Below are 52,202 nucleotides of genomic sequence, written 5' to 3' on the forward strand. Positions count from 1 at the left end.
GTTTCTCACCTATCAGATAATGCATACTCCTTTGAAAGCAACTATCCCACAGAATTTTTATGACTTCATAGTTTATTTTTCCTTTATATCTATCCCTACGGTAGACTTTCCTGGAGGATCTTAGTCAGAAATATCAGGCACCAGTAGATGGCAGTGAAAAATTAGCAGAAACATAGAAAGATATTTTATTACTCTTAGAAAATATTATAGTTAGTTTCTACCTCAGAACTGAAACAATTCCTACTGCCTGAATTTACACTTGTTTTTCTTCCACTAATAAAATCCTAACAGTCAGGTACATTTGACTTTGAGATGTTACAAAGAAATAATATCTTTACATCAAAAGCATTTAATCTAATGTAACAAATAAGGCAAAGAAATATGTGAACATGAATAATACGAAAATATATTCAAGAAAGTCATATGCACATAAATTACTGTAGATATATAAACTTACTTAAATATACCAACGTTCAGCAGATTCCCATTCATGAAAAATGGTGCCTAGATAACAGTCTATATGGTTCACATTTAAGGAATTATAAAAACTTATAAAATTGTACTAAACATAGCTTTTTTTTTAATGCAGTATCCCCAAATGGCAAATTTGACAGATGAATCAGTTTACTGAATTAAAAGAGGCAAGAAAGTAACAGGATAAAAATGTAATTGGTTGGCAGTAAGTAGCACCCCTTTGAAAGAAAAGGTGTATAATATATTTTCCTTTCATTACTTCCTCTCAGGTTGGAATGTAAGAGCCTTTTTACTATTTAGAGCCAGTATAATTTGCTCAAGCTCTCAGAATTCTGGAAAACTATAATCCTCTTCCCTCACTGAGGTCATAAAACTGAATTCTCAAGTGGAAAGAATTGACTAGAGATGGTCTAGTCAAACTAGTCTGACTGAGCTGAAGCCCAATAATACAACCATGATTCGCAATCTTCTGTAAATGTGGTCTAACTGAATGGGCTTGAGGGATGAGGTATGCCATCTTCCTCAGGTGAAACTGCTATTCCCAAAAGGCTACTCCCTGGCTAGCAGTTCCTAACCCTTGATTTTGCTTGGTGCCACAGCTTCAGAGAGCCAGCTGTCAGTGGCTGTCCCTCTCAAGGATGCTCTCTCCTGTACTGAATCCCTCTTTCCTGCCCTGGATCTCTCCTCCCTTCCCCACGCACTCCCCATTGTCTCAACAGGTCCATTATTCTGAATACGGTTCCTATACAATTCATGTTTACTAGAAACTAAACATCCCCCCACCTCTGCCAAGAAACTGCTCTTTAAAGGAATTTTGTGTATTTTGCAGTATCTGTGCTGGTTTGAAATGATGTATGTACCCTAGAAAAGCCATGTTTTGATCCTAATTCCATTTTGTAAAGGCAGCTGCTTCTTCTAATCCATATTCAGTATTGTATGTTTGAAACTGTAGTTAGATCATCTCCCTGGAGGTGTGATTTAATCAAGAGTGGTTAAGCTGGATGAGATGGAGGCAGGTCTCCACCCATTTGGGTGGCTCTTGATTAGTTTCTGAAGTTCTATAAAAGAAGGAACATTTTGGAGAATGAAAGAAATTCAGAGAGAGCAGAGTAGAATGACATAGCCACAAGAAGCAGAGTCCACCAGCCAGCAACCTTTGGTGATGAAAAGGAAAATGCCTTCCGGGGAGCTTCATGAAACAGGAAGCCAGGAGAAGAAGCTAGCAGATGACATCGTGTTAGCCATGTGCCTTTCCAGATGAGAGAAGAACCCTGACTGTGTTTCACCATGGATCTTTCCAGATGAGAGAGAAACTCTGTTTGCTATGTGCCCTTCCACTTGAGAAACGCTGAACTTCATCAGCCTTCTTGAATCAAGGTATCTTTTCCTGGATGCCTTAGATTGGACATTTCTATAGACTTGTTTAACTGGGACATTTTCTCAGCCTTAAAACTGTAAACTGGCAACCTATGAAATTCCCCTTTTTAAAAGCCATTCCATTTCTGGTATATTGCATTCCAGCAATTAGCAAACTAGAACACTATCCTAGATGATTCTAGAGAGTTTTAAATATTAAACATTTATGTATTTGTGGCCAGTATATCAGTTAATAGTCAGTGTATGAAATAGATTTGCATGGATTCTAACCCCTTGACCCCCAACTCTTTCCTTCTATGTTCTAAGGCAGAGCATAGAATTTCTGTTACCTTTAGGTATACTTCCATATTCTCTAGAGTTTTCCCCATACCCTGTGTCATGTGGTAGAGCCTATCATTTCCCTTGATGTTATCTGGATTAAGCTAGGGAACCTAGGAGCAACTCTAGAGTTTCTTTACGTGTACAGATTATACACAGAAACATTCTTATTTAATTTAATGTACCCCATGTTGGAGGCACAAACTTAGCTGTCAAGGAAGAAATTCCCTTGGTTTGGGAGAGAGAAAAAAAATCAGAGAAATCCTAACTAAACTTTTGCTTACTGTTTTCATATTTCACGACTATCCATGTGTAATTATTCTTAGGGACTATGAAGAATGTCCTGCTCAAATAAAGGAAATGAAAGCCCCAGTGGAAGGTGTGGGAACGAAGAAGTCAGAATGTGTAGGAGCTTTACAGCAAAGACCAGTTCTTAACAGGTTTGTTTGGAGGAAGCAGTGATAGTGGTGATTGGTCCTGATCACCTGCTGGGGAACTGAATGACAACATGAAGCACATAAATATATGAAGGAAAAAGGAGGAGAAAGACTAATGGAGGAAATTATCACTGAAAATTTCCCAACTCTTATGAAAGACTTAAAATTACAGATCCAAGCAGTGCAGCATACCCCAAACAGAATAGATCCAAATAGATATACTCCATGACACTTACTCATCAGCGGGTCAGATGTCAAAGAGAAAGAATTTTGAAAGCAGCAAGAGAAAAGCAATCCGTCATATACAAGGGAAGCCCAATAAGACTGTGTAGATTTCTCAACAGAAACCATGGAGGCGAGAAGACAGTGGTATGATATATTGAAGATTCTAAAAGGAAAAACTGTAACTAACTATATCCAGCAAAATTGTCATTCAAAAATGAGGGGGGTGGGCCATGGGGCTCAGCAGGCAGACTTCTCGAAGCCTGCCATCCCAGAAACCTGGGTTCAGTTCCTAGTGCCTGCCCATGAAAAAAAAAAAAAAAAAAAAAAGGAGAAATTAAAACATTTTCAAACAAACAATCACTGAGAGAATTTGGACCAAGAAGCCAGCTCTGCAAGAACTACTAAAGGGACACTAGAGGCACATAGGAAAAGTCAGGAGAGAGAGGTGTGGAGAAAAATATGGAAATGAAGACTATCCGTAAAGAGAAAAAGAGAAAAAGTTAGATATGACATATAAGGCAAAATGGTAGAAGAAAGTACTGGCCTCACTAAATGTTAATGGATTAAACTACCCAATCAAAAGACAGAGACTGGCAGAATGGATTGAAAAACAGGACCCATCTATATGCTATCTACCCGAGACACATTTTAGACCTAAGGACACACATGGGTTGAAAGTGAAAGGTTGGGGAAAATTTTCATGCAAACAACCAGAAGAGGGCAGATGTAGCTATACTAATATCTAATGAATTAGACTTCAAATGTAAGACAAAAGAGACATAGAAGGACACTATGTATTAATAAAAGGAAGAATTCAACAAGACATAATCATATTTATGCACCAAGCCAGAGCGCTCCAAAATACATGAGGCAAACACTGAAAAGGGAAATAGACACATCTGCCATAATAGTTGGAGACTTCAATTCCCCATTATTATCATTGGACAGAACATCTTACAGGGGATCAATAAAGAAACACTTTGAATAATACAATAAATGAGCTAGACTTGACAGATATTTTTAGAACATTGCACCCCACAACAGCAGGATATGCCTTTTTCTCAAGCGCTTATGATCATTCTCAAAGATAGACCATATGCTGGGTCACAAGGAAGTCTCAATAAATTTAAAAAGATTGAAATCATACAGAACACTTTCTCAGGCCATAAAGGAATGCAAATAATAACAAGCAGAAGACCAGAAAATTCACAAATATATGGAGGCTCAACAACAACTCTTAAACAACCATTGGGTCAAGGAAGAAATTGCAAAAGAAATATCTCAAGGCAAATGAAAATGAAAACACAGCACATCAAAATTTATGGGATGCAGCAAAGGCAGTGCTAAGAGTCAAATGCTATCCTAAATGCCTATATCAAAAAAAGAAGAGCAAAAATTGAGGAATTAACTGTTCACTTGGAAGAACTAGAAAAAGAACAGCAAACTAACACCAAAGGAAGCAAAAGGAAAGAAATGATGAAGATTACAGCAGAAATAAATGAAGTCAAGAACATGAAAACAATCGAGAAAGTCAACAAAATCAGAAGTTGATTCTATGAGAAAATCAGTAAGATTGATGAAACATTGGCAAGGTTTACAGAAGAAGAGAGAGGATGCAAATTTAAAAATTCAGAAATGAAAGAGGAGATGTAAGCACTGACCCCAACGAAATAAAGGAGGTAATGGGAGGATACTATGATCAATTTTTTGCCAATATTCTAGATTATGTAGATGAAATGAACAACTTCCTAGAAAGACATGAACAATCAACAATGACTTGAAAAGAAATAGATGACCTCAACAAACCAATCACAAGTAAAGAAATTGAATCAACCATTAAGAAGCTCCCCAAATAGAAAAGTCCAGGACCACGTGACTTCTCATGTGAATTCTATCCAGCTTTCAAGAAAGAATACCAATCCTTCTCAAACTCTTCAAAAAAAAAATGAAGAGGAGGGAAGGCTACCTAACTCATTCTATGAAGCCAACATCACCCTCATACCAAAGCCGGACAAAGATACCACAAGAAAAGAAAATTACACACCAATCTCTCTAATGAATATAGACGCAAAAATCCTCAACAGAATTCTTGCAAATCAAATCCAGCAGCACATTAAAAGAAGTATACACCATGACCACTGTGGACTCATCCCAGGTATGCAAGGATGGTTCAACATAAGAAAATCAATTAATGTAATACACCATATCGACAAATCAAAAAAGAAAAAACCACATGATTATCTTGATTGATGTAGAAAAGGGTATGAGACAATGTTGAAAATACTAAACACTTCAAAGGATAGGAATAGAAGAGAACTTCCCCAACATGATAAAGGAAATATATGAAAAACCCACAGCTAACATCATCCTCAATGGAGAAAAAACTGAAAGCTTTACCCCTAAGATGAGGAACAAGACAATGATGTCCATTGTCACCATTGTTATTCAAGATCGTGGTGGAAGTTCTAGCCAAAGCAATTAGACAAGAAAAGGAAATACAAGGCATCAAAATTGGAAAGACAGAAGTAAATCTCACTCTTTACAGATGATATGATATTATATGTTGAAAACCCTGAAAAATCCAAAGCAAGACTACTAGAGCTAATAAATGAGTACAGCAAAGTGGCAGGCTACAAGATCAACACTCAAAAAATCTGTAGTTTTTCTATATACTAGGAATGAACACTCTGAGGGGAAATCAAGGCAAAAATTTCATTTACGATTGCAACCAGAAGAATAAAATATTTAGGAATAAATTTAACTAAGTATACAAAAGACCTATAGAAGGGAAACTACAAGAAATTGATAAAGGAAAGCACAGAAGACCTAGATTAATGGAAGGGCATACCATGTTCATGGATTGGAAGACTAAATGTAGTTAAGAAGTCAATTCTTCCTAAATTGATTTATAGATTCAATGCAATGCCAATTAAAATCCCTTACTCTGCAGAAACAGAAAATCCAATAACCAAATTTATCTGGAAGGGCAGGTTGCACTGAATAGCTAAAAATATCCTGAGAAAGAAAAATGAAGTCGGAGGTCTCACACTACCTGACTTTAAGACATATTATAAAGCTACAGTGGTCAAAACAGCATGTTACTGGCATAAAGATAGATATACTGACCAATGGAATTGAATAAAGTGTTCAGATATAGACCCTATCATCTATGGACAATTGATCTTTGATAAAGCAGTCAAGCCAACTCACCGGGGACAGAACAGTCTCTTCAATAAATGATGCTTAGAGAACTGGAAATCCACATGCAAAAGAATGAAAGAGGATCCATATCTCATACCCTACACAAAAATTAACTCAAAATGGATCAAAGAACTAAACATTAGAACTAAAACCATAAAACTTTTCAAAGAAAATACAGGGAAATACCTTATAAAACCTGTGTTAGGAAGGGATTTCTTATATCTTATACCCAAAGCACAAGCACTGGAGAAAGAAATCAATAAATGGGAACTCCTCAAAATTAAACACTTTTGTATATCAAAGAACTTTGTCAAGAAAGTAAAAAGACAGCCCACCCAATAGGAGACTATATTTGGAAATGACATACCAGATAAAGGTCTAGTATCTAGAATATGTAAAGTGATTGTTCAACTCAACAATAAAAACACAAATAGCCCAATTAAAATATTGGCAAAAGCCATGAACAGACACTTCTCAGAAAAGGAAATACAAATGGCTAAAAGGCACATGGAAAGATGCTCAACTTCCCCAACTAGTAGGAAATGCAAATCAAAACCATAGTGAGATATCATCTCACACCCACCAGAATGGCCATTATCAATAAAACAGTAAACAACAAGTGCTGGAGAGGATGTGGAGAAAGAGGCACACTTATCCACTTTTGGTGGGAATGTCAAAAGGTACAACCACTGTGGAAGGCAGTTTGGAGGTTCCTCAGGAAGCTAAGTATAGAAGTGCTATATGATCCAGCAATACCATTGATAGGTATCTATTCAGAGGTCATGAGGGTAAGGACACAAACAGACATTTGCACACCAGTGTTTATAGCAGCATTATTTACAGTTGTCATGAGATGGAAACAGCCCAAATGTCCATCAACAGATAAGTGGCTAAAGAGGCTGTGGTATATACATTAAGTGGAATATTATGCAGCTGTTAAACAGAATAAAGTCTTGAAGCATGGATCAATGTGGATGGACCTTGACGACATTATGCTGAGTCAGATTAGCCAGAGACAAAAGGACAAATGCTGTATGTTCACACTGATATGAGCTAACATTAATGAATGAACTTGTAGAATCTTGCTTAGTTAAGAACAGAGATCAACAGGAGATAGAAATAGGGTGGAGATTGGGTAATTGGAGTTGAAGGGATAAAGATTGTGCAACAGAACTAACTAAAAATTCAAAAATGGATAGCACAATACTACCTGATTGTAGCACAATAAACTAAGTACACTGAATGAAGCTGAATGTGAGAATGATAGAGTAAGGAGGGCTGGGGACACATATGAAACCAGAAGGAAAGATAGACGATAAAGACTGAGATGGTATAATCTAGGGATGCCTAGAGTGTACAATAATAGCAACTAAATGTTTAAAAATGTTTTCATGTGAGAAAGAACAAAGGAATGTCAATATTGCATGATATTGGAAATAGATGATCATTCATCTTGAAATTTTTTTAAAAACTTCAACCTCTCTGTGAGGCTAAAGCAAGAAATGTTTATTTTGTATAAAATTTCTATTTTAACTAGTGCATTTCCTAATATAACTTATATGGACAATTTAAATGAACCCCATAAGTACATGGAACCTTGAATGAGACTTTGTAGGTTTTGTCTAGGTTAGTGTGATGCCCGGATAAATCCTAGAGTAATTTGAACAGTGAATAAAGAAGTATTTGCCAAGTCCCTTTGGGGGAATGGTGAGAAGTGGGAAAATTCAACTTCCCCATTTGGAAAAACCCTGATATTCTCGCAATCAGTGGGTACAACCAAATCAACAGGCTGAGCTCTCAATCTTGGGGGTTGTTCCTATGAAACTTATCCGGCAAAGGATAGGCTAAGCCTACTTAAAATTAGGCCTAAGAGTCACTCCCAGAGAATCTCTCTTGTTGCTCAGATGTGGCCTCTCTGTCAGCCAACATGGCAAGCAAACTCTTTGCCCTCCACCCCCCTACCCACATGACTTCCAGGGGTGTAAGTCTCCCTGGCAATGTAGGACAGAAATCTTGGATTGATTGGGACTCAGCATCAAGGGATTGAGAAAAACTTCTCGACCAAAAAGGGAAAGAGAGAAATGAAACAAAGTGTCAGTGGCTGAGAGATTTCAGAGTCAGGAGGTTATCCTGGAGGATATTCTTATGTATTATATAGATATCCCCTTTTTAGTTTATGGTGGCTAGAGGGAAGTACCTGAAATTGTAGAGCTGTGTTCCACTAGCTATGTTTTTTGAAGATGATTGTATAATGATATAGCTTTCGCAATGTGACTGATGTGAGAATCTTGTATCTGATGCTCCTTCTATCTGTATTATGGAGAGATGAGTAAAAAATATGGATTAAAGAAATAAATAATAAGGCAGGCAACAGTGGCTCAATGGCAGAGTTCTTGCCTGCCATGCCTGAAACCCAGGTTTGTTTCCCGGTGCCTGCCTATGTAAAATGAAATAAAATAAAAATAAATAAAACATAATAAAATAAATGATAAGGGAAAAATGTTAAAATAAATTGAGTAGATTGAAATACTAGTGATCAATGAAAGAGTAGGAAGGGATATAGGAAAAAAAAATATGGGGCACAAAGCTTAAAATATTTTGGGTAGACTTCCGGAGAAGATGGTGGCTTAGTAAGACGTGCGGATCTTAGTTCTTCGCCAGAACAGCTACTAGGGGAGTAGAAATGATACAGAACAGCTCCCGGAGCCATCACAGAGATCAAAAAGACAGCGTACCCCATCCTGGAACAGCTGACTGGCTGAGAGAACCTGCTCCGGTGAGATCGCCGAGGGGTGCGAGCGTCCCCGGGCCGGGGCGGCAAGCGGCTGGAGTCCCTCCCTTCCTCCTTCCCGGGCCAGCTGGGACAATTGGACAGGCGGTCACCTCAAGCCGCGGCGGCTGGCGCCACCCCCATGCATAGCCCCATGGACCAACTGGGAGAATTCAATAGGAGATCTGCAGGCTCCGGAGAATGGTGACGGGGGTCCCTTCCAAACACGTGACTTCCCGGTCCAGCTGGGAACGGTGCACTCTCCCGGGCCGTGGCAGCTGGCGCCCTCCCGCCACGCTTGGCGCCCCGGCCGACTAGGAGATTCGGACGGGGGCTCTCCCAGGCTGCGGCGGCCGGCGACCCTCCCTGTGTTCGGATCCCTGGGCCGGCTGGCACTCTTCCAAGCCGCTTCAGCTGGCGAACCTCCCTGACAGCGAGAGTTTTCCAAAGTTAAAGGACCCACAGCACCTTTTACAGGTGGGACCCGCAGACAAACGAGTGCCACGAGCACCACCTACTGGGTAGGATAAGAAAAACAGAACCCAGAGATTTCACAGAAAAATATTACAGCCTTGCTGGGTCCAACACCAAGAGAAATCTGAATAAATGCCCAGACGCCAGCAGCAGAAGATAACTGTCCACGCTCAAAAGATTGAGAATATGGCTCAGTCAAAGGAACAAACCAATAGCTCAAATGAGACACAAGAGCTGAGACAACTAATGCTGAATATACGAACAGAAATGGAAAACCTCTTCAAAAATGAAATCGATAAATTGAGGGAGGACATGAAGAGGACATGGGCTGAACATAAAGAAGAAATAGAAAAACTGAAAAAACAAATCGCAGAACTTATGGAAGTGAAGGATAAAGTAGCAAACATAGAAAAAATAATGGATAGCTACAATGATAGATTTAAAGAGACAGAAGATAGAATTAGTGATTTGGAGGATGGAACATCTGAATTCCAAAAAGAAACAGAAACTATAGGGAAAAGAATGGAAAAATTTGAACAGGGTATCAGGGAACTCAAGGACAATATGAACCGCACAAATATACGTGTTGTGGGTGTCCCAGAAGGAGAAGAGAAGGGAAAAGGAGGAGAAAAACTAATGGAAGAAATTATCACTGAAAATTTCCCAACTCTTATGAAAGACCTAAAATTACAGATCCAAGAAGTGCAGCGCACCCCAAAGAGATTAGACCCAAATAGGCGTTCTCCAAGACACTTACTAGTTAGAATGTCAGAGGTCAAAGAGAAAGAGAAGATCTTGAGAGCAGCAAGAGAAAAACAATCCATTACATACAAGGGAAACCCAATAAGACTTTGTGTAGATTTCTCAGCAGAAACCATGGAAGCTAGAAGACAGTGGGATGATATATTTAAAATACTAAAAGAGAAAAACTGCCAACCAAGACTCCTATATCCAGCAAAATTATCCTTCAAAAATGAGGGAGAAATTAAAACATTCTCAGACAAAAAGTCACTGAAAGAATTTGTGACCAAGAGACCAGCTCTGCAAGAAATACTAAAGGGAGCACTAGAGTCAGATACAAAAAGACAGAAGAGAGAGATATGGAAAAGAGTGTAGAAAGAAGGAAAATCAGATATGATATATATAATACAAAAGGCAAAATGTTAGAGGAAAATATTATCCAAACAGTAATAACACTAAATGTCAATGGACTGAATTCCCCAAGCAAAAGATATAGATTGGCAGAATGGATTAAAGAACAGGATCCTTCTATATGCTGTCTACAGGAAACACATCTTAGACCCAAAGATAAACATAGGTTGAAAGTGAAAGGTTGGGAAAAGATATTTCATGCAAATAACAACCAGAAAAGAGCAGGAGTGGCTATACTAATATCCAACAAATTAGACTTCAAATGTAAAACAGTTAAAAGAGACAAAGAAGGACACTATATACTAATAAAAGGAACAATTAAACAAGAAGACATAACAAGCATACCTATTTATGCACCGAACCAGAATGCCCCAAAATACATGAGGAATACACTGCAAACACTGAAAAGGGAAATAGACACATATACCATAATAGTTGGAGACTTCAATTCACCACTCTCATCAATGGACAGAACATCTAGACAGAGGATGAACAAAGAAATAGAGAATCTGAATATTACTATAAATGAGCTAGACTTAACAGACATTTATAGGACATTACATCCCACAACAGCAGGATACACCTTTTTCTCAAGTGCTCATGGATCATTCTCAAAGATAGACCATATGCTGGGTCACAAAGCAAGTCTTAACAAATTTAAAAAGATTGAAATCATACACAACACTTTCTCGGATCATAAAGGAATGAAGTTGGAAATCAATAATAGGCGGAGTGCCAGAAAATTCACAAATACGTGGAGGCTCAACAACACACTCTTAAACAACCAGTGGGTCAAAGGAGAAATTAGTAAATACCTCGAGGCGAATGAAAATGAAAACACAACATATCAAAACTTATGGGACGCAGCAAAGGCAGTGCTAAGAGGGAAATTTATTGCCCTAAATGCCTATATCAGAAAAGAAGAAAAGGCAAAAATTCAGGAATTAACTGTCCACTTGGAAGAACTGGAGAAAGAACAGCAAACGAATCCCAAAGCAAGCAAAAGGAAAGAAATAACAAAGATTAGAGCAGAAATAAATGAAATTGAAAACATGAAAACAATAGAGAAAATCAATAAGACCAGAAGTTGGTTCTATGAGAAAATCAATAAGATTGATGGGCCCTTAGCAAGACTGACAAAAAGAAGAAGAGAGAGGATGCAAATAAATAAGATCAGAAATGGAAGAGGAGGCATAACTACTGACCTCACAGAAATAAAGGAGGTAATAACAGGATACTATGAACAACTTTACGCTAATAAATACAACAATTTAGATGAAATGGACGGATTCCTGGAAAGACATGAACAAACAACTTTGACTTAAGAAGAAATAGATGACTTCAACAAACCAATCACAAGTAAAGAAATTGAATTAGTCATTCAAAAGCTTCCTAAAAAGAAAAGTCCAGGACCAGACGGCTTCACATGTGAATTCTATCAAACATTCCAGAAAGAATTAGTACCACCTCTCCTCAAACTCTTCAAAAAAATCGAAGTGGAGGGAAAACTACCTAATTCATTCTATGAAGCCAACATCATCCTCATACCAAAACCAGGCAAAGATATTACAAAAAAAGAAAACTACAGACCAATCTCTCTAATGAACATAGATGCAAAAATCCTCAATAAAATTCTAGCAAATCGTATCCAACAACACATTAAAAGAATTATACATCATGACCAAGTAGGAGTCATCCCAGATATGCAAGGATGGTTCAACATAAGAAAATCAATTAATGTAATACACCATATCAACAAATCAAAGCAGAAAAATCACATGATCATCTCAATTGATGCAGAGAAGGCATTTGACAAGATTCAACATCCTTTCCTGTTGAAAACACTTCAAAGAATAGGAATACAAGGGAACTTCCTTAAAATGATAGAGGGAATATATGAAAAACCCACAGCTAATATCATCCTCAATGGGGAAAAATTGAAAACTTTCCCCCTAAGATCAGGAACAAGACAAGGATGTCCATTATCACCACTATTATTCAACATTGTGTTGGAGGTTCTAGCCAGAGCAATTAGACATGAAAAAGAAATACAAGGCATCAAAATTGGAAAGGAAGAAGTAAAACTATCACTGTTTGCAGACGATATGATACTATACGTCGAAAACCCGGAAAAATCCACAACAAAACGACTAGAGCTAATAAATGAGTACAGCAAAGTAGCAGGTTACAAGATCAACATTCAAAAATCTGTATCATTTCTATACACTAGTAATGAACAAGCTGAGGGGGAAATCAAGAAATGAATCCCATTTACAATCGCAACCAAAAGAATAAAATACCTAGGAATAAATTTAACTAAAGAGACAAAAAACCTATATAAAGAAAACTACAAAAAACTGCTAAAAGAAATCACAGAAGACCTAAATAGATGGAAGGGCATACCGTGTTCATGGATTGGAAGACTAAATATAATTAAGATGTCAATCCTACCTAAATTGATCTACAGATTCAATGCAATACCAATCAAAATCCCAACAACTTATTTTTCAGAAATAGAAAAACCAATAAGCAAATTTATCTGGAAGGGTAGGGTGCCCCGAATTGCTAAAAACATCTTGAGGAAAAAAAACGAAGCTGGAGGTCTCACGCTGCCTGACTTTAAGGCATATTATGAAGCCACAGTGGTCAAAACAGCATGGTATTGGCATAAAGATAGATATATCGACCAATGGAATCAAATAGAGTGCTCAGATATAGACCCTCTCATCTATGGACATTTGATCTTTGATAAGGCAGTCAAGCCAACTCACCTGGGACAGAACAGTCTCTTCAATAAATGGTGCCTAGAGAACTGGATATCCATATGCAAAAGAATGAAAGAAGACCCGTATCTCACACCCTATACAAAAGTTAACTCAAAATGGATCAAAGATCTAAACATTCGGTCTAAGACCATAAAACAGTTAGAGGAAAATGTTGGGAGATATCTTATGAATCTTACAACTGGAGGCGGTTTTATGGACCTTAAACCTAAAGCAAGAGCACTGAAGAAGGAAATAAATAAATGGGAGCTCCTCAAAATTAAACACTTCTGTGCATCAAAGAACTTCATCAAGAAAGTAGAAAGACAGCCTACACAATGGGAGACAATATTTGGAAATGACATATCAGATAAAGGTCTAGTATCCAGAATTTATAAAGAGATTGTTCAACTCAACAACAAAAAGACAGCCAACCCAATTACAAAATGGGAAAAAGACTTGAACAGACACCTCTCAGAGGAGGAAATACAAATGGCCAAAAGGCACATGAAGAGATGCTCAATGTCCCTGGCCATTAGAGAAATGCAAATCAAAATCACAATGAGATATCATCTCACACCCACCAGAATGGCCATTATCAACAAAACAGAAAATGACAAGTGCTGGAGAGGATGCGGAGAAAGAGGCACACTTATCCACTGTTGGTGGGAATGTCAAAGGGTGCAACCACTGTGGAAGGCAGTTTGGCGGTTCCTCAAAAAGCTGAATATAGAATTGCCATATGACCCAGCAATACCATTGCTGGGTATCTACTCAAAGGACTTAAGGGCAAAGACACAAACGGACATTTGCACACCAATGTTTATAGCAGCGTTATTTACGATTGCAAAGAGATGGAAACAGCCAAAATGTCCATCAACAGACGAGTGGCTAAACAAACTGTGGTATATACATATGATGGAATATTATGCAGCTTTAAGACAGAATAAACTTATGAAGCATGTAATAACATGGATGGACCTAGAGAACATTATGCTGAGTCAGTCTAGCCAAAAACTAAAGGACAAATACTGTATGGTCCCACTGATGTGAACCGACATTCGAGAATAAACTTGGAATATGTCATTGGTAACAGAGTCCAGCAGGAGTTAGAGACAGGGTAAGATAATGGGTGATTGGAGCTGAAGGGATACAGACTGTGCAACAGGACTAGATACAAAAACTCAAAAATGGACAGCACAATAATACCTAATTGTAAAGTAATCATGTTAAAACACTGAATGAAGCTGCATCTGAGCTATAGGGTTTTTTTTTTTGTCTGTTTGTTTGTATTTTTTTGTACATTATTATTATTTTTATTTTTTTCTCTATATTAACATTCTATATCTTTTTCTGTTGTTTTGCTAGTTCTTCTAAATCGATGCAAATCGGCGGGCCGCGGTGGCTCAGCGGGCAAAGTGCTTGCCTGCTATGCCGGAGGACCTCGGTTCGATTCCCGGCCCCAGCCCATGTAACAAAAACAAAAAAACAAAATACAATAAAACAAGAAAATGTTTAAAGATGTTTCCCTTTCTTCCTTCCTTCCTTCCTTCTATCCTTCCTTCCTTCAAAAAAAAAAAAAATTAAATCGATGCAAATGTACTAAGAAATGATGATCATGCATCTATGTGATGATATTTAGAATTACTGATTGCATATGTAGAATGTAATGATTTCTAAATGTTGGGTTAATTTCTTTTTTTTTCTTTAATTAATAAAAAAATATATATTTTGGGTAGATGGAAGTACTAGTGGTCAATGAGAGGGAAGGGTGAGGAGTATGGTATGTTTGAGTTTTTTCATTTTTATTTTTATTTTTTCTGGAACAATTCAGATGTTCAAAGAAATGATCATGGTGATGAATATACAACTATGTGATGATATTGTGGACCATTAATTGTTCCACAATTTTTTTTTTGCATATCAGAAATGCATTTTTATTTGAAAAAAACTTAAATTTTTAGACAAATGATTTTAGTATATAAATTTGATTTTGTTTTTATACAGAATATAAAGATTTCCTTCATTAATTTTCCATATGAAGGGTTTTACAAGCTTGAAGGAAGATGTTTTCTGTACACAAGTGTGTAGTTTGTATGTGTGGGACTCGAAACCAGTTTTGTAGTGCTCCTACACATAAATCAGGACAAGCAACATTACATATTAAAAGGGGAGAAGAGAAATATTCTAGTTCATCAGATTCAGGAAGCAAACATGACATAAAAATTGTGCAAATAAGACCAAGTCAGAAACTTTAGTTAGGACACTACAGATTATATTGGAGTAACAGGTTTATGAGGCTATAAAGTAGTATGCCCCATATTAAAATAGCAAGGAAGAGCTACTGATAGAAAGGCTTGAATGAAGGATTTTCGCTAAAGCAAATTAACTTCTATCAACTGCCAAAACAAAACACACTGAGCATCATGAGTATTAGTAAACTGAAGGCATGTTATATCAGTTTTGGTGCAGCATGCTAAAAGTTAGTTAGAACTTCTTCACTGGTGCACATGAATCATTAAAAGTCATGTAAAGTTTTTTGTCCTCTTATCCAATTTCAGGCATGTCTTATTTTGGATGGAGTATAGCTTTTATCTATTATTTCATCCTGTGAAAACGTGAAGACAACGTTCATTCTGTGCCAAAGGATGACCAGCGATCTTGTTTAGAATAGAATATTCATATGTTAAGAATGATTTTGGGGCCACGGTGGCTCAGCAGGTAAGAGTGCTTGCCTGCCATGCCTGAGGACCCGGGTTCGATTCCTGGTGCCTGCCCATGTGAAAAAAAAAGAATGATTTTGTATGTTGCTTTGTCAATAAAAATATTTTTTTTAAAAAAAAAGAGAGAAAAGCACCCATTCATTGAAAAAAAAATGAAAATAAAACACTGCCAAGGATTAGCCAGGGACTATATTCACTTATGCTCCAGTCTCTGCCTAAACCCTTAGGAGTTTCCTGCAACTGCAAGTCCTATAGTCCAAGTCAATGGCAGTCCCACTGTCACCTGGACACCAGAGATGATCCACAGTCACAGGTATTAACATTTCATTCACATCCTGTTCTGGCTTGGAGATGTCCCCCAATTGAGTCAGCTCCTCCAGGAAGGTGCACATCACTCACTCATAATTGTGGTCTCTGCTCCTTGAGGCTCTGGAAATTATGGGAGGAAATAGTATGGGCCTACTTCATCTATTTACCTGGTGTTTTGATTCCGAATGGTTTACAAGTTCGACTGTTCAAGAAGTTCATACAAACCTATGAACTGTCAAGCAGTTCATAAGTTAGGACAAAAGTATACCCCTTGTAAGGAAGACATTGCCTATATTTTAGAGCGTCACCTACTCTGAGACCAAAGGAAGAAAATTCCATTATGTCCAGAACCTAGATTTTTCTATAGCACATAATCTAACTCAACCCATCTAGATAGATCATTTAAGCAATGTAAACACAGGGAGACCAGAATAAGAATGAAAGCCTTTAATCCTGTATAGCTTAATGTAATGCCTGGATACATTCCAGAGTATATTAAGCAAATAATCAAGAAGTATTGGCAAAGTCCCTTGAGGATAAGAGAAAAAAAAAAAAACAAACATGGAACTATTAAACTTTACTACCAGGAAATCCCAGATACTGTGCCAAACATTATGGACACTCAAATCAACAGGCAAAGCCCTTGATCTTGAGGCTAAAGCAAGAAATGTTGTGACGCTTATGTATGTAGTGCAGAAGCTTAGGCTACATATAGGTAGACTACATATACATATAGGTATGCCTTAAGTCCCCTCCAGGGAATCTCTTTTGTTGCCCAGATGTGGCCTCTCTCTCTCAACTCTGCAAGTGAAACCATCGCCCTCCCTAATATGTAAGACATGACATCTAGAGATGAAAGTCTTGCCAATGGCATGGGAGATGACTACAAGGGATAAGCCTGGCCCTGGCACCATGAGGTCAACAATGCCATCCTGACTAAACAGGGGCAGGGGGGAAGAAGTATAACAAATAAGATATCAGTGGCTGAGAGAGTTCAAATAGAGTCAAGAGGCTACATTGGAGGTCACACTTGTGCGTGCTTCAGTTAGACATTGCTACCTATCATAACTCGCCAAACCCCAACCAAAACCATTCCTGCCAATCCTAAAGAATACCTAAGGTATTATATAAGATTCTACAAAGTTCCCATGCACCAGGGTAACTCTCCAAAATCTACAACCTCCAGATGGGTCCCTGATCAGAAACGTCCTAAAATGCAGAGGGGCCAGCCTTTCCAAAACATCAACGAGTTCCATCCCCCATCCCATATTATTGACAGCCCCTTCCAACATGAAAAAGTTAGAATGGGCATAGCCCAAATACCCCGTAAGTGTGGGAGAAAGATCAAAAGTGGTGGTGGAGTTATACAGAGAAAGTAGGGTTTAACAAATGAGTATGAGTTCTGAATCATTATACTATTTCTTTTAGCCTCCAGTACCTTAGAACACCTAGAACGAAAAACTTAAAATTATGGAATTATAACCCATACCAAACTCTGAAATCTGTTCTACAACTAGTTGTTGCAATGTACTTTGAAACGTATTGCTTTTATGTATGTATGTTATTTAAATAAAAGGAGGCATATAACAGAAAAGATAGAATTTAACAAATGAGTATGACTGCTGAATCATTATATTGACATTTCTGTTGGTCTCCAGTGTCTTAGCGAGCTAGAAAGGAAAAAATCATTGAACTGTAACCCATACCAAACTTTAAAATCTCTTCTATAACTGCTTATTAAAATGTGCTTGGAAATGTATTGCTTTTTTATATACACATTTCACAAAAAAATGGTAAAAAAATAACAAGTGTCAGGCAGGCCCTCGTGGGTCAGCAGGCAGAGTTCCCACCTGCCATGCCAGAGACCCCCGTTGATTGCCCATGGCCCCAACCAAAAAAAAAATACAAATGTCTTTATAGTATTACCCTCTTTCAATGTAATGAATTCAACATTTTAAAGAAGTCCTCATATATTACCCTATTTGTGATATAATAAAATCAACATTTTAAAGAAGAAAGGTGTACCCCTCAAAGCCACAGACTCCAGAGCTAGTTCTTTCCATGCAGGACTGCAACCGAGAGTTCACATGCTTGGTCAAGAGAAATCTCAAAGTACAATCAAAGAATGAGATTTAATAGGCAAAGAATGCTTTGGGAACTTAAGTGCTTCTAAATTAAAGCAATAATTAGTGATAAAAGTGGAATGAAAAACTAAGACATATAGACCCAGAAATAATTATAGCAAACATTTGAGGGTCTAAGATAAATAAGGGTAACTGGAATAAAAACAAGTGATAAATAAAAGGCATTAAGAGTGAAATACATCTAGAAAGCAATGATGAAGAGCTGAAATATTTATATCGGAAGGAAAAATGTTAGCAAGGGGTAGTGATAAGTCCTCCTGCATGTGATGGTCATATTTATGTTCTTCATTGCTGGAAGGGAAGAGCAAAGGAATGAGCTTATTTTACAGCATGAGTGACTTCTATTTAACTCAGAGGAAAGCCTGGGAACATCCTTCCTGAGAAATCCATTTGAATGGCTTTCAAGCTCTAGACTTCAGGACTACAGACAATTAATTAGTGATTCTTTTTCTCATAACACACAGATGAGAACTACTGCCTCGGTGGGAGAGTATCTAGGATTGGGGTGGGGGTAGGGATTCAAATTAATAACGTTCAGTTGTGTCTTCCTTAGAGTTCTTCATTTCTTTTAGAGTTTTAAAATTAATTTTTTCCATGCCAAAATAATTTGTGGAAAGTTGATAATTTACATTTTCATACCTTAGTTCACATTATTTTTCCCACCTGGATTTCTTTGTCATCCTTCACACCGAATCTCCACCTCCCTCTGTAAACAAACATTCACTGAGTACTCCACATTGTTTCCTGGATTTCTAAAAGCACCTCACTCTCTACAGCATAAATCAGTGTTTGTTAATAAGAAAGATTATGCTTTTACTCAACCCTCCATCACTCCCTGTTACCCAGTATATTGTTATTCTCTTCCAAAGTAGATGGTAAGGTCTAAAAGAGCAGAAGGAATATATTTTATACTTATAACCTCCAACAATCACTGATGAGTACTTTAGGGTACTAAATTAATTTATTATTAGTTTGGTAGCTTATTAATTTAGTTGACATGGCTCTGCATGTGAAAGCTAAGAAATTCACAAAGTAAATACTTTGGACATACGGAACTGAACAATAATAGTTTAAATGTGTTACATGAAATGCCAGAAGTAAAAGCCATTATCTAATGAAGCATGTTTTCCCTTTTCTTAAGGCAAATTACAACAGTAACAATCCTGCCTTCCTACACCAAAATCAAACGTTACTTTTAATAGATCAGGTACAGACCCTATGTTCACTTTTTCTTTTGACTTTGCTTTTGCTTTATTCTGTATCTTCTCTCTCCCAAATAACGATACTCCCTTCTCCCCTCCTGGTCTCTCCCCAACTATCCCTACTCTTTCTACCTTTGTTCATTATTCTGGTATTTAATCTTTATGACTAGTTTTCAAGTAGGTATTTTTTAAAGCTCTCAGTTTGGGATAAAATATACACTATACAAATTCAGCAGATAAATACCCACACACAGATCTCCTCTAAATGAAATATGTTCACTCATAATTAAGCCAATGCATCCATTATGGGATCAAGCCATAAAAGTTGAATCCAAGCAGTAATCCTCCAATCAAAGAATCTCTAGAGCCTGCTTTTCAGACCTCCTGAATCATAACTAGTTGGCAACAAAAGCTGGTACTTCTTGGTGTGAATAAGGCTTAACATAAGAACTCCTCAGCCAACCTCTAAAGGTAGAAACTAAGGTAGAAATGTATTCAGGTGGCCATTTATAGACACACTATTTATGGATTCCATTTTGGCCAAATTAGTATCAAATGACCAGTAGTGGAATTTTTAAATAGTAAACATCTTGAACTTTAAAAGCCCAGTCCAGCTGGAAGTCAATGTGCATTCTGACACCAGATTTTCCACGATTATATAATAGTAGCAAAATATTGGCAGAATCTGCTTCAATTCTGTATCTCTTCTTCAAAATGCTCTTCCACTAGTCTCTTCCATGAAATCTTGCTTGATTAGTGAAACCTGGCACCAATAGTTACCATTGTATGGTGTTTCTCATTTCTTCTGTTTAAAAATCCAGCATCCAGACACACAAATTACACACAATGATTATACACAATGATTCATAACACTCAAATTGATAAAACAGTTCAAAAACAGGAATGTAGTCATTTATAATATGTGATAATTTTTAGTTAGAATTAGTAGCTATGCTTTAATTGCAACATGGATATAAATTCAATGCTTAAAAGTCAAAATTATTCGATTCCTGGAGCCTGCCCATGAAAAAAAAAAGTCAAAATTGTAACTTTCAATAGTGGAAGTTTAATGTGTTTGTACATTATGTTTTGCATTTTTACAAAGTATCAAAGATACGAATTTGAAATTAAAGTCCAAACCTTATAATAGTTAGAGAATCAGAGGATTGAATTTAACATGCACCTTGTAAATTTAGGCCTACTGTCATTTTCTCTGCCCCAGACCGCGTGAACTTGAAGGTCAGATTGTTTCTTGTTCATTTTTGATCTCATAGGCAAAGCACTCAATATGCATTTGAGGAATAAATGGATGAAAGAAAAAAAAATAGGTGCAAGCATCCACTTACAGTAAGTAATTCTCATGAATGCACATACAACAGGTGAACAATTTTCCTTTAAACTCTGTTACAGGCTTTAATGATTTTTACCAGAATTAAATGCATTAGTTGAAGTACATATTTTATTGAATTAAGTAATATTACAGTAGAACAGTTGGTTATCTTTTTTTCTTTTTGTTTTTTTGTTTTTGTTATTTGTTTTGTTTCGTTCGGGCAGGCACCAGGAAGTGAAAGTTGGTAGTCTTTTTAAGGGGGTTTTCAAAGGTGTGGAACAGGATAATACTTTGAAATTCAAAAAGTAATGTAAAAGGTATATTCAACCTGTTTCCTTCCCCTAAGCTGTTCACCAGCATTTTACTAATCCGGATAGAATTGATGGTTTTAGTTTCATCTCTCTGTTCCGTCACTCAGACTTATAACCAAAAAAAATCCCACCGGATAGATGTCTTGTTCAACCCTTGCCATTTTTTGAAAAGACAACTCTGCACTCCACAACTTACAAACCTATTGGCTTATAGTCAGGTCATCTAAAATACGTGCCAGTTCCTCTCTTGATAAACTGCAAATCTGTAATTCTCAAGCCAGTTATCTACAAGAGAACTAAGTAGACATAACGTTCAACTCTTCCACTAATGGAACATTGTTATCCTCATCATGTTTCCTTTGGCTCGCCTGAATAGAGATCATTTACAAGCTAACTCTCAGCTCAATGTGGACCCCAGGTCATTAAACAAAATTTATTGAGTCCAAACAACATGCTAAACCTTGTTCTAGAAATTTAAGATACATCAGGGAATTAAACAAATTCCCTACCCTCATGAAGACTTCATTCTAGCATGGGAGCAGTAGAAAACAAAATAAATGTATTACAGAATAAAGAAAAGAGGGCATGGTAAGAGGAACTGAGAGTAGGAGTAGGAGCAGAAGGGTTGCAGTACTAAATAAGGTGAGCAAGTTCCCCTGAAGGAGAAAAAGTTAGCCCGTTAGCCTAGAGCGGGGCATGGAGCAAAGGAGGCATCGGGACAGGGTGGGCATGAGAGGGTAGAAAGGAGAAAGAGGGCACATCAAAGTGAAATCCTAGAACCAATCCTAAAACCTCCCAGAGAAGAACAAATACAATACATATTTCCTTAAAAAGAATAATCAAATTATAATTGGAACATTGAGTACACCAGATGACTGAAGCTTTCCAACTTCTTAGAGGAAGCTATTTTCAACCTAGAGCTCTGCTCCTGCCCAGGCTGACAAATAGCAGGCAGAAAGAATAAAGATATTTTCAGATATACAAGGACTCAAAAAGTTTACCTCTTACATATCATTTCTTAAATAGCTAATCATGTGCCTCTCAAAATAAGAGATAAACAAGAAAGTACAGGTCCCAGGAAACACTGGTCCCAATCCAAGAAAAGCAAAGTCACAGAACCAACAGTCACACAGGAGGTCTGCAGACCAGCTAGATTTACCCAGATTGGAGCTGGAAGACACAGGGCTTGGGAAAGAAGTAAGAGGAAGAAGGAAGGCAGTAGGTCAGATCCAAGTCTGTGGGCTTGGGAAAAAACTTGAGAAGTTAGAAACTAAGTTGGTAGAGAGTACAAATGAAGAACCCACTCCCATCCTTCCTTGGAGCGGCACTGGGATCATAGAATCAAACCCGCAAAGTAAGAAACGTAGTTCTAACCTGCTACTGGGCTTTGCAGTGAACTCTTTTTCCATAGTCATAAAATTCAAATACTGACATTGATTTTCAGCTTAACAACATGAAAATGAATACATATTGACCCAAGCAAAGAAAAGGGTAGGACACCAATGCCATCTTCCAGAGTAAAGAGCAACGGGGTTAGGAGATGCAAATGCCTATAGCCAAAGGAGCTCTCTAGGTAAAGGAGAAGAAGGTGGTTAGCTCATGCCCTGTCTACAGAGGGCAGCAACAGGTTGTTGCCTTGAAGAAGCAGAGCTCCAAATATTCTGATTTGTCAAAAGAAGATTTTTTGTGAAATCTTTCAAATGCTGACAACGAATTAAAAGCATGACAAGGACCAAACAATGCCAGATCTGATCTGGGTCTCCAGTTTGTGATGCTGCCAGAACAGAGGGAAAAGAAAATGAAGTACGGTGTGTAAATAATTGACTGGTAGACTCCCTACCCCATACTAGTGACAGACTGTTCCAATATCAAAAACGTAGAATTGCCATAGCCCAAACAACCCCAAAGGGAGGGGTGGAAAGATCAAAGGTGATGGGGGAAATATATATAGAAGATAAGACGTAACAAATGAATATGAATGCTGAATCATTAAATTGATATCTCTTTTAGTCTCCAGTATTTTAGAACAGCTAGAAGGAAAAACCTAAAATTGTGAAATTGTAACCCATGTCAAAGTCTGAAATATGTTCTACAGCTAACTGTGATACTGTGCTTTGAAATTTATAACTTTTTTGTATATGTGCTATTTTTTACAAAAAAAAAAAAAGAAGGGAAAAAAGTCGATTGTGATGGTAAAAAAAAAAATCTTTAAGCCCTCTAGCCTCCTACATTCTGGAACAGCCAGAAGTAAAAATATGAGATAATCATATGATAACTCATGACAAACTCTGGGATCTATCCTGTAATCACTTGTTGAAGAGTGCTTTGAAAACTAGTACTTTTTCATTTCTTTGCTTTGTATATTTGTTATATTATATAATAAAAAAAGAATTGACTGGTGGAGAAAATGAAGCCAGCAGTGGCAGCTTTAAAATATAGAAGGGTAAAGAGTTGAGCAAACAACTAGGGGACTTACCTTAAGGCTGCATTAGCACTGCAAGCATCTATTTGTATTCATGTGGGGAGGAGCAGGGAAATTAGGAGAGCCACATTTCCTTCCCTCTGCTCCTACTCACGCTCCCCAACTTCTGCCACTCTCGTGTGCTGATACTGGAGAGCAGTGATAAAACGTGGGAAGAAGGAAGTAAGGAGGGAGAGAACAGGTATAAATGTGCTCAATCCTCAGCTCTCAAAACAGGAAATCAAATGTCAATATCTAAATTAATATATATATTATATATATACATACTATAAGCATGCTATTTAAATACCTGCATATATTATATATATTATATATTTATTATATATATACATGCTATTTAAATATCTACATAAGAACTAAAAAGAGAAACTAATAAAAATGACTCTCAGTATATTACAAAATGATAGGCACTTGTGTTTTCCCAGCAACCCCACTTACAGGAAACTACACTGAAGGTAAATATATATGCAGAAGATTTTTCATTGCAGTATTATTTGTAATTGCAAAATACTGGAAACAACCTAAATGCTCAAATACAGAAGATCTGTTTTATAAACTATGGTATATACACTCAAAGTACTAGATAACTGTGAATTTCTTTTTTTTAATTTAAAAAAAGAAGACTATCTACATAAACATATGGAGTGCTTTCCAGGATATATAGTTAAGTGAATAATACCAAGTTTCAAAGAGTATCTATAATATAGTAACTTGGTCTAAGAAAGAAAGATAAATAAGAAAATACAAGTGTCTACTTTTTCTTTTTTTTGTATGGTCTGTGGCAGAGGTCACATTTCATTCGTTTTCCATGTGAGTATTCCCTTATTGCAGCACCATTTGTTGAATTTTTGTTTGGTTGGTTTTGTCTGTGTGCTTGTTTGTTTGTTTGTGCAGGAAGTACACAGGCCAGGAATCGAACCCGGGTCTTCCGCATGGCAGGGAGAATTCTACACCACTGAATTACCCTTGCACCCCATGTCTACTTATTTTTACAAAGAGGAACACAGGAATAAGAAATGAAAAATTAAACTGGAGACCTACAAAGGGATAGAGAAGGGAGGAAGGGATAAAGAAGAGTGTGGTACATCTCTAAGTGTACATTTTTTTACTTTTGGAATCATGTTAAGGTGCTACCTAGTTAGAAAATAAAATGAAGTCAACAAAAATAAGAATAAAACCTTAAAACTAAGTGCAAAAATAGATGTAAATGACCTCAATTATATTTCAAATGAACAATAGTACTAAACTGGGAGGTGGAATGGAGCCGTGGACAGAGAACTAATGCAAGAGACTTTTAAAATTGATTTGACTATATGGTCTCAGTCTAAGGAGAATGCAAAGAAATCATTATCTCGTTATAGGTTTGTTTTGGGTAGTGACATGAGCGTAGCAAGTCAGAAACTATTCTTTATGTATTGTAGGAGCAAGTAATTGAGTTAATATGTTGGTGTTGTTGAGAGCTGAGTTTTCAGAGTGGAAGAAGGGAGATTCATATATGGGATGAGTAAAGTCAAGGAAGGACCCTGTGGGTTTGGATTGAATTGGAGGTATTTGCAGGTGGGCCGAGCGGTGTCTAGAGCTGGTTTCTACATGCTCATGAGAGCCAATTGTACACATCTCTTTCCAACTCAGTATTTACTGACTTCACATTGATAACTGGAAACTGGCAGTACTGGGAGGATTTTCATCAGAGAAACTAGCAAATGCTAAAAATCAGGAGTCCACTCCCCCCAGATACCTGGTTCTTAAACATTTTCCAGCTCACCACTGGATGAGCAGATGGCTGGATGACAGAGGATGGATGGATGACTGATATTAGATAGAGAGACATATTTCCTTGTTCTATCAGCTTAAAAGTCCTAGAGGCAATTATACTCCAGTGGCAGTATGCACACAGTGTCATAATCATCAAGGGATGCTAAATCTAGCAGGAAATTTGATGAGGAACAGGAGCATTTCCATGGTCTCAAATCATCATCACAGGTTACTTATTAGTTTCAAGGGGAAAAATTGTAACCTTATGTGTTAGTTAGATTCAGTTGTCAACTTGGCCAGGTGAGCATACCTAGTCTTGTTGCTGCGGACATAAGCCAACGGTACGTGAACCTCATCTGTTGCCAATTACATCTGCAGTCAGCTAGGAGGCGTGTCTGCTGCAATGAGTGATGTTTAACTTAATTGGCTGGTGCTTAAATGAGAGATTGCAACATAGCATTGCTAAGCAGCTCGGCATTCCTCATCTCAGCACTTGCAACTCAGCCCAGGCCTTTGGAGATGCAGAAAGAAGTCACCCCGGGGAAAGTTGTTGGAACCCAGGGGCCTGGAGAGAAGACCGGCAGAGACCATCCTGTGCCTTCCACGAAAGAAAGAACCTCAGTGGAAAGTTAGCTGCCTTTCCTCTGAAGAACCAACAGAATAAATCCCCTTTTATTAAAAGCCCATCCATCTCTGGTGTGTTGCATTCCAGCAGCTAGCAAACTAGAACAGAGTTGGTACCGGAGAGTGGGGTGCTGCTGCGGTTTGCAAATGCCAGATATGTTTGAACAGTGTTTTGGATGGCTAAGGGGAAGACTTTGGAGGAACCGTGAAGAGATTGATGGAGAAGTCCTGGAGTACATGAAGGGACTGTTGGTGTAAATGAAACCACCGCCAATCTTGACAAAGGAGGACACAAAAGGGAGAGATTGGAGTTTGCAGAGTGAGAACAATGGAAGTTCGGGTCTGAAGCCAAGAAACCTTGGCCAGGAGAGTGGACCCACCTGTATGCGTGGAGAGGGTGAGTTTACCCTGAAGGGTGAGGATGAGTCTCCCCTCTCATTGCAGTGGAAGAGTTGTACAGCCTCAGGCCTTGGAAGAGGTGTAGCATGCTCCTTGGGGGACTGGGAGAGCCTGGCTGCCACCATGTGGAGGGGTTGAGCGTGTGCCCCAGAAATGGCAGAGAGCCCAGGAGTGGCCCTGATGCCTGGAGAGAGTGGAGCCCAGAGGTGGTCTCCTCGATGTTCCCCGAGGTTGATTTGGAAAGAGGCGGGCCACTGCATAGGCCCTTGGAAGGGGTGGGACTGCCACTTTCTAAAGCCGAAGGATAAATGACTTTCAGACTTTGAGATCCCATGGCGCTTGCCCTGCAGGTGTTCCAGTTTCTCCCTATGGAAATGACAATCTATATCCTGTGAATATCCTCCTTTGCATCTTGGCACCAGGGAACTGGTTTTGAGTTTCACAGGTCTGTGGCATAATTTTATTCTTGGCCTGATGGCTTAGTCTTTTTCATTCCCTCCCTCACCATTTTGGCACGTCCGGTTCTTCTAGGCCCCTGAATTGCAAGCCTCGCCCGGCGACTGGTACACAGCCTCTGTCTCTCTGACCGTGTTGGCCTCCTCCTGATTCCCCCCCCCCTTTTTTCTTTTTTTTACCTCTTGCTAAGCCCTTGCTAAAGCTCTTACTAACACGTCACCCACCTCTCGTAGTAAGTGGCTCTCCGGCTAGCCCATCCACCTATCAACCCTCGCCTCGTTGCACTCAGCAACCACCCTCTCCCCTACCCGGTTTCCCCTATATAAGTCATAGTACTTCCCCTAATAAAGGTTCCAAAGTTGCATCTCTGACCAGAGTGCTTTGGCTCCCGTGAGTTTTCCTCGCGCGCCCTCCAAGCCCTCGAGCCCCGCGGTCCCCAGCTGACGCCGCTCCCCAGCTGGTTCCGCAGCCGAGAAGGAGACCCCCTAGGTGGCCACTACAAGGCCGCACAGGTCCACAGCAAGAGAATTTTTTTTTACATCTGTGTAAGGTGATGCTTGAAGTTGCCAAGTTGACAAGGGGTGGACATGTGTTAGTTAGATTCAGTTGTCAACTTGGCCAGGTGAGCATACCTAGTCTTGTTGCTGCGGACATAAGCCAACGGTACGTGAACCTCATCTGTTGCCAATTACATCTGCAGTCAGCTAGGAGGTGTGTCTGCTGCAATGAGTGATGTTTGACTTAATTGGCTGGTGCTTAAATGAGAGATTGCAACGTAGCATTGCTAAGCAGCTCGGCATTCCTCATCTCAGCAACTTGCAACTCAGCCCAGGCCTTTGGAGATGCAGAAAGAAGTCACCCCGGGGAAAGTTGTTGGAACCCAGGGGCCTGGAGAGAAGACCAGCAGAGACCATCCTGTGCCTTCCATGTAAGAAAGAACCTCAGTGGAAAGTTAGCTGCCTTTCCTCTGAAGAACCAACAGAATAAATCCCCTTTTATTAAAAGCCCATCCATCTCTGGTGTGTTGCATTCCAGCAGCTAGCAAACTAGAACACCTTATACTAGAGAAACTGGACCATACTTTAACCAGGTGATTAATATATTACCAACAAGGAAGAAAGGGATCAAGGGTGCCCCTAAATATATTTCCCATTTTATTCCATCCCAGCTGGGGCAGCATAACCCAAATCCAATAAAGAGGAAATATTAGATAAGTCCAAATTGCTTAACATTCTAAGGCTTGTGTTCTATAATATGCCAAAATTGGAGGAGGTAATTGAATAGATGCCTTACCAAAGAAGATACACAGATAACAAATACATGAAAAGATGCTCACACGGAATACCAAGGAAAACCAAAATTCACAGAGGATAGATGATAGTTTATAAGTTATCGGAGGTCGGGGTGGGGAGGGGGCAGAGTAGAAAGAAGGATTTATAGCTTCATGGGTGAGTGGTTTCTGTTTGAGGTGATGAAAAAGAGATGACAGATGTCAGTGATGGTAATATTGTAAATATAATTAATAAAGTATACACTTGAATGTGTTTAAGATGGGAAATTTAGTGTAAGGTACTGCAATAAAAAGTAAAAGAAACCGGATGCTCATCATCATTAGTCATTAGGGAAATGCAAACTAACACCACAATGAGATACTACTACACACTAACTATAGTGACTAAAATTCAAAAGACCGACTACTAAGTGTTGGCAAGAATATGGAGGATTTGAATCTTCATACTCTACTGTTAAGAATGTAAAATAGTATAACCACTTAGGAAAAGTTCAGCAGTATCTTAAGAAGTTTAATATACACATTCCAAATGACCCAGGTGTTCCATTTCTAGATATTTATCCAAGAGAAAGAAAGCATGTCTATACAAAAACTTGTACAGAAATGTTTATAGCTTTAAATATAATATCCCAAAACTAGAAGCAACCTAAATGTCTATCGACAGATGAATGGATAATCTGTGATATATCCATACAATGGAATCCTACTCCGCAATAAAGAATGTATTACTGATACATGCAACATGAATATATCTCAAAGTAACTATACTGAGATAAAACAGTATATACTATATCATTCCCTTTATACAAAATTCTAAAACATACAAACTAACCTAGTGATAGAACTCAGATCAATAGTTGTCTGGAGAGTTGAGGGGATGGTGAGGAGCTAAAGACAGAAATTACAAAGAGGCATGTAGAAATTTTGGATGGTCACGGAGATGTTTAGTATCTTGATTGTGATAATGGCTTCACATACATGCATTTTTCAAAACTATGTGTAAAATTTAAATATGTGAAATATATTGAGCATAAATTTTATCTCAAAGCATTAAAAGCATAGCTCATTGTGCAGTAGTACTAGCACATTCCCACTCCCGTCCTCCAACACGACCCAGCACCCCTCATGCATGCTGAGCTTCTAGGAAGTGCCTGTTGGCTAGTTGTGGGAGCTTGAAACTGTCCTGTCCTCACCTCCTCCGACTCAGGGGAAAGCTCTTTATTAGCGAGTTCAATACAAAAACAAATGAGAAAACCCTTGAAACAGTATTTGGCAAATATGGGCAAATAGTGGAAGTATTCTTGAAAACAAACAAATCGAGAAGTTTTGCTTTTGTGACCTTTGAAAGCCCAGCAGATGCCAAGGATGCAGCCAGAGACATGAATGAAAATCCATTTCAATGGAACAAGCCACTGAACCATCATTTAAGAGTGGTACACATGGACCAGCTCCACCCCCTAAAAGCAGAGGCCCTCCCGGAGGTCTTAGAGGCAGAAGAGGACAAAGTAGAAGAACAAGGGGACACCCCTCATGTGTCAGGTATATGGATGATGGTGACTGTCCCATGAATTTTAACACGACTTCTTCCAGGGAACCACTTCCAGTAAAAAGAGGACCACCAACACGAAATGGGGGTCCTCCTCGTAAAACATCTGCCCCCTCAGGACCAGTTCACAGCAGCAGTGGAATGGGAGGCAGAGCTCCTGTATCACATGGAAGAGCTATTCATGGAGGCCCACCACAAGGGGAACCCCTATCCTCTCATAGAGATGGTCATTCAGTTCCCGTGATGACTACCCATCAAGAGGGTACAGTGATAGGGATGGCTATGGTCGTGATCAAGAATATTCAGATCAGCCAAGTGGAGGGTCTAACAGAGATTCTTATGAAGGTTATGGTTGAGTATTATGATCATCACGGTCTTGAAGTGCTGATTTATTCACACTAAATAAGGCTGGAAGCAAAAGATACCAAATGCTAAGAGTTGTTGAAGCAGAAGAATGCTGATTGGCAGTAAGACACCACAGATGCATTAGCAGCACTGATCAGGTTTGGTTTGGTACAGGCAGTAGATCTTGCCTTCAAGGGTTCCTGTGGATCTGATCGAAGACAGTGGAGTTGGGTAGCACTCTTAACTAGGAGTGGTAGTCACTTAAAGCAAGTAATTGACCAAAGGGAGAAACAAACAATGAAATTGGTAAGTTGGAGGCAGATAGGAAGTTTTTTGTGGTTTTTATGTAGATTTTAGAGCTTTGGCTTTCCTTTTGTTTAGCTAAAGTTATAGGGGAAACTACCCTTTAGAACTTTTTAAGTTGCACTGAAATGATCAGAAAATTGAATTTAAAAATGAAAAGTATAAGTGGTAAATCTTTATCCAATAAAGTGATTTTCAGCACTTTTAGTATATCTAGAAACAGTTCAGCTGTAAATGAAATGAAAGGGAAGAGTAAAATCTGAAAACAACTGGAAGCATTGCTAAAATTATCAAAAGTACACTTAAAAAAACTGGTTACAAAATTACTCAAGCGACTTAGTTTACTTTTGTAAGCTTACCACACCCCCACCTCCTATTTTGGAATTAAATCAAGGTACAACTTTAGTTTATTGCTTTGGAAACTACAGCTAATAATACAAAAACTAATGTTCTCAAAGGAAATATCCGAGTAGTTGATCCAATTCAACTAATGAGAAATTTTTGCATAGTAAGTATAACAATGTTATCCTGTTTAAATTATAATGGGGAAGAATGTTTAACCTTTATTCTGGCAGATTTCTAATTAGACTAAGGACATCAGCCAAATTAAAATAGACTTTGCATGAATAAAATAGTGTTTGCAAAGTCCTCTTGGGGGAATGAAGAGAAAGAGGGAAAATTCAACTTCTCCACGTGGAGAATTCCTGACATTCTCACAAGCAGTGGGAACAACCAAAACAATAGGCTGAGCCCTCTATCTTAGGGTTTGTTCATATGAAACTTATCCCTGCAAAGGATAGGCTAAGCCTAATTAAAATTAGGCCTAAGAGTCACCCCCAGAGCACCTCTTTTGTTGCTCAGATGTGGCACCTCTCTCTCAGCCAACACAACAAGCAAACTCACTGCCCTCTCCCTCTCAATTAGATTGAAACACTAGTGATCGGTGAAAGGAAGTGGCAAGGGGTATAGGAATAAAATAGGGGAAGCAAAGGCTAAAATATATTGGGTAGATGGAAATACTAGCAGTCAGTGAGAGGAATGGGTAAGGGGCACGGTGTGTATGAGGTTTTTTCTTTTTATTTCTTATTCTGAATTGATGCAAATATTCTAAGAAATGATCATGGTGATGAATATACAACTATTTGATGATATTGTGAGTTATTGATTATATACTAAGAATGGAATGATCATATGGTAAGAATGTTCATGTTTGTATGCTATGTTTAAAAAAAATTTTTAATATAAAAAAAATAGACATTGCACTTACATGACTGTTTTAATTCATTCTTTCCATGATCTAATTACTTGGGTAAATGGTTCTGAGGACCTTTTTAGCTCTTTTTTCCAAAATCAAAAATTTTATTTTGATCTCTTTAAGATAGTATAGAATGCAGAGATTATCTAGAAAATATGAAAGCTGAATTAAAATATGCTTTAATGAGCAGACACCTGTATGTCACAGTTTACTGACCCAGCAGAATGAATTCTGCTCCTATTGGAAAAATAATTGGTTTCGATTCTTCTGACTTTACAGTGATTATAAAAAGAAACAGAATGGTAGAAAATGTTTTCCTTGTTTATCTGGTAGTCAAACAGAACTTAGGTATTACATTCACTTCACTTTTAGGAGTCTTTTGTATTTGAAACTTAATAAAACTTAACATGACATAAAGAAGCAAAAGGTAAGGAACTGTTGCTTTTGTGACAAACAAAGAAAGGCTGAGGAATAAAGGAGAAAAAGGAAAGTGACGTAAATGCAATACTGGATCCTGAAGTGGATCTTGCACTGAAGGAGAAAAAGTCCTCTATGGGGAATTTCTGTGACAATTGATAAAGTTGGAATGTGAACTATAGATTAGATAAAAATGTTGAACATCAAATTTTTTTAATTTGATAACTGTATTGTGGCTGTGTAAAAGAATATTCAACTTATCCTTAGAAAAGACATACTGCAGTATCTGAGGGTAAATGGCCATGATGTATAACAACCCACATCTCTCAATAGTTCAAAAATTAATCATAATATGTATCTGTGTGTGTGTGTGTGTGTGTGTGTGTGCACGCGAGTGTGTAGAAAGAGGGAGGGGAGAAAAGGAGAGAGAGAGAATATGAAGTAAATGTGGAAAAATACTGAGAATTGGGGAATCTAGGTAAAATGTGAAAACAAAGGAAAAAAATCCTTAAATGGCAGCCTCTGCTGAGTAGAACAAATGGGGAGGGCTGATGCAAACAACTATTGCTTTCCTATACCACTTTATGCTTAGAAATCACGTTTATATTTATTATTTTGGTTTTGTGTATGTTTAAATATTGTAGGGGGTACTTGAAGGCTTTTCGTTGTTTGTTTCTTTTGTCTATTGGGTAGCCATTGGGTTGAACCTGCTTTAGAAGTCTAAAATTCTATGGGGAACTATTTGATCCCTAAAAAGTCACTTTGTCTCCATTTATTTTGGGGGTGATCAAGTCCATTGAATTCTATTCGATTAAATATGGCTATGGCTTGATAAATGGCTCTCTATCAAACATCATTATTGCCTTACTCAGCTTTTACAAGAATCTATCAGGCCTTTTCCAGCTCAGTAGACTCTTAAAGCTGTGAATTCCATCCTTAGCCAACACCAGGGAAGAGCTGCCTGCACTCCAGGTACTGGTCAGGAAATAACCTCAAACTCACTGCCACTCAAAGGTTTACAAAAGCTCAATTGAGAGAAATAATAATTATGGACAGTGGCTTACAGGATCTACAGTGCATTCTTCCCCTAAATAGCCTAAAATGTTTTTCCTAAATTAAGCCAGACCAGCAGAGATCCACAAACCTGACCACATCTTCTGAAACTCCCCTGCTGACAGATTGGCCTTTTACTGGATTTGGCTTCGGTGTTTGTCACACAGTATGACACACTGAAGGGCGTTTTAAGAAACAGTCTTATGAAAATCTGTTGCACTGACTGTAGAACAGTGTCTACTTTATTACATAGTGACTTCTTTGTACGATTTTACAAGAGAAATTTCCTCCTGGTTTCCCAACCAAAAATAATTATGCTGCTCTTGAGCAGCCAGCTTGTTATTATCTCTTAAACACTGTGAATCATGCAACTCATCATTTTTCCTTTTCGATTTTGGCTACCAAAAATCTTAGAGGCAAATTTGTGGTCGGTCTGTACCAGGACCACAGGACCTTACAATGTGTGCTTTGTGTATTAACCATGTTTCCAGCTTCGTAGCTGAGTCAGTAAAGCATAATTGAGCCAGAGTGCCTGGTCTGACCTCCCCCCCCACCCCAGTTGACTATTTGTATGATTTTAGTCACTTCCCAGGCCTCACTTACCGCATCTGTAAAATTCAGATAGTAACAGCACCAATCTCTTGGCGCTGCTGTCAGGATTAAAGAAATTAATATATGTAAAGTACTTAGAATAGTGTCTTCCACTTAGCAAATGCCCTCTGTTGAGTTTTTTTTTTTTTTTGCATTGGCAGGCATCAGGAATCGAACCCGGGTCTTTCACATGACAGGCAAGAATTCTGCCTGCTGAGCCACCGTGGCCCACTAGATATTATTTTTTATCTCACCTTTCCCTTTATATCAGTCTCTACTTCCACCGATTTTTAATGTAATCTTTTCTTGTGCGTATATATGCAAACCTGACCTGGTATTGTTGAGATAAATTAGAGATGATTAATATGAAAAGATTTTTTAAAAAATAAACTTACATAGTAACCACATTATAGGTTATGTATCAGGAAGGGTTCTCTAGAGAACATATGTATTAAAAGTTTACGTTAAGGAAGTGACTCACAAGATTGCGGGGTCTGGCAGATCCAAAACTTATCAGGCAGGCCGGCAGGCTGGAAGGATTATGTTGCAGCCTCGAAGAAGAATTTCCTCTTCTCCTGAAGACCTGCTTTTGCTCTTAAAGCCTTAAACTGATCGGATGAGGCCCACCTGCCTTATCCAGGGTAATCACCTTTACTCAAAAGCAACTGGTTGTAGATGTTATTCACATATACAAAATACCTTTAGAGCAACATCTAAACTAGTGTTTGACCAAACAGCTGTGCACCAGAGCTTACCCAGGTTGGTTCACAAAGTTTACAATCACAGGTTATCACCTATTTAGATTTTAATGTGTCACTTGCATCTTTCAGAAGCTACCAGAAGTCTGAACTTGCTCATTTGCTCCCAATTACAGTTTGTCCTGATGATAGGTTTCTTGGAGAGAGGGCTCACGCCTTTATGCTACACATCTGTTCAAAGATTGCCTGGGAAGACTACCTGAAACCCTCAATCAATAGGTAAGGAAAGCCCATTGGAAAGGCATTTCTCTGCATTATCTTTGATTAGAGTCTGGGACTCTAAAGAAGCATCCCTCTGTTTGCTCAGCTAACAAGGGCCACATCTTTTCCTGTGTTTATGGAAAGCATTTATTCAAACAAAATAAAAGACAGATATGCAGTATAAATAAAGATGTAAAACAGGAAAGGATGTTGAGTGCTACGATTTCAGAGACCACCAAAGGGATCCCTGGGTGAGCAAGAAGACTTTCTTCAAACTATTTTTGCTCTACATTAGTGCTTTATTCCTTTGGCTTAAATCATAGGAGGGTTTCTCTTATTATAATGAAAGTAATCTGCAAAATATGCCTTGCATTAAGCCTCCTCAATCAACTTGAAATGACCATACAGACTTCTTTATGTGGAACAGGTGTTAATAATGTTTTCTATTTGCCGAAAGCAAACACCATGAAATGGTTCAGCTTAAACAATGGGAATTTATTAGCCTACACTTTTGAGGCTGAGAAAATGTCCAAATCAAGTAATCATCAAGAAAATGCTTTCTTTCCAAGGATGGCTGCTGGAATCATTGGCTCCTCTGCCACATAGCAAGGCACATGGCAGAGTCGGCTGGTCACTCCCTTCTTCCATGTTTCGCTGATTCAGCTTCTTCTTCCCTGGTGCCCTCCCCCTCCCCCTCTGTATTCATTTCCATTTATAAAGGACTCCAGTAATAGGATTAAATGCCATCCTAAACTAGGTGGGTTACACCTTAACTGAAGTAACCTATTCAAAAAATCCTATTTACTAATGGGTTCACACTCATAAGAATGGATTAGATATAAGAAGATGTTCTTTTGGAGTACATATAGTTCCAAACCACCAGAGAAGGGTTTTAGTCAACATATTTATTCGGCACTTACTGTGAATATAATAGGCATTGGAAACACAACAATACAATATTCCTTCATGGAACATCCTAATGAAAGGTCCCAGGAATAAACAAGTTGTTGAGCGATAAAGGCAAAAGGAAATCATAGAGCTGGAGAAGAGAGACTGAAGGGGGCACTACTTAGATGGTGGTCAAGGAAAACCTCAGTAACGAGGGACGATATATCACATGAGACTGTGATGAGGCAAGGGGTTATGATTAAGGTGAGGAAGGAAACCTACCAAGAGGGAAAGTAAGGGGACTGGAGATAGCCTTGCTGCTGCCTCTGAACAAGAGTCAAGATTTAAGTCTTAATTTTGGCTCTTTAGACCTCCTGTCCTACTTAACTTCATCTTTCAGATGAAGATAATAATGCCTGCCTGGACATACCTTGGGGCTACTGAAGTACGAGTTAATGTTGAGAGAATATTTTGAGCCCATAGGCTTGAAACATTAGGAAATCACAAGATGCAATTACATTATTTTCCTCATATTTTTATTCTGTTTCTTTCAGTTCTGGCTGTTTTTTGAACAAAAACAAAGACAGTGGCCTATTCCCCCCTCTCTGTAAGCTAACCCAACCAGTCTGTTTAAACATGCCTCCTCTATCAAGAGCAGTTCTGACATCATCCACTGTAACTGTAGCGTCAAAGTCAACATGAAACCATTGAAGGCAAACAAACTATCTCAGTCAACCATGGCTAGAATTGATGTGTGAGGTTTAACCCTTAGCATGAGGTTTCTCTTATAAGACTTCTTCTGAGAAGAGACAAAGACAGAGAATGTCACTGAGTCCTTGAGGCGAGAGGTGGAGTTGTATAAATAAAAGGTCTGGCATCAGCTCTCTTGTTTGGTGTGACTAAATAGATAGGTAGGCAGAAAACTACAAGACATAACACTTTCTTCCTGGGCTGTACAACTCAATTCACCTCTTTTCAAAGCCCTCAGATTTTATTCTAACTTATTTTCATTTTCTTTTAGGTATATCAGTAGCCTTTCTTTCCAGAAGAGGTTAGAGTGAAATCTGAAGAAACTGAATGATTAGAGAAGGAAAGAAAATTGGAAAGTTTTGAGTCAGGTACTGAACTTGACTGGAAGCAGCAAAAGTTCATGAAAATGTTGGAAATTCAAAGCATTAAATACGTACAATGGGATGTACAAAAATAACTCTTTTTACCATGGAAAATGTCAAACATATTTAAAAAGAGAGAAAACAGTTTAATGAACCCTCAGGTACCCATCAGAAAGCTTTAACAATTTTCAACTCATTGTGAATTTCTCTTTGTCCCTAACTACTTCCCTGTTTCTCCCATGAATCCATGAATAATTTTTTTAGCGAACTCTAGATATCATGACTTCTTGAGTAAATATTTGACATGTATCTCTAAATGATACAATGATTCCTTTTTTATTAACATAACCATGATGATATTTTCTCCCTTAAGATTAGCAATAAAAATAGGCTTTTTTTTTTTTTTTTTTTTTTTTTTTTTGCATGAGCAGGCACCAGGAATTAAACCCGGGTCTCCGGCATAACAGGCAAGAATTCTGCCACTGAGCCACCATCACACTGCCCCCAAATAGGTATTTTTTAAAAGGCATTTTTTATTCACTTATTACTTCAAATGTTTATTAAGTGCCTACTGCATATTTAATATTGGATTAGACTTAAGTTTGTCAAAGACACAATTAGCAAAAATTGTATATATGCATACCTTGTTTTACTGCATTTGCTTTATTGTGCTTTGCAGATACTGCATTTCTTACAAATTGAAGATTTACAGCAACCCTGACTTGGGCATTCTTCCAAAAGAACATGCTCATTTCATGCCTCTATGTCACATTTTGGTAATCCTCACAATATTTCAAATCTTTCATTATTATTATATCTGTTTTGGTGAGCTGTGATCTTTCATATTACTATTGTAATGTTTTTAGGTGCCACAAAAAGCACCCATATAAAATGGAGAACTTAATCAACAAATGGTGTGTGTGTTCTGACTGCTCCATCAGCTGGCCATTCCCCCCAGCTTCCTCCCTATTCCCTGAGGAACAATATTGAAATTAGGTCAATTAATAACCCTACAATAGCCTCTGAATGTTCAAGTGAAATAAAAAGCTAGAAATGATTACAGTTAGTGAGGAAGGCATGTCAAAAGACAAGATAGGCCAAAAGCTTGGCCTTTTGCACCAAACAGTTAGCCAAGTTGTGAATGCAAAAGGAAAGTTCCTGAAGGAAATGGAAAGTGCTACTCCAGTGAAAACATGAAAGATAAGAGAGCAAAGCAGCCTTATTGCTGATATGGAGAAAGTCTGAATGGTCTAGACAGAAGATCAATTCAGTAACCACATTTCCTTAAGCCAAAACCTAATCCCTAGCAAAGCCCTAACCCTCTTCAATTCTATGAAGGCTGAGAGAGGTGAGGAAATTGCAGAAGAAAAGTCTGAAGCTAGCAGAGGTTGGTTCATGAGGTTTAAGAAAAGAAGCCATCTCCATAACATAAATGTGCAAGGTGAAGCAGCAAGTGCTAATGTAGAAGCTTCAGCAAGTTATCCAGAAGATCTAGCCAAGATCATTGATGCAGGTAACTACATTAAACAACAGATGTTCAATGTAGGAAAAAAGCCTTATATTGAAAGAAGATGCCATCTAGGACCTTCATAGCTGAAGAGGAGAAGTCAATTCCTGGTTTCAAAGCTTCAAAGGACAGGCTGAATTTCTTATTAGGGACTAACGCTGCTGGTGACTAAGTTGAAGCCATGCTCATTTACCATTCTGAAAACCCAAGGGCCCTAAAGAATTATGCTATATCTACTCTGTCTGTACTCTATAAATGGAACAACAAAGCATGGACGACAGCTCATCTGTTTACAACATGGCTTACTGAATAATTTCAGCCCACTGTTTCAGAAAAAAAAGATTCTTTTCAAAATATTATTGCTCATTGACAATAGAGATAGACAATGAGATTAATGTTTCCATGCCTGCTAACACAACATCCATTCTGCAGCCCAGGGATCAAGAAGTCATTTTTACTTTCAAGTCTTATTATTTAAGAAATATATTTTGTAAGGCCATAGCTGCCATAGCTAATGATTCTTCTGATGGATCTGGACAAAGTAAAAAGAAAACCTTCTGGAAAGGATTCACCATTCTAGATGCCACTATGAAAATTCATGATTCATGGAAGAGGTCAAAAATTACCATTAACAGTTTGGAAGATGTTGATTCCTAGCCCTCATGGATGACTTTGATGTGTGTAGGATGGCAGCGGAGGAAAAAACTGCAGATGTGGTGGAAATAGTAAAAGAACTAGAATTAGAAGTAGAGCCTGAGGATGTGACTGAATTGGTGCAGTCTCATGATAGAAATTGAATGGATGAAGAGTTGTTTCTTATGGGTGAGCAAAGAAAGTAGTTTCTTGAGATGGAATCTATTCCTGGTGAAGATGCTGTGAACATTGTTGAAAAGAAAACAGAGGATTTAGAATATTAAATGAACAGCTGCTAAAGCAGTGGCAGGGTTTGAAGGATTGGTTCCAATCTTGAAAGAAAGGTCTTATTGTGGGTAAAATGCTATCAAACAGCATCGCATGCTATAGAGAAATCTTTCATGAAAGGGAGAGTCAGTCAATATAGCAAACTTCATTGTTGTCTTATTTTAAGAAATTGCCACAGTCACCCCAGCCTTCAGCACCACCACCCTGATTGGTCAGCAGCCATCAACACGGAGGCAAGACCCTCCACCAGAAAAAGATTATGACTCATCGTAGGCTGAGATGATGGTTAGCATTTTTTAACAATAAAGTATTTTTAATTAATGCATCAGCATATTTTAGACATGTCACTGCACACTCATTAGACTATAATATAGTGTAAACATAACTTTTATATGCACTGGAAAAACAAAAAACCTTGTGTGACTCACTTTATTACAATATTCACTTTATTGCAGTAGTCTGGAACTGAACCTGCCGTTATCTCTGAGGTATGCCTATAATGTTCCATTCCAAATATGATCATAATTTCAAATATTTCATATTAGGGATTTTTGTTTTATAATTTGTTACTGTGTCTTTTGGAGGGCATGATTCCCTAAAAGCATGAAGCTCCATTCACTATTCTTATTGTTGCTGATGTTGTTCTTACTGGCACAGGAAAGTGTTCTTTAATTCCTCTTATCCTTGAGTCCTTGTTAGGTAACCAATACTGTAGAGTTCATTATATTGCTGTCGTTTGTATTGCTAATAAAAAACATATTTAGTGGAACTTCTTAACTGTTTAATGTCTGTTTACCAAATGTTCTTTTATAGTGTGGCTGAGATTCTCACTTATAATAGCAAATTCTATTTTTTCAAAAGTAGCAAAATACAAGAGTTCCAGCAATATGATTTATCCAAGAAATATATCTCCAAAATGTCAATAAAGCACTTTAAAATGCTTGGAAAGGTAGTTTCCAATTGTCTACGTTGATGGCACTTCTCTCAAAGCAATGGAACCAATTTTTAGGTTATCCGGGCATGAATGGCTAGATCTGTAGATATGGGAAACACATTCAGTGAAACACCTACCAAGACTGTTTCACTTGAAACCTCAAGAAAAACTTTGAAAATAATTTCCACTTCAGGCTATCATCCCCCCCAAACACTTCAATAGTGTCATGCAACAGTCATCCTTTTTTTTTTTATATGCTTTAAAATTGTAGGCCCAAAACATTTCTTTTCTAAACAGTGAAAAGTACAGCCCTCACTCTAAACTCTCAATTTGAATTTACAATGACATTTTTTTTACATAATGACTTTTGTAATGAAAAATAAACTATTTTAATTCATTGTATTGGGCTATTTTCCCCATTTGGTCATAGGAAAATGACACTATGGGAGTGTTATGTTTCAGCATGAAAACTTTTCTAGTCTTGCTTTCCCTCTTACTCACTAACCTACATTCAGAAATGCTAATGGTATCAAAATTAAGCAATTCAGGAAATTCATGTTTAGATGTGAATATTTCCAAGCAAAAAGAATAGTTATGAGGTTGCTAACAAAAGAAGTTTAACGAAGTTTCCCCAACTCAAAGAGCTGATACTTCTTGAATCTTTGGCTACAACATATACTTCAAAAGAACCATCCCAACTGATTTAAGACATAATAAAACTTTAAGTCCAAAACATAATCAGACTTCCAGTTAACTAGAATGCTCTTGCTCTTAACCTTTACCTAAAATAATTACATGATAAACTAGGCTAATACCAAGGCATTTGTGTGTGTGTGCATGTGTGTGTGTGTGTTTAAACAATATCTTACAGGCTTCTTCCTGTAATGTATACAAATTCAGGTTAATTGGTTATTTTGCAATGTTCATATATTTACCAGATATATAAACATAAGGATAATGAAAAAATCAAAATCACATGAATTAAAATACTTACAATGCAGAGTACTTAGTAAAGAAGGAAAGTATGTGAATGCATTTAGACAGGCCTTTATGAAACAAGAAAGTTGAAGTTGAAGCAAGGACAGATGGTCTGATTAACACAGTGCAACTCATAACTCCTTTTCCTTTTATTCAGTTGACTAGTTAGTTCAATGTCTTACATGTTTTCTTACATGTCCTTATCCCCTCTAGACACACTGATATGATATTTATTCAGGTCCCTTCACCTTTCCCCTAAAGCTTTATTCTTAACTAATCTGTCCTCCTTAAGCTGCCAAAACTATGCTTCTGGAAAAAAATGATTTGCATTTCAACTTTCGATGACACCACCACCACCCATGCACTGTATACAGCACAAATGCAGACTTGTATGATTTATCATACAAGATCATTTTGGCTGTACCTATACAACTTCACTTTCACCCTTTATGAACCTCTTTCACCTCCATTCTCCCCCTCATACTATATGCTTTGGCCATAAAGAAACACAAAATGTTAATACAGCCATATAATATATATATATAAGCTTAATGAAGAATAATACAAGAACTAAAGCTATGACAGGGCAAGTTGAAATGCTCTTAAAGGCAGGACCACCTCCATTCTGAAATTCCTCTTGTCAAAGTTATTGAGCCTCTTAGGGTCCTCTATCTGATCTTTGCTTATTTGACCTCTCAGCAGCACTGATGACTCTCTCCTGACTTTAATGACACTACACTCTCCTGGTTTTCCCCTTTACTGTCCACACCTAACTAGCCTACTTGTTTCTTCTCTCCTGCTTGATCTCTAACATTGGAGAAATCCAGGATTTCATCCTCATCCCTCTTGTCCTTGCTCTACTCTATCTATATTCTCTTGGAAAATCTTATCCATTCCCAAGGTTTTGAATACAGTCTATCTGTCAATGAATCCCACATTTTGGTCTCTGGCCTTGACTTACCTGCTAGGTTCCAGATTTGTTTACCCAATTACCTATTTCACATCTTCTCTTGGAGATGTAACAGGCATATCAAACTTAACATGGTCAAAAGACAATTTGCTATCTGGACCCCACTTCCACCCCCCAAAAATAAGATTCCTGCTCCTCCCCTAGGCTTCTCTATGTCTGTAAAGTGACTTCACCATCTATAATGGTGTCCATGCCAAAAACTTGAGTAATCTTTGAGTCCATTGTTGCCACCCTTTATATCCAATTCATCAGCCAAACTTACTTTTACCTGACTTATCCTGCCACTATGCTATTTTCAGCCATTTTTGCCCCAACCACTGTCCAGCTCTTAGCCAGATGCCATGCTTGCACTCTTGCTCGTCTAGAGTTTCTTATCCCAGAGCAGTAGGAATGATATCCATAAAGTATAAAACAAATGTCACTTTTCTGCAGTAAGCTTTCTCAATGGCATTCCATTTCACTTCATATGAAAGTAAACCTCTTCCATAACCTACACCAACCTTGGTGATTTAGCCTCTGCCAATTTCTCAAGCTCATCCACCATTGCTTTTGCTCTTACCCACCACCCTCGAGTCACAGTAGATTTCTTTCTGTTCATGGAACTCCACCTTTGTGCTTTTTGTTCCCTCTGGCTATAAAATTATGTCCACTACGTGTTCATGTGATTGGCTTCTTGTCATTTAAATCTTAATTCAAATCATACCTATATAAGCTAGTCCTTGAAAATCTTGCTATTCTTATTTACAACTGCCTAGGTTAGGTGACTTGTATGTGGTGGTTCTCTCAAATAAGACAGGAATGCATGAGGAGGAACTAGTTTTGAAGAAAATTAGTTCAACTTAGAATTTGTTGAGTTTGAGACAGAATGACCAACAGGCGTTTGGATCAATGGAAATGGTTCTCAGGGCATGTAGTTCCTAGTGCATAGGTAGTAGCTGAATGCATAGGTAGTAGTGTAGGTGGGATTGCCTCAAAATATAAGGGGGTAAAAAAATTATAAAAGCTGAGAACAGAACACTATGACCATATCATTGATAGGTAGACAAAAAAGAAATTTAAACGCCTGGGAGATAAGGAGTAAGAAAACCAGTAGAGAAAGGTGACACAAAGCCAAGGGGAAAGAAGTTTTCAGAAGAATGAAGTGATACACTTCAATGAGAAGTCTAAAAATAGGAAGGAAAACTAAAAAGTGTTCATTGAGAGGTCATTAATGGCTTGGGCTGGAGCTTTAAATCAGATTGCAATGGATTAGAAGAAAAGAATAGAGGCAATGACAGCCAACTGCCTATTTGTTGAATGTTGACCTTCTCACCAGATTATAAACTCCTTAAGGGCAGTGCCCATCCTGTATATGTTTTCCTGAAACTCAGTCTAATGCCAAACACATAATAGGCACTTCCCTCTCAAAAGAAAGCATGTGTCCAATGACTGCATGGAAGGGAGATGCAGGGAAAGAGAAGGAAGAAAGAGGAGAGGTAAGTAAAGAGAGAAAAGGAAGGGAAAAAAGAAAAGAGAAAGGGGAACAAGGAAAGAGACAATAGTAGGTAGATAGGATCTAATTGTTTTCAGGGTGGTAAAGGCTTGAGTTTATTTGTATATGGAGGTAATCCAGTAGGAAGAGTTTTAAAATACAGGAAAGAGACAAAGAAAGAGAAATCTCTATAAGTGGAAGCAGGAACTGATGGGAGGCTGAATTTTATTTTTATATTCAATCAAAATAAATTTGTTTCAGTAAGTCTGACAGAATGTCATGATAAGCCACAAATTATCTATAAAATATTATTTTTAATTATTTTCTAATACTAATTTCATTTTCTTATTAACTGGTTTAATAATGTAATTATGTGAAATAGCTAATATTTATATCCAATTTTATATTCTTCATTAAATCCTTAATAACCCAGTTACAATATTTACTACTTCCACCAAAATTGCTATTTTTTAGAAAAAAATAGTGATAGGGCGGGCCGCGGTGGCTCAGCGGGCAAGAGTGCTTGCCTGCCATGCCGGAGGACCCCGGTTCGATTCCCGGCCCCAGCCCATGTAAAAAACAAACAAACAAACAAAATATAATAAAAATAAAGATGTTTCCCTTTCTTCCTCCCTTCCTTCCTTCCATCCTTCCTTCCTTCTCTGTCTTTCTTTCCTTCCTTTAAAAAAAAAAAAAAAAAAAAAAAAAAAATAGTGATAAAAATGTTACCTCTGAAGGTGAGGTAGATATAAGACAAAGAATAAGAAATAAATGGTCTATATTTTTTCATAAGATAAACAGCTTAATCCCATTTAAAAGTAATTTTAAAAGGTGTTTGGCGTTTCCAGGATCAGAGCCAACAGAGGGCAACAGAAGAAACAAACAAACAAGGTTTGCTATTTGTTTCAAAAGATTCCAGGCTAAATCTCATCTATTTTAGTCCATGTCCTTTGAGGAATACAAACTTTCCCCCATTCCCAAAGGGGAATAAAAACTGAATAGTTATTAAATTTTATTTCAGTGTTGTGCTAATATAGCCAGATTTCTTGTTTACCAAAACTGAACTCATAACACTTGTTCTACATATTCCTGTGTTGAGGACAAGGCTCAACTGATTTCTTTGTGCTTTTTTTTTTTTTCCCCACGTGGGCAGGCACTGGAAAACCAATCCGGGTCTCCTGCATGGTGGGCGAGAATTCTGCCTGCTGAGCCACCGTGGCCTGCCCTCTTTGTGCTTTTTTAAAACCTTATTTTGGCCTCACCCCCAAATTCAAGGAAACGAACCAGAGCTTTGCCTAATTCGAATCTTAGTTTGAGGCATGGAAGAAATACAAATATATTTCATGCTTCAAAAACCAGTTTCCCCTGACCTAATATCAGAATCTTTATCTCTGTTTCATAGAATATGTGTTCGAGCTGACCTTAGAGATCATTGTCGCATGTGAATACACTGACACTTGCAAAGTCAGTCACTTGACTACATGCCACTAGTTCTTGATAAAGTTAGTACTAGACCTCAAATTTTCTGATTCCTAAACCAGTTCATTTTTCACTCTCCATGGGGTGCCCTTTTGAAGTGCTTGCAAATACCACCCGTGACTAAAAAATTAATTGTGCTACCAAGAAATAGAGTTCCATTTGCTTCTTCTAAAATAAAATTTGAATTCCACTTCTATCTCAATCATTTCCACTTTCATTAATTCAGAACACAGTTTATCCTATCCTCTGATAACCTGAACCCATGTTCCCATTTTGTTTTGGGATCTTTCTATTGCTCAGTTAATGCCTTCCACAGTACAGAGGGGCACCGTGAACAAAGGGGAAGCTCTCCTTCATCAATCTAGTTAATTTGCAGTGCTAGTAAAAGGTATATGGAGGGAACTTTGAAACAAATGGCTTCCCTAGGGATTTGTGGCTAGTTTTTCTTTAATGTGTGAACTTCTGTTACATGGTTCCATGAATAATTATGAGTTCTAGAGTGGACAACAGTGGATGCTCCACCAGCTTCCAAAGCCCCTTCTCCCTAACATACCCATTCCCCATCTCCTCAAAGGCTCTTGGCCCACCCATCTCTTGTTCCGGCACTGGGTCACTCACAATTCCACCCAGGGGCAGACTGTGGCTCCCTCCCTTGTGCGGGGGCCTTGTTGACACTTTTCTACCACCATACCCCTGCACAAGCACACACTCAAAACTGGGGTGCCAGGGGTTTCACACCCTGAGGTTTAAATTTTTCTTTTAACCAATGAGAAGACAAAAGCCATCCTTCTACCTTTCTCCCCAACCTCCTCTCCTAGGTTCTGAATGCAATCCCTACTAGACCCAACCAAGTCCAATCTTCCTCAAGCACCAAGAATTCATTCTTTTGAGTATGTGAAACCCCATCATTCTAACTCTTGTTTTATTGGGGAGTTTTCAAAGATAGGTTGTTGTGGTTCTCCTAAGGTAGAGAATAAAAAACACACACACACAGGAAAAATAAGATGAGTAATGTAATATTTATAAAAGCATGACACACACGTGGTTCTTCCCAGAAAGATACAGTCCAGATGATAGCTGACACAACCAGAAATTGTCCTTTTTATATTTTTGATGCCTTAAGAGATAGAGACCTCAACAATATTTCTTTAAAATGTTTAAATCCTCTTTCATCCACTAAAGCTCCCCCTAGACTGCTCTCCTCAAATTTCTCTGGTAAAATTTCTGTGGCCTAGCCTGTACATTTAATATTTATCATCTTTCCCTGTTCAATCTTTCTTTTTTTCAACTTTAAGAAAAGTCCTCTTCTTTCATTTCCTTCCTGTTTGGCCCTGGCTCTATGGCCCTCCAAATTTCCACTGTAAACAACAAAAATTCTTGTGGAAATTTTTCTTGGAGTTATGATGCCTTATGATGAAAGTGACTCAAGATTTGTCTTATAACAATGGTTCTCAAAGTGTGGATCCCTGAGCAGGATAAACAAGCTCCAGAACTTGATAGGAATAGAAATTCTCCAGCCCCTCCAGAAACCACAGATGAAGACCCCAGCAATTTGAGTTGTCACAAACCCTCCATGATGCATGCTGAAGTTTGAGAACACTTTTATAGTGACAATTGCCACATAGTTCTCATTCAGACCTCATTCTAAATCAGACTCACTTGGGAGCTTTCAAGACTTAGAGATTCTTGAGACCCATCTCCAAAGATTATTTCACCTGGAGTTTCTAGGTGATTTTAATGGCCTCTCAGGATTCTAAAACATTCCCCTATTTTCAAATAAGAATGAGATAGTAAAAAAAAGAATGAAAATCCTATTGTAGAAGTTTTTTGGGGGGGAGGGAAGCAGGGGCAGGGTTTACCGGGTTCCTTGTTTAAGTTTGAAGTGTTTAGGTATATTTATAACCTTAATCCTAAATTATTCATTAGCATGAGTGTAGAGCAAGATTATATGTCCAATTTTTAAAAACATGTTTCATTAAAATATATAAATGGTCTTCATAATTTCTAAGAAGCACATGTGGCAGAATTTAAGTAAGCAAAACTACTTCATGCATCATGGACACCTACAATGGCTGCTGAGTACTTTTGGTTCATTGATGGCTGGCTTGCTCCCGTCCCTCTTAATAAATTTAGCAGTGCTTTAGATTGGTGCCCTGGGCCACTGGCCCTCTCACACCCTCCTCTCCACCTCCAATCCTTTGGAACACAACTACAGTTCTGCTAATGTCTTTAGACAAAGACATCATTTTATTCGGCTTGTATTAATAGCAGCAAGTGTCAGCAAGTTCGTAGACCAAACCCTGTGGGGAGAAAAGTCACAGGGCAGTTATGGATTTAAGCACGATGCCTCTTCATCAGGCCACTTTTTCCATTTTCTTTTCATAAGAACCAAAATAGACAATGGTAAAAAAAAATGCCAGTTCCAATTTTCCATATGGAAATGAGACACCACTTTGGGGGTTCACTAGTGAAGTTTATGTTCCTATAAAATAACATATGCAATCACACAAACCTCTACCTGTTGTGGCTTAATCTGCCTCATTTACTGCCAGCTGATATGACTTAAGGATATTCTCGCAATTTAATCATACAGCATATAATTAGTAGTATAACTTCCTGTTTTAATAAAATTAAGATTGACCAACGTATTCACATTTCAGTATTTTCCTCTAGTTTGCATGAATTACCTCCACATTCTCCTGACAATAAAAACAACCAAAAACCCAAAGTGTTATATAGTTACCCAAGGAACAATTGCCAAACTGCAGTTCAAGGAAAATTTCCAAAATACGTGTGGTATTTATGAAGAACTTGAGTGCCAACTTATATCTATGTCCAACAACAATAAGATATTTTAATGTCTAGTCTGTGTTTGCAGTGTGCTAAATAAGCATAAAGGAAAGACAAAAGAGAGGCACTGTCATCCTCTTTTGTCAGATGTTCTTTCACTCATGATATTCTAAACAGTGACAGGAATGGATATCGTCTTAGTTTGCCAGGCTGCTATGATACATACCACACAGAACTTTTTGGCTCATGATTTCAGAAGCTAGATGTCCCAAAACAAGGTGTCAGCAAGGTCATGCTTTCTCCCAGGGATAGTAGTTTTCTGGCTATGGCCAACCTCATTACATGACGATGCCCTTGGCTTCTTTCTGTGTCTGCTCTTCAGGTTTCACTGACTTCTGTCCTATAGAGGACTCCAGTAGCACACATAGAAATACACTGATTTTTATACCTTCAGTGGGGAAAGGACAGTCTTTTTAACAAATAGTGGTGGGAAAACTGGATATCTACATGCAAAAGAACGATGCTTGTGCACAAAAAGCTAACTCAAAGTGGATCAAAGATCGAAACTTGAGAACTAAAACTATAAAACTCAGATGAAAACATAGGGGAAATCTTTCATGGTGTTAGATTTGGCAATGTAAGTATGGCACCAAAAGCACAGGCACCAAAAGAAAAAATAGGTAAATTGGACTCCATCAAAATTAAAAAACATTACGTATCAAAGGACACTATTAAGAGAGTGAAAATACAATGCACAGAATGGGAGAAAATACATGCAAATCATATAACTTTAAAGCAATTAATATCCATAATATATAAAGAACTTCTACAACTCAACAGCAAAAACAACCCAATTTAAAAAGTGGGCAAAGGACTTGAATAGACATTTCTTCAAGGAAGACTTACAAACGGCCAATGAGCACATGAAAAGATGTTCAATATTATTTAACCATTAGAGAAGTACAAATCAAAACCATAATGAGATACCACTTTATATATAGTAGAAAAATAAGAGTTAGTGAGGATGTGGAGAAACTGGGACCTTCCTGCATTGCTGGTAGGAATGTAAAATAGTACAATCTCTTCAGAAAGCAGTTTGGCAGTTCCTCCAAAAAGTTAAGTACAGAAATAAATTTGGACCCAGCAATTCCACTGGGAATTAGAATTATTTGGGGCCCACAGAAGATCTTTAAAATAGGTCCATTAAGTATTTTATTTTAAAAATAAAACCTTTAGGTTGTAGTTGATAAACTTTAAAATACAAAGTGGAGTTATTTTTAAAACTCATAAAAATAGGTAACATTTTTTAGATTTGTACCAGTGGTCAGGCAGTATGTGAGGTTTTCCCCATGCATCTTCTCACCGAATTGTCTAGCCATCCTGTTAGTTCTCCCTCTTTACAGATGAGAAACTGAAGCTCTGATTTGGTTTATGCCCTACTCTGAATGACTCCAGCATTCACCTTCTAATCAAAATATGATTAAACGGCCTCTTCTTAATTACTCCCTCAAAGATAACCGGTGGCATTAAGAACCCCAAGAATGTTTATTACTGAAGTACATGTAATTCAGGAATTAATTTCTTCTCATAAGCTGTCAGAGGGAATGCCTGGGCACTCAGATCCTTACATCTTTGCAGTGAAAGTCATCACCATTTTTGATGCCTTTAATATGTTATTTTTTCCTCTGCATCTTCCCCAAATCCTATGCAGACTCCCAGATGTACTTTCTGAGTCAAGACATTCAGCTTAATAGAAACGGGAACCAGCAAAAAGATTTTGGTAGTCTAGCTTTTTTTTTTTTTTTTTTTTTTTTTTAAAGGAAAGACAGAGAGAAGGAAGGAAGGATAGAAGGAAGGAAGGAAGGAGGAAAGGGAAACATTTTTAAACATTTTCTTGTTTTTATTGTATTCTGTTTCTCCGTTTTTGTTACATGGGGTGGGGCCGGGAATCGAACCGAGGTCCTCCGGCATAGCAGGCAAGCACTTTGCCCGCTGAGCCACCGCGGCCCGCCCTCTAGCTTTTTTTTAACCTCAGAATTTTTTTTTAAACCTCAGATTTTTTATGCAGCTGTAATCGTTACATATACACAAACATTTGGTCCTGCTTTATTCATTTAAATGATAACATAAACATTTCTTATATTTTAAAGTACGTGGTACAAAAACATTTTAAAAATTGAAAGCACTCTATCAAATGCATAAATCATAGATCCATTAACCAATTTTCTGTTATGTAATATAAAGCTGAATTTGAAGTATAAAATCTCTTACTTTAGCCCCAGATACGTAGAAACTATCAGGGCTAGTACCTAAAAAGTTACTGCAATCTGTAAATTATATAGCATGTCACACTTGATCGATTTTTACCATATTAACATTGATTACACGTTTCTCAAGTTTCACAGGGAAGTCAAATGATTGACCACAGCTGGCCATATTTTATTTTACGTGGAACTCCACAGCTGGAGGAATTCCATCTTAACCTTAGGCAGGGCTTTAATTGACTATAAACATTTAAAGGCAATGTCTTGTGCCAGCTGATTTTTCTCTCCTTCGTTAGCGTTTCATTGTCTGAATATTTTCAAAATTACTTACAGGAGTTACAGACACATCACTGAGGCCAAAGTAGAAGCTAGGAGCCCAACAAGCTTTATTTCAAGAATGGAAAGCGATTCCTTGAACATTTAGAATATAGCATAGGCATTTCAACTCAGCAATGTTTTGAAACTTCCTTGAGCCCCTCAAGTATAACAGCTGCTTCTGATCGATAAGCAGGCCTGGAACTTCAGAGGACATGTTTTGAATACCAGTGATTTTTTTGCTGTGGAATTTTTATAAGCAAGAATAAAATAAAAATGAGAAATAAAATACTTTTCCTACTACTTGGGTTTATGACCTCTTACAAGTCTTTGAATGTGGTGGCCTTGATATTTGACCTGACTCAACTGATGAAAAACAAGTGTTCTGTGAGTGTGTGCAGTGTAGCTTTATCCTTCATATCATGCTTATCTATTCTGCAGAAATGGTCATATGTAGTTGCAAGAGTTTGCCATTAGAAAATTAAAACCCATTCTACCCACATAATTCACAAAATTTGAATCAACATGTTGTATGAATTAGATTTAAATTTTTATAAAGGTGATTAGTTTTTACTGGGCACCGGGAGAAAAGGAAAAACATGACCGCAGGAAGCATTTTCGAGGGCATATCCTTGACTTACTAAAAATAGAGAGAAAAACGAATAACCCAATCTTATTACAGCTGCTTTTTACTTAAGAGAACAAAGAATGCTGCTGTCTACTGGAAAGGCACTTAAGGTCCACACTTGAAAAAACAAAAATAATCCTTTAAAAATGAAATAACTACAATATGTCATACCCTAGTCTTTAAAACATAATTAAGGATCAGTTGGAATCAGCGGGATGAAAATCTTTACCATCTAATAAATATCTCTACATACATATGTTTATATGTATACACACATATATACTTACTCCCAAACTCTAACCTTCTATAATTTTAAAACCTTGATTAATCAATAAAGTTTGTGTAAATGTTAATTATGCATGATAACATGATGATTTTAAATTATTTAATTTTAATTTTTAATGAAAATTTAAAATACCTACAACTTTAAAAGTCAAAGTGCTCCATTTTTAATATTCTTCAAGCTTTTATTCACTTATTTCTCAGAATCTTACATTTAAAAAAAACTTTTTAAATATCCCTCCATTTCTCCAGACGATTTTTCATGACATTTCCTGGGTTTATATGGATATTGCCGCTACACAACTATACAACCAGGGAATAGCTTTAGAGGCAGAAAGAAATCTCATAGGAGTTATTTCACTAACACCTAAAAGCCAAGACATAATTGGAAGCTTAAGACAATTTACAAATAATTTTTAATTGGCAAAATATACATTGAAAGTGCAAGCTATTAGAAAAGAAGAACTTTGCACAATTCAAAAAACTAGTATCTTAAGTTTCTGTTACCATGGCAGATCTAATCGCCAGCAAACGCAGCCTTTACTATTTTTTTTTCTTTTTAACTCAGCCTAAGTGTCTGCAGTCCCCTCTTTCTGCTGGTGTCAAATGGAGCCGTTGTGTTGGTACAGTGCCTTTTGTGCCATCACTTGTGGGAATTGAGTAACCTTTTCACCAGCACAATTAGAAACAACAAAGAGGTATGTATTCATTCAGCATAAATGCTTAGCACTAATACTTGGCCCGAGACTGGTAAAGTTATTAGACGGGTTCATATCTGGCTCATTATATTCCACCTGGGTAAAATAAGCATTCAGCTAGGGTTCTCATGCTTAAGGCTAGACACCAGTTTATAGGGCAAAAGGCAAGAGGGCAATTTAACTTTTCGTTAAGTGTTTTTCCATTAATTGGGCCACACATTTTTATAAGCGCCATTGCACACAGATTTGTCCTGAGAAGATTTGCCAATGTTTTGTGTGT

The 52,202-nt window shown here is 37.8% G+C and overlaps 1 pseudogene; it reads left to right on the forward strand.

Annotated features, from left to right (window-relative positions):
- Window positions 1–977: 977 nt before the first annotated feature.
- Window positions 978–30,118, forward strand: LOC143675803 (RNA-binding motif protein, X chromosome-like; annotated as a pseudogene).
- The last annotated feature ends 22,084 nt before the right edge of the window (window positions 30,119–52,202 follow it).

This window comes from Tamandua tetradactyla, chromosome 3 (assembly GCF_023851605.1).
Source record: "Tamandua tetradactyla isolate mTamTet1 chromosome 3, mTamTet1.pri, whole genome shotgun sequence".
Lineage (NCBI taxonomy): Eukaryota > Metazoa > Chordata > Mammalia > Pilosa > Myrmecophagidae > Tamandua > Tamandua tetradactyla.